Consider the following 72,089-nt stretch of genomic DNA (forward strand, 5'->3'; position numbering starts at 1 on the left):
TCAGAGGAACATCCGGTTAATGTTGCCATCACACACATTCCTCAGAGGAACATCCAGTTCCTCAGAGGAACATCCGGTTAATGTTGCCATGTTGGCTGTAAACACTCCTTATTGTTTGCAATACTCCGTGTTAATTTATCTCAGGAGTGTACAAACAGAGGCAAATGGACCTATAAATTAGAGTGTACTGAAACAAGTAAGACGCGCGAACGCGGGAAGCGAACGCAAAAAAAGTAAAATAAATATGAAAAAAAAATATTAAAAAAAAGTAACCAATAAAAATTTTTAAAACAAATACAATAAAAATCTGCGTTAAAAGAAGCATCTTAGAAAAATACAAATTGACAAAAAAGAAACTTTGAATGTTTTTGAACAATTCAACAAAGTGTTTGAAGTGCCTGTTTCACCCACTTCCGGGGGGCGGAGCCAAAATCCGAGCCTGAAGTATTTGTTCGTAGACCCCCACTTAGGGGGGGTAGAAAAAGTTTCGGAGCGATTCGGGCACTTTTCATTTAACATGGGGTTTCAATGGGGAATTTTTAGGAGCCTTCTCCGGGGCGTGGCTTCCGGGGGAAGGGGCGGGCTTAAACGCAACCTTGACAGGTGTGTTCAGTTTTCAAAGACCTTTCATTTGATGTATGGTACGTCTAAATTGGACATTTACTTATCTCAGAGGAGCTGCACACAGGCAGTGCACACAGAGACACAGAGACACAGAGAGAGACACAGAGAGAGACACAACCCGAGCACGGTTTCATAGTAAGCTCCACTTGCGCGGAGGCGCGTAAAACGAACACTAACAACTTTTACCTAACTACGGTAAAATATGAGATCATTGCTTGTTCTTGGAAGCTTCGGTATAGTCATGGTATTCGCTCGTACACACGAAAAAAGTACCTCAAAATTGTACTTAAAGGGGAATTTTGGACTAAAGTTTTCTTACCTTTTCTATGACGTTATGATATCTTAGGATGAATGGTACAGTAGAAATTTTTCATAACTCCACCCCTGAGCCACCACAGCTTAAAAGGTGCGCGGATAGGCCTTAGGTTAGATCACATATTTTAATAGCTTTTTTTTGCTTTTTTTTTTGTGAGATCTGACGTTCATAGTGACAGAACACTGTCCCAAAAAAAAAAAAAAAAAAAAAAAAATAGAAGTCTCGCTAGACGAGATTGAAATCTCGAGATTTCAATCTCTCTTTTTTTTTTGGTTGCATAGTGTTCTGTCACTATGAACGTCAGATCTCACCAAAAAAATAATTAAAAAAAGCTATTAAAATATGTGATCTAACCTAAGGCCTATCCGCGCACCTTTTAAGCTGTGGCGGCTCAGGGGTGGAGTTATGAAATTTTTCTACTGTACCATTCATCCTAAGATATCATAACGTCATAGAAAAGGTAAGAAAACTTTAGTCCAAAATTCTCCTTTAAGCACAGTACTTGAGTAAATGCACTTAGTTACTTTACACCACTGACAGACACACATACACACGCACTCACTCTTACAGCACACACACACACACACACACACACACACACACACACACACACACACACACACACACACACACACACACACACACACACACACACACACACACACACACACACACACACACACACACACACACACACACACACACAGTGTAAAATGCACCCTTACAGGTCTGTAACTCTGAGAATGTATGGACCCAAATATGTATATAACCAAATGGACCCGTAAGCAGTTGTGGAAAAAGTACTCAATGTTTTTACTTAAGTAAAAGTATCAATACTGCAATGCAGAAATACTCTGTTACAAGTAAAAGTCCGGAATTCAAAACACACTTGAGTAAAAGTACAAAAGTAGAAAGTACTCAGTACGCAGAATGTCCCATTTCACAAGTTTTCTAATGTATAAAAATCTTTTGAAAATAGCCGATCTACAAGCTCACAATGCGTCGCATCTCGGCGCATTGTGAGCTTGTAGATCGGCTATTTTCAAATGGCCGAAATGTATATAGGGCTGAAGTGGTTAATGTATGTTTTGTAATAATAATCAAAATCTACAAAGTAACTAGTAACTAAAGTTTTCAAATAATTGTAGTGGAGTGAAAGTGTTAATATTTTCCTCTGAGATGTAGTGGAGTAGAAGTGAAAGTACTGCAAATTGGAAATACTCCAGTAAAGTAAAAGATACCTCAAAACTGTACTCACTTAGTTACTTTACACCACTGCTCAGAGTTACGGCGGGTGCTTGAAATTAAATAGTTAGAGAGAATCACTGTTGCATGCATGGGACGTGTGCCAAGCTGTCTGAGGGTACAGTACAAACAAAGTATGTCAGTCTGTAATTGCTGCTACAGTCCCTTAAAATACCCTCCCTCATGACTCAAGAGGCGCACACTTGTCCCTGGACCTCTCTGCTGGCTCGCCTGGCACAGGAACATAGTGCTGAGAGAAGGTGTTTCCATGACAGGGAGAGAGAATTCACTGTTCACTTCATACTGCAGTTGTAGGTCTTTTTTGAACAGATTCAGACCATTTATCCCCAGGGAGATAAACACAGTTTACTGGGGTAAGTTCATTTATCAATTCCATTTTTCTTATTATTATTATTTTTTTGCAGCTCTGATGCATGAACTAAGAGATCCATGGGAAACTCTATTTGGATGCGGTTTTTTTTCTTTTTCATAAGTGATAGATCTTTGAGTCAATCGCTTGCATGCTGGCGTAATGGCCTATGCAACTTTCCTCTTCTACCCCGGATTTGGACCCGGTTTCCGCTGCGCAAGTGCTGACATTTATTACCATTGAGCTAACAAATAAAGCCTGTCTGCTTGCTCAGGGGATAAATTGAATCTTAACCATCAGGTCAAAATTCGTGTCAGATCCTGTGTCTAGGTGAGACATGACCTTTGACACGATCTAAATGTCTCAACAGAAGAGCAGGGAGACAAAATAAAACCACCCTAATTGTATAAGTTATATTGTATTAACATACTCTACCATACATGTTATTCATTAAGAAAAAGTTACATAGTGCTGCTTTAATTTCAAACTGGCGTCCCTATTTTTAGCATGTCATTATGCAAAACACCGTAAAAAATAAAATAAGAATTGCGAAAATAACAAATCTACAAGCTCACAATGTACAGCACCATCGTACGACTAAGTATAAAATAGGGCTTAAGTGGTTCATTACTAGAATGTGCTCAGCACTGACCTCTGTCAAGCTGTCAGTTTAGGGTATAAGATGCTGCAGCATTTCTTTTGGCCAACGGAACCGTTTTACAAAGTATTGTGGTGTTGTGTTAGTCTGATATGTTAAGTTATGTGGATTCTTCTGCCGAGTCCAGGGCCACCCTGAATTCACATCATCATGTGTCTTCTCTGGCCCCCAAGAAGCGCTGGGTGGGCCGCTTTGCAGAAACCAAAAGTGGGAGTGTCAGCGTCCGCCAATCACAGGGCCCCGAGCGCAGACGCTGATTGGCTCTTTCACTTTTTGGTGATAATAATAATGTGAATTCACGCAACCGGCAGTGGTCCTCAAATGTTGTACTTAAGTAAAAGTATCAATACTGCAATGTAGAAATACATACTGCAATGTAAAAGTCCGGAATTCAAAATGTACTTACAAAAGTATTGGCATAAACATTTACTTAAAGTACTAAAAGTAAAAGTACTCATTATTTTTTCAAAAAAACAATCTTTTGAAAATAGCAGATCTACAAGCTCACAATACATCGCGTTGGAAATACTCAAAGTCTCAAAACTGTACTTAAGTACAGTACTTGAGTAAATGTACTTAGTAACTTTACAACACTGGCGACCGGGATGGTTTACCATGCAGGCTAACAGCCTTGGCCCTGCTGTCTAATTGGCAGGACCAACCTCTAGCACCAAGTTTTATGTAAATCCATTCAACTTGTGATATTGTGGTAACAGACAGACAGACAGACAGACAGACAGACAGACAGACAGACAGACAGACAGACAGATAGAGGCAAAAACATGAACTCCTTGGCTGAGGTAAATGAGTAGAACTGTGGATATTAGTTAAATGAATGTTGTGCTTGGTACAAGATAAATCAGCATACAGTACAGTTTATGAACTCATTCCAAATCTTAAAGGTGCATCCGTGCACCTCCAGATGTCATATGCAATTTAAGACACAGGGGGGCAGTAGTGGACAACTTATGTAACTATAAGGCATAATCAGCGGTCATCAATATGCCCACTGCACACACATTTGTCCACTGTGTGTGTGTGTGTGTGTGTGTGTGTGTGTGTGTGTGTGTGTGTGTGTGTGTGTGTGTGTGTGTGTGTGTGTGTGTGTGTGTGTGTGTGTGTGAACCAAATAACCTCATGAAACTAAGACCCACCAGGAAGAGGTACTTAACCTTTTTGACCCACTTTCCAGGGTGAAAGTATGTGCACTCGGCCCCTGTGAGTCCCCCCTGGACTGGGGGTCAGGTTAAGAACCCCCAAAGGAATTCAGTTTAGAGTTACCTTTCATAATCAATCACCTTAAATCATCTTCAACAGGGGCGGGGGGGGGGCGCCATATCTCTGTGTGATAGGAATTACTTCCTTTACATTAACCATCTGAACCCTCGCATCCCTATTGTGTATGTATATATGTATGTATATATATATATATATATATATATATATATATATATATATATATATATATATACACACATATATATAGAGCAACATACGTTTTTCAGAAAACGCTTAGGATTTAGAACATATTGGTTTAGAACAGTATAGTTCTCAAAAATAGCAGATATACTGCCACGCTGCGAGCTTGTACATCTGCTATTTTTGCACAAATCTTCTCTTCTGGGGGTCCCTGGCACAAAACATTTTCAGATGGGGGGCACAGGTATCTTATCTTACATAAACTAAAGAAACACATGAACAAACGAAGAACACAAAAGAAAGGACACCCACCCCTACACTACCAAGCCTGTGACCCATGTTAACAGAGACACCTCTAAAACACTGGCAAATGTAAAAACACTCAGAACACAGAACTAGTGTGGTTGGGAGACTGGCATGAAGGAAGACACCTACCTGACTAGGGACAGCCATCTTTAGTCCACTGCAGCCTGGTCACAGAAGCCAATCACCAGCAGGCTCCACCTAGTGATCAGCCAGTCACACTCACTCACTCAGCCACCACTCATTCACACCATCTAATACTCAATCAGTCAACACACACACGCACGCACACACACACATTTCTCATGTTCAGTACTTTTACTTCTACTCCACTACATCTCAGAGGCAAATATTGTACTTTTACTCCACTACAATTATTTGAAAATTTTAGTATACTTTGTAGATTTTGATTATTATATAAAAAAAACATACATTAACCACTTCAGCCCTTCAATTTCGGCCAGTTGAAACTAGCCGATCAACAAGCTCACAATGCATCGCGATGCGACGCATTGTCAGCCTGTAGATGATAGATCTGCTATTTTCAAAAGATTTTTACACATTTTGAAAACTTGGGACATTCTGCATAATGAGTGCTCTCTACTTTTGGTACTTTAAGTACAATTTGATACCAACACTTTTGTACTTGTACTCAAGTAAATTTTTAATTCCGCACGTTTACTTGTAATGGACAATTTATTCATTGCAGTATTGATACTTTTACTTAAGTAAAACATTTGAGTACTTTGTCCACCACTGGCAACACGTATGACCCTCGGGTCATAACTCAGGTCTAAAAATCATTTAATGGTTACTGTACCTCTCTGTCAGTTAGAGATAAGATGCCAGCAGTGGACATCCATCCGTTCCTCGGTGGCTCATGTCTTTATCCGGCTCAGTGACCTCTGTCACAAAGCTGCAGTTATCTGGCAAAGGGTCTGTGGAGAGAGTCGGCCAGGCCAAGCAGATCTAATTTCAGATTGGCTGACCTTATAGTGGGAGAGAAGCGAACATGTCTTTTATAGGACACTGGTGCCAGTGGGAGAGCACTCTGCAGGGGCTACAGAGTGAGAAAAGAGATACAGCTATTTATTCTCTGTGTGAGTGTGCAGGAAGTCTTCAATCACAATCTCTCTCTTATGTGTCTGTGGACACACGCAGTGATGGAAGAAATACTCATGGTTTTTTACTTAAGTAAAGGTATCAATACCGTAATGTAGAAACACTCTGTTTTGAATTGGCATCAAAATATACTAAAAGTACCAAAAGTAAAAGTACTCATTATGCAGAATGATCCATTTCACAAGCGTTCAAAATGTGTAAAAAAATCTTTTGAAAATAGCATATCTACAAGCTCACAACGGGTCGCTTTGCGATGCGTTGTGAGCTTGTAGATCGGCTATTTTCAAATAGCTGAAGTATATAAGGATGAAGTGGTAAATATCTTTAACTAGTAACTAAAGTGTTCAAATAATTGTAGTGGAGTAAAAGTACAATATTTGCCTCTGAGATGTACTGTAGTGGAGTAGAAGTAAAAGTATTCCATATTGGAAATACTCCAGTAAAGTAAAAATACCTCAAAATTAAGTACAGAACTTGAGTAGGCTACATGTACTTTCCACCTCTGTACACACGTCACGCCTGCACACAAACAAGCTGAGCAACTCACAACGCCAAAACGTTTGTGTTGGTTGTGTGAGTTACATCATAACTCTGTACGGTTCAATTACATATACACACTGTAGTACACCGTTTACCAAACCCATGTTTGGGTCGCGGACCCATTTTTATGGCTGACGAGCTAGTAAACATCCCTTTTTTCTGTTTTTCTTTTATTACCGGTATTTCAAAATGTGTTCAAAAAGTGAAAAAACATTTTCTGAAATTAAAAATATATTTTTTAACATTTACACACTCAGTTATTCATATTTCATAATGAATGCCTTTACATATGTCAATACGTTCAATGTCTCTCATTGTCAGCATCATCATGTGTGATGTTTCTCTGCTCGTGTCAAAGAGAAAAGCAAAAGCATTAAACAACATTAAAATAAAAACAAAAAGGCAGTGAATCAGGCAAAAAATTGAGGACATGAATAACAAACAGAGATTTAAAATCAACTAAAAGAAAGAGTGAATAAATAGGTCTTGAGCTGTGCTTTAAAGCTATCCACAGAGGCTGCCTGTCTTAGGTGTAATGGGAGTTTATTCCACGCCGTCGGCCCGTAGAAACAGAATGCTGCTAGCCTGGTTCCAAACCATAGACCCCCTAACCATAGACCCCTAACCATAGACCCATAGTGTTGAAATGTGAGCCTAGGATATCTTTGATACAAAAGTACCGTCCAATGACAGTCGGAGGTGGGGGTGGGTCTAACGACAAGCCAATCAGCGAATATCTGCTAAAACAAGCTGTGCAATGATGTCAGATGTAGGCAGATCCGTGGATCTCTTGTGATTGGTTTAGGGAAATTAGAATCCCCTCCCCCTTGTAATCGACGACACTGCAGCCAATTTCAGACTGAAGCTTCACCGTGTTTTTTATGTCATTGTAGGCACTTTGAGCAAGTCAGACCTGGAAGACCTGAGGGGGCGGTTTGGAACATATCTAGGCAGGCAGTCATAGAGGTAGGAAGGTGCCAAGACCATTTAGAGCTTTATAAACAAGTACAATAATTTTAAAATCAATCCTAAAAACGATGTTTCTCTGCTCGTGTCATTTTTTTCTTTCAGATCAAAAATGGCGGACACACTCAGCGGAGAGCTTTACCACACCAAGTTCGATCCCAAGGTCTACCTGGGATACTGCTACCAGTTCTCAGAGTCTCCGGGACAGAAGGACAACAGTCGCTTCGTGCTGTTTGTACTGAGTCAGATGAGTCACACCTTCTCATCAGGTACGGTATCATATCTTTGATTTTGTTGTTGTCGGGCAGAAACCTCTTATCTCCATACTTTAACTTTTTGTGTTTTTTCGTAAATGAATGCCCAACTTGACAGTGGTGGAAAAAGTACATTTTTTTTTTTAAATAATGTAAAAAATATTTTTTCACGATTTTTCAAAAATAGCAGATCTACAAGCTCATAGCGCGGCACTCGGTGCCACGCTATGAGATTGTATATCTGCTATTTTTGAATAGCCAAAGAAATCTAAAGTGACACAGATGCGTTCCAGGTCTTATTTAAGTACACCATCCACACCCTCATCAGTGTATTGTCTGTGTCTCATATAGGACAGTACCGGGGACAGAGGCTGATCGAGGTGGGGACGGGGCCCACCATCCACACCCTCATCAGTGCGTGTGAGTACTACCAGGAGATGGTGGTCTCCGACTACGTGGAGGGCAACAGGAAGGAGATCCAGAAGTGGCTGAGAGCCGAGGAGGGCTGCTTCAACTGGGACGAACACATCCACTATGTCTGCGAGCTGGAGGAGGGCAAGAGGTATAATACGCTGTTTTATTATCCCACCACAGCTGGAACTGTCAAATCATGAGTGTGAATTTAATCCATTTAGACCGGGAACGCATCTGTGTTATTTTTTTATTCCTTTGGCTATTCAGAAAACAGCAATAATCAATCATGAACAATCGTGAACAATATCATGAATCAGCTGATGTTCTTCCTAAATGCCTAATCCTAACACAAATCTGAATCTTTTAGTAATTGTAATTCTAAATTACAATAACAAAAACCAACCACAAAAATGACCCTTTCCCTCATTTTAATCAGATCTTATTTTTTTCCCCAACATGGTAAATGCTTCATTCATAGTCTGGAGAGGGCACTTTTTACAGACGGGTAAAGGGCAGGGGCTCAAGCCCCCTTTGATGTCTATGTGCACACACACGCACGCGCACACAGACACACACACAGTAGGCCTACTGTATATGAACTCACATCTCTCATCTCTTCTCCACTACAGAACTCCGGCAGTCGTCAAGCAGACCCTCCGTCAGAGGATCAAGCAGGTCCTGAAATGCGACGTCAGCCTGGCGGAGAACGAGAACCCGTTCCACCCGGCGACCGTGGAGCCCGCCGACTGCGTGGTGTCGTCCCTGTGCCTGGAGGCCGCCTGCCGGGACCGGGACTCCTACCGACACTCCCTGGGGGCCATGGTGGGCCTGCTGAGGGGTCCCGGCGGGGTCCTGGTGCTGATCGGGGACTTGGACGAGACCTTCTACACGGTGGGCAGCCAGAAGTTCTCGGCGTTGAATCTGAGCCAGGACTTCATCGAGCTCACCCTGTCGGAGCTGGGCATGGCCGTGCAGCAGTTTGTGCTGCAGCCGGCGCTCAACAGCGAGCTCAACCTCAAGTGTGATTACAAGGCCTCGTTCTACCTGGTCGCTCACAAGAACTGAAAAACGCCTCTAGGTGGGGTTGGTGAAAGGGCATTTCTGTGTGGAGTTTGCATGTTCTCCCTGTGTCCCCTAGGGTAGGGTATAGGTACCCTCACAAAAAAACATGCAGTAATCCTGGTCTCTACACTGCCTCCACCTGGTCAGCCGGGGCACCTGATGGAGGGGAAAGGAACTGGTTGAAATAACGTGTTCCTACCACACGTTAAGTCCTACCGGGAAAACTCCCCCGTCAGGTGATAAGAAGCGGCTTGCTCACTCCTCATGCATTGAAGGAAGCATGAGCTCAGTTTGGGGCTCTCCCCAGGCTGGCAGAGGGAGAGTAGTGCCCAGGATTATATAGGCAATTGGCACTGGGTGAAAAAATGTGTTACACAATCGCAGGATAAAAAAATCAGATATACAAAAACTAAAACTAAAACACTGCTACCTCTGTTTTGTTCTGTTCATAATAATGTGCAATTTTTATTTCACCCATCACAACATGATTCTTAAAATTCTGTGCATTTGTGTTACTTTTGTGTATAGCCTAGAAGCCAGTTTTTGCACTTGCCCTTTTGTGCACACTGTGCACAAATTGGAGCCTTTGTGTGATTGGAGCCTTTGTGGTGGCTCCCACTAGGCTCTGGAACAGCTTGTCCATCCATTTTCATTTTAGCCCTGCAGTCCTTAGAGGTTTTTAAATCTTTATTGTAAAGAGTAAAGACTCACTTTTTCTCCCAGTAATGTCAATATTAATAATGTGTTTTCTTGTTTGTTAATCTAAACTCTCAATTTGGTTTTTGTTTCATTGACCTGTACATAAACTTTGGTCCACCACAGTCGTTTTAAATAAACGTGTTTTATAAAAAAAAATTTGAGTTGAAAAGCTTATTTGATATCATATCGATATATATATACATACATATATCCCAGCCCTACTCATTATGTAACAGACAAACAACAGCAATTATTCTTCAATGTACTTTGTTTCTTGGAAATATGTGCTACTGTAAGCTGCACCCACTTGGTTCAAAACAAATTAGAAGATCCATTTTGTGGAGGATGCTGCATCTGTATCCTAAATGGATGCTGTTCATTATTCACTGTTGCAGTGTTTTTTGTCCTTTTATCCAGCAGCATATTTCATTTCAGAGTGCAGAGTTAAGCAGCAGCTCACAAACTAATGGCCCAGACCTGCTCAGATGTTTATTAATGTCAGGAGGAAGTGGGGATGTTTTTCAGCGAAGCACTTTCAGCACATATTCCATCATAGCTAACTAATAGCCTTCTCTGTCTCAGGAAAAGGATATATTAGTATAGGAGGCACTTTTTTGTAACTGAATCACCGAAATACAGGTGACAGAAATGACGGGGAGTGAAGCGCCCCGATGTCACGGCGATAAAACACTCTTAATGTGCTATTTCTCCAGACAATAGACAATAATAGACAATATCTTACGTCAACACTGATGAGTGGGTCAAAGTCTCAAGTGCTAGATAGTGCAATTTATCTTCAGTTGTTCATTTAATCTCCAGTTGTTCATTTAAAGGTAGGGTAACTAATTTTCGTTTGTTTAAAATAAGTGTTAAATAGCTCTATATTCTCATAGTACTCATTGCTATAGAGTGTTTGTTCAGTAACAGGAGTCTCCATGTCTCTCCAGCTCTTTATTAAACAGAAAATGCATTTTCAGGACGGGATACCAATTTCATCCAATCAGGATAGAGAACTCAAGACAGGACACAGTTTTAACAAGAAATTGGAAGTGATGACACAGAGAAATGAGCAGACAAAATTGGAACTGGAACACTGTAAAAATGAAGCTGATAAATGGGTACTCTCTCCTGATTGCCTGAAATGTTGCCACCCACCTGAAAATGTATTTTCTGTTTAATAAAGAGCTGGAGAGACAGGGAGACTCCTGTTATTGAACAAACACTCTATAGCAAAGCTTACTATCAGAATATAGTGATTTAATCTTTTAACAAAAAACATTTAGTTTCAACCAAAAATATCACTTTAATACCCTACCTTTAAGTCACAGGATTCGAACCCGGATCCCCCAAGCAGGTGCTTGGGGGAATTGTTGGAAGCTATAACAGAAAAGCACATTTAGGAAGGTGTGCTAATTCCATTTGAGTTTCACGCCTGACCACACAGGATCTAAAATGTCTCAATAGAAGAATAGGGATACCACACACACACACACACACACACACACACACACACACACACACACACACACACACACACACACACACACACACACACACACACACACACACACACACACACACACACACACACACACACACACACACACACACACACACACACACACACACACACACACACACACACACACACACACACACACACACACACACACACACACACACACACACACATAGTGTTAAGTTATATTGTATTAACATTATAGATTGGTTAAAACAACATTTTAACAACAGATCCTTACACACCGCAATCAATTTGTGCATTTTGTTCAATCAACTCAACTCATGAATTCACACAGAATGCGATTATTATGCAGCGTTAGTTGTTTTTTTTCCAAAATGAGGTTGATTTCTCACCGCAAATATACTGCTCAAAGAAATGTAGGGAACACTTTGATCCCTTAATTATTTTGAGTTTTCATGAACTGTGTACATACTGCTAACAAAAACTGCTCAAAAGAATTAAGTGTTCCCTTAATTATTTTGAGCAGTAAAGTCATGAACCTGTATGAATGAGGCGTCAATCACTGTATTATAAAGTTTAGCTATGTGTTTCACCTAGTGTTGCCATGCTGATTTGGTATGTGGTTGCACTCTATTTTAATGACGTGACACGCATGTCGCTTGACACCTACACAACAGGTCACACAATGGACAATTGATATGCATCTCTAGGCTCATTCATTTCTATGTTAATCCTAATTCATGCTGGTGTGACAACCGGCGGTCGGCAGCCTTTGTAAACTTTGTTGAGGTGTGAATTTAAAGTTGTTTTTAAATCTATACGTGTGCCTGCGCGTGCTCCTGTTCAAATAGGTTCCTGCACGGCGTGCAATGCTGTCCCATGAGCAATGCAACCCTGGTTTCACCTCTAGTCAGTCAGAACCCCACGAACCCATCAGCCAAGTAATTGAATGGTGAAATATTAATGCTGTGACAAATGTGGGCCCCAAAAAAAAGCAAAAACAATTTCAAGACAACCCAGTCTAGACAACCTGTTATTAGCATTTATATAGTAAATCTATCAGGTTGATGGAAAAGGCGGTAATGCTGATGTAACGTCTGAGATAGAAACGCAAGGCATACACAAATAAAAAATAACATGTTCATGTACAACCCAGTAGAGGGCAGCAGAGATCCATGAACGTGGTTCATTTGGAATCAGTAGTAATCAAATTACATTTTCTTTATTAAATAATGTAACTTGGGGAGAAATGACTGTGCTACCAGCTGTAGCAGTTCAATGGTCCACATTCAGCACAATATGCAGCAGCAGAAGGTCCTGTTTAATCAATGTCTGGCCACAGGAAAAATTGTCTTTGACAGCAGATGGTGAGAAGAATTAACCCCGGGAACGCATCCGTGTCATTTTAGATTTTAGCTATAACCATTATTTCTTATGCTTTTGGCTATTCAAAAATAGCAGATCTACAAGCTTGTATCTACGAGCTTGTAGATCTGCTATTTTTCAAAAAATCTTGAACATTCATGCAAATCTTTGAATACATCATTTTTTTTAAACAACATTTGTAACTCAAATCTTTGCTTCTTGGGGGTCCCTGGAACAACATATTTTGATGGGGATCGGCGGCCAAATACATATTATTTTGGGGGTCCTTGACAAGAAAAAGTTTGAGCACCACTGATATTATAGCAATAGCAATTAATTAAGACATTTGTCGAGACATTTGACAGTTACAAATGTTCGCTTTAAAAAAATATATATTCAAATATTTGCACAAAATGTCAAGGTTTTTTTAAATAGCAGATCTACAAGCTCATAGCGCGACACTCAGTGCTGCGCTATGAGCTTGTAGATCTGCTATTTTTGAATAGCCAAAGAAATCTAAAATGACAGAGATGCGTTCCCGGATGGAAAGGGTTAAAGGCCCATGGTGTACTTGTGTTGCGCGCGGTTGGTGTCGTTGCACTGACAATAGCATCAATTAACGTTATCAGTCGCCACGACTAATTTCAGTCGTTTGGATTCCATAGAAGCATGTTGTGCAGCGAAAATAGCCGATCTACAAGCTCTCAAGAGCTTGTAGATCGTCTATTTTCGTTTATTAAAAAATAATAAAAATAATCACACACATTGCTTCAGTCGTGAGATTTTATTTTGCTTTATTACACGGCTTGGTTGAATGCTTGATTCTGATTGGTCAATCACTGAATTCAGCGGTGTGTTATTTCTGTATTATGGCCGCTGAGCTCAATAACAGACCGCTGTCTAATCAAAGACTCAGAGCACCTGCTCATATCAACCTGCGCTGCTTGGTTTTATGCTGTATCCAACATGACAGCCATGTAAACAAACACACCATGTCATTTACAGCTAAACATTGCTCTCAAGAATGTTTTTGAAAACATTTAAAGCGAGAAATAGACGAGGCAGTGACCAAAAATGTATTCTATTTGTCCACTACACTTCCTTGTTTTCCGAGGCGACCGTGTCCGGCCAGCGCAACACATATGGAATACTTTCATAACCGTAAGCAAGGAAATACTTTGTTTTGTTGTTAATTTTGGGTCAATGTATTTATTTATGTATTAAGTAACCGTGTAATAAGCAGGATAATGTACGGGTAGCTGGTCATTATTGAAAAATAACCCCTTCAGGGTGATTATGCACCTCCGCGTCGGTGCATAATCACCGTCAGGATTTATTTTTCAAGAATGACCAGCTACCCGTACATTGACCCTTGCTTAATCCATGCAATAGCCGAATAGCCGCAGCACGACCTGTTGTGAGCTTGTAGATCGGTGCATGACACCACAGCCGTTAAACTAAGTATAAATCTTGGCTTAAGACAACATCTTAAAGGAGGACAGACGCTTGTCTGCGTTCCTCCTACAACAACAGTTCTCAAAGTGGGGTCCGGGGACCCCCAGGGGTCCTTGGGTGTGGGGGTTCCAGGGGGTCCCCAGCAAAAGCATCACAATCATTTTAATCACTTTATCCACATTGTATACGTTGGCTATTCAAAAATAGCAGATCTACAAGCTTGCATCTGCTATTGTTTTGTAAATTTTTTGAAAATATCGAAAATGTTTGGAAGATTTTGAATAATTTAGATTTTTGTTTCTTTTACATGAATCTTCTGTGGCCCCTGCCACAAAACATTTTCAGATGGGGGATCCTCAGCCACATACATATCAATTTGGGGGTCCTTGACATGAAGACGTGTGAGAACCACAGACACACTCCGACATGATCCCTGTCGCCACAATACCAACAACAACAAGGCAAGATGCGTGTAAACAACATCGAAAGATTGTTTGTTAGACATAAAATTTAATTATTATTTCTTGTCACAACTGAAAATGTACAAAAGTTATAGCTAGTTATAATAGCTGTTCCCCTCTTTTTTTCTTTTTTTTAAATAATTTTATCATTTTTATTAGTCTTGGCAAAAGTCATTCTCACGGAGCAGCCAGTGTGTGTGTGTGTGTGTGTGTGTGTGTGTGTGTGTGTGTGTGTGTGTGTGTGTGTGTGTGTGTGTGTGTGTGTCTGAGTGTTTGAGATGCCATAGATGTCTAATGATGCCAGGATGCAATAAAGCTTACAGAAATAAAGCTTACAGAAAAAGATGTACTGAACTTGACTTGAAGCAGGGTGTGTGTGTGTGTGTGTGTGTGTGTGTGTGTGTGTGTGTGTGTGTGTGTGTGTGTGTGTGTGTGTGTGTGTGTGTGTGTGTGTGTGTGTGTGTGTGTGTGTGTGTGTGTGTGCGCGTGTGTGTGTGTGCACCCTTTCTCAGGTGCATGTGGTAAGTATAACCTATACTATATGCAAAGTAAAATCCTGAGTTTTAATTTTAACCGAGTGTACAAACCAAAATGGTTCCATTTCTTCACTCCAGAGTTAAATTAATAGTCAGCATTGTACAGTGTATACTGCGTATATACATACATTATATACTTAACGTATATACACACATCAGTATTCAGTCACTGTCTATTCGGGGGCCAGTAAAATAAATATAAAGTAAAACAGACTGAGGTGGGCCTGGCTGAGTCACTGTGGTTCTGCAGAGGAAGAGGAGAATGGTCTTCATCGTCCTCCCACTCTGTCTCTAGGGATGATGCGGAGCTCTGAGCCGTGCTTCAGAAACACGTTCCCTGGATGCAGCAAAGAGAAACAAACACATTTTAACACCAATGTTTAGATGTTATGTTTAAATGTTATTGATTAGAAACTTGAGTTTTTTTTTCCAAATTGACTTCAAGATGTTGTACTTTCTGACAATATACTGTATTGGTCAACTCAACACATTGGTAATCGGTGGTCTTTGATTGATTGATTGATTGAAAACTTTTAACAGTTTGCTAAAAGTACAGAGGTACGGTTATACAATAACGCTAAAAGGATGCCACAAAAAAGCCCTGGGGGCTTGTTTCCATTGTGGTCCTGTGTATTCAATTCATCAAGACACAATACTAGGGAATCTAGGACTCTGAATGCCATTCAGCGTGTCAGAAAATGGAAGGTGGTTGTTGCATTGATCTAATGCAATGTTCCCATGGAACTTGGACCACATACTGTAAGGCCGTGATTACGTGATAAATGATCTGGCTCATGCACTGATCCTCCGATTGGATCAGCCTCAGGCAACAGAGAATGCTTGGGGGATAATCTATAGATCTATAGCAGGCATCCCAGGCACTCGGCTTAGTGCCACCACCCGTAGCCGTGGTATAAACACCATCTAGCATGGTCTCTCGTGTGCCGATGCTTAAATGCGGAACACTCCCCTTCAGATGTTGACACAGGGAGACGAGGCAGTGTTGATTTTGTCGGCTAAAACTATTAAGAAAAATGTCTGTCGACTACCTTTTTTCACTGATAAAAACTAAATAAAAACAAAGCTATGATGACTAGTTTTTATTTGTTGACGAAATTGTAAATATATTTAGTCATAGTTTTAGACTAAAATGTTAGGGAGGGAACTAGTGGAGAAGAGATCCAGTAGAACTAAGACAAGTCATCATGGGTGCGTGCGGTTGTCACAGACCGAACATAGTTGATCTACAAGGTCGCTTGTAGATGGCTATTTTCGGCATGCAGCTAAGCAAAAATCATTTTGATGCCATCAGGGCCCACCAAAAAAAAAAAATGTGTCGACTAAAACTAGACTAAAAATGTAACATTTCAGGTGACTAAAATATGACTAAAACTGAACTGAATTTTATTCGAAAGACTCCGACTAAACCATTTGCTGTCAAAATCAACACTGTCATCAGGCGCCATGCACAGCAGCCATATTGGAAATACGCCATTTCACAATTTGGCGGTCCTCTGAAAGGAAAGGTTTGGAAACCCCTGTTCTAACTATGTAGGTACAAATGTTGCTTTATTGATCAGATACTTTATAAAGTAGAGCAGCTATAAAACTCTTCCCCAGGACAGAAATCATCCTGTGTTGACGTTAACGAGACACTTTTATATCATCTCACCCACTACATTTAACCCATTAAGACAGAGAACGCATCTGTGTCATTTTTTGATTTATTTGACTATTCAAAAATAGCAGATCTACAAGCTCATAGTGCGGCACCGAGTGCCACGCTATGAGCTTGTATATCTGCTATTTTTGAGATTTTTTTTTTGAAAATGTGTGCAAATCTTTGAATATATATATAACATTTCTCAAATCTTTGCTTCTAGGGGTCCCGGAACAAAATATTTTGAGTTGGGGGTCCGTGACAAAATACATATAATGTTGGGGGTCCTTGACATGAAAAAAGTTTGAGAACCACTGATATTATAGCAACATAATATTAAAAAACTGTTTTTGAAGACATTTGTAGAATCCCCAGAAGCAAAGATTTGAGTTATAAATGTTCGCTTTAAGAAATATATGTTCAAAGATTTGCACAAATTGTCATACTTTTTTTTTAAAAATAGAAGATATACAAGCTCATAGCGCCGCTATGAGCTTGTATATCTGCTATTTTTTAACAGCCAAATAAATCAAAAAATGACACAGATGCGTTCCCGGTCTTAATGGGATAAGCATAACGATAAGTCTGAATGAAGTAGACATTCCTAATGTGATTTTTAGATGATTTTGCAGTCGTCTAGCACTTTAGTGATTATGTGGGTAGTTTAGTTTATGATGAAGCAAGCACAACGGCGGAGGGAATGCAGATCTCAGCGAAAAGAACAAACAAATGATGTTGGGTTTGGGAGGATTAAATGCCTGAAACCTGGAGTAAATGCTGGTACACTGCCTCGTTTGCAAAACGGACCCAAAGCTACATCACTCGAAAAAAAGTCACTCGATGCACCACATTCTCACACAGCTGTTATCTAGACACACACTCAGTGGTGGAAAAAGTACTCAAATGTTTTACTTAAGTAAAAGTATATATTCTGCAGTTCTCTGTTACAAGTAAAAGTCCAGAATTCAAAATTTACTTCAGTAAAAGTACAAACTGGTATCAAAATGTACATAAAGTACCACAAGTAGAAAGTACTCATTATGCAGAAGGTCCCATTTCACAAGTTTTCAAATGTATGAAATGTATACAAATCTTTTGAAAATAGCAGATCTACAAGCTCACAATGCGTCACATCATGACGCATTGTGAGCTTGTAGATCTCCAAACTCACAAAGCGGCACGTTGTGAGTGTGTAGATTTTGAAAGTTTTTGGCCTAAAATGACATCAGGGTTAATGTGGCTAAACTAGATGTTATGGAAACAGACACACATAGTGTTCCACTGGAGAAAAGAGGCATGGTAAAACGCTGAGATTCATTTCCACCCATGTCCGTCCACAGTTTGTCTTCCATCAGCGTGACGGATAATACTTTCAGCAGGGCGACAGCCGAGAGAAATAGGCAATTTAAAAAAGAAATAGGTGTCTGAACGTGGTTTATTCAAGGGAGTGCATGTCATGAATATTCCACGCTCAGTGAGCCAGAGTGAGTGAGTGAGTGAGTGCCCACCATCGTGGACCAGTTGCACCACCTCACTAAGTTCAAACTTAGCCTAGTTATAGCTTAAACACATTCAATCCGGGAAAGTATCTGTCATTTTAGATTTCTTTGGCTATTCAAAAATAGCAGATCTAGTGCCGCGCTATGAGCTTGTAGATCTGCTATTTTTAGAAAAATCGTGAAAATCTTTAAATATATATATTTAAAAAAAAATATATATATATTTAAAGATTTGCAAAAATGTTCACATTTAAAAAAAAATGCAGATCTACAAGCTCATAGCGCGGCACTCGGTGCCGTGCTATGAGCTTGTATATCTGCTATTTTTTAATAGCCAAAGAAATATAAAATGACAGATACTTTCCCGGCTAAATGCGTTAAAAGGCTTTTTTAAAAGAATTTTAAGCTATAACTAGGCTAAGTTTGAACTTAGTGTGAGGTGGTGCAACTGGCCCCAGAGCCTTATATTAGAGTTCCGCCACTGAGGGGGCAGAAACAGCGTCGGTCACGTGGTTCATGTAAAGCATTGGTTCTCAAAGTGGGGTCCGGGGACCCCCAGGGGTCCTTGAGGGGGTTCCAGGGGGTCCCCAGCAAATTGTGAGAATATAGCATTACCTTAATTTGAACCTTTTATACTTTGGCTATTCAAAAATAGCAGATATACAAGCTCATAGCGTGGCACCGAGCGCTATGAGCTTGTAGATCTGCTATTTTTTTTAAATCATGAAGATTCGTGCAAATCTTTGAATATATTTATTTTAAAGCAAACATTTTAACACAAATCTTAGCTTCTGGGGGTTCCTGACACAACATATTTTCAGATGGGGGTTCGCGGCCAAATATATACGAATTTGGGGGTCCCTGGCATGAAAAAGTTTGAGAAGCACTGATGTAAAGGGTCAAGGCCAACGTCAAGGAGCTTTATTGTCATTCCATTACAGAACTAAATGTGTTACCCAGGTCCTGGTCATGGCAGAGTACATAAATAAGATAAATAAATGTTTTACTGAGGTGAAGTTTAGGAATAAGGTTAGGTTTAGGCATAGTTTTACTGAGGCTACGTTAAAGAGGTGGTGCCATGGTTTTGCACTTTTTCAGTTTTTCATGTGTCTATGAGGTTGATAGAACTTCATTAAAACCCCTGGTGGTGTTTTTATGGTGTTTTATGTCTTCTCTGACTATTATGAGTTTCTACCTGGAGGCTGAAACCTTGAGGGTCAAACGTGCCAATAGAAAAACAGCGCTTTAATGACACAGTAGAAATATACCCTCCTCCTCATTATCATAACACAACAGGTGTGGGCATGAGGAGGAGGAGGGACTAGGACAGGTGGGTGGTCTTGTAGGAGGAGGCGGAGGGACTGGTTCAGGTGGGAGGTGCTAAGGTGAGAACCATGTATACTTAATGAACTGGAGGAGTGTCCACATAAAAACATAATCTTAACACTTTCTGTACACTATTTTCTCTGGGGGGACATCAGGGGGTGTAGAATATCGTCTCTGTCGGTCCAAAACTGTTACTTTTCAGGATTCAAATTCAAAAGCATCAAAAGTAGCAGATCTACAAGCTCAAAACGCGGCGCGAAGCGACATTTTGATGCTTTTGTGTGACGCTGTAGTGTGATCAAGTAGGGCGTTAATTTAAGAAAAACACAAAAAAGTTTAAATATGGAGATAACAGGTTTCTGTCCGACAGCGACGATATCAGCGGTTGGGGAAGTGAACGACAGAACGATGTCCAAACTCACCTGCCGTCTGCGCGGGGTTGATTCCTATTCCGTCTGCATGGCGACCATGAAAGAGAGGAGAGAGACAAGAGTGTGTGAGCGAGAGGGAGGGAGATTGCCTTACAATGGGATGGAAAACAGAAATAATCATCTTCAATGTGTTGACAACACTGACAGTAACAAAGCTGACAGTGTCTGAGTTCTGTCTGGGATTATGATGAGCCGGCTGCTGTTCAGCAGAGCAGAAAAGAAATATTGGCATATTTCACATTCAGGTTTCAAATGTTGTTTTCCGTATTTTTATGGCAAAGTTATACACATATGAAAATGCATTTTAAAGCGGCACTATATAACTTTTTTGTAATTAATAAAATGTAGTTCTGTCCAATCTGTATGGTAGAGTATGTTAATACAATATAACTTATACAATTGGGGTGGTTGTATTTTGTCCCCCTGCTCTTCTTATTGTGACATTTAGATCGTGTCAAAGGTCATGTCTCACCTAGACACAGGATCTGACACAAGTTTTGACCTGATGGTCAGGATTCAATTTATCTCCTGAGCAAGCAGGCAGGCTCTATTAGCTCAATGGTAAAAAATATCAGCACTTGCACAGGATACCGGGTTCAAAGCCGGGGTAGGAGGAAAGTTACATCTCTAAGCCATGGAAATTTCGCTCTCTCACACACACCCACAAACACACAAACTAGTGAAAACAGCAGATTTCCAAGCTCACAACGTGTCGCTTCGTGCAGTGTTATTAAACAATGATAATTAAATGAAATAATGATAATTTAATAAGGCTGGCACACTTGGTTATATATTGCATATCTAAAATCACTCAGCCTCCACAACTGTACTACATGTTCACAACAACGCCCCCGCTTCGTCTTTTTCAGGCTGCAGCAGATCTGTGTTGAAAACAAAACAAAAAAGCCACACGAGTCGTGTTCCCCTTTCAAGTGACGGAGAAGAATGTGTGTGTGCAGAAACACAGAGGTGTTGCTCTGTACCTCTCAGCCATCTCTCACACACACACACACACACACACACACACACACACACACACACACACACACACACACACACACACACACACACACACACACACACACACACACACACACACACACACACACACACACACACACACACACACACACACACACACACACTTCAGCTTCTACACCGTAGCACTTGACCTAGTTCTGACGACCATGCAGACTTACCCTGGTCATTTGTGCTCATGTTTTTGTTACATACTAGGCTTGTTTTCTTTCTTGACCACATTCAAGGTTAGCATGTAAGTTAGACAGATGCTAGATTCTTGGTTTACCTGTTATCCTAGTGTACAGAGGCACTACGCTGACTCTCTGCATTTGATGGATGTGTTTACCTTGCTTATTGTTAAGTCGCTCTGGATAGGAGCACAACACCAGAGGGAGCGACCACGACCTAGTAGCCCCCAAATTTAGAACAAACATGGGAAAATGCTCATTCTACAGTACTTCTCTGCCACCACAATGTGGAATGCCCTGACAGACACCATCCATTATAGGATGCGAAACACTGGTTTCTTTCAAAACTGTCCTGAAAAAGCATCTATCAGGAGACCACAGGGGGAGGTAGATTTAAATTCATTCACTGCTACCGTCGTTTCTTTTTCTCTTTTGTACATATAGTGTTTTTATTTATTCATGACATGTGTTAATTTGTTCTAGCATATTCTAGGACCACAATACTTTTTTCTGTTATCCTTTTAGCCTAATGTCTGACTGTACCTCCGTCATACATTTCTGACTAATAAAGTATCAAATCAATCAATCAAAAGCGTCAGTTAAATGCCTAAATTGTAGTGCATACAGAGATACACATTCACCCAGATGGCATTTCAGTGCCCACCAGGGGGCCATTATATGAAAGCATCCATTGGCAGCCAAAAGGGTATGATTTAGAACTGTGTGTGTGGAGAACAGTACAAAATGACTGTGATTTGACCTGGCAACAGGGAGACCCGTGCCTTTGTGAAGGCCACCTTAAGATTGGAACAACAGGGTTTCCGGCAGACCCATCTTGCCTCGGCGGGGCGCAGAGGCAAAAATGTCCACCACCCAGGCAAGACCAAAGGGCTGATGTGTTTTCATCACACACACACACGTCCAGTGCACCCTCACAGGAGGAGAGCGTGCTGCGTGCACCAGGGCTTTAAAGTCAATATAAAAATGTAGATTGTTTCAACCACGTCGCAAAATGTAACGATATATAATCTACAGTATATACAGTAGTTACATCTATCCGTCTATCTACAGTGTAGATAGATTAATACTCCAACAAAAGGTTTAATGTTAAGTTGCTCTTTAAAAAGGGAAATGTTGCCAAATCTGCCAACAGAGTATTTCTACATTACAGTATTGATACTTTTACTTACAGTAAGTACTTTTTTGTTTTACTTTTTCCACCACTGATATACACAAACACAATATGTACTGTTGAGGTGTAGAGCCGATACAATACAGAGACATTGAAGCCTATTCTACGTGTGAACTGTCCTGCAAACAAGAGCATTCTGACAGGAAACACCTCACTGAAAGCCCTTACAGGAAACCACTAACTCCAACCACTGTACTTCCACGACACGACAGTCAGTCTCACAGTCTCACGGTCGCACACACTGAGATAGACCGACATTGTATAGAGAGAGACCGCTCAAAGAGATAGCGAGGACAAAGAGGCAGTTAACCCAGTAAGGCCGGGAAAGCATCTGTCATTTTAGATGTTAACCACTTTAACAATTATCTTCAAAATAGCAGATGTACAAGCTCATAGCGCGGCACAGAGTGCCGCACTATTAGCTTGAAATCTTGAATATATATATATATATATATATATATTTTAAAGCAAACATTTGTAACTCAAATCTTTACTTCTGGGGGATTCTACAAATGTCTTCTAAATCCTAACAGTTTTTTGAAAAAAAATTATGTTTCATGTCAAGGACCCCCAAATGGTAAAATGTATTTGGCCGCGGACCCCCATCTCAAAATATGTTGTTCCAGGGACCCCCCAGAAGCAAAGAAAATTAGCTTTAATATATATATATATATATATATTCAAAGATTTGCACAGATTTTCAAGATTTTTCTAAAAATTGCAGGTCTACAAGCTCATAGGTGCCGCGCTATGAGCTTGTATATCTGCTATTTTTGAATAGCCAAAGTATAAAATAATGGTTACTGTGGTTACACAGATGCCTTCCCGGTTTTAATGGGTTAAGAGAGACACCGAGTACTGAGAGACGGCTCAAAGAGACAATAGACAGGCGGAGACAAAGAGTACGTCAGGATGAGAATGTATGGGATCAGATGGACTCAACTGTTTGCATTGATGCTACTCGGAGCGGACACCAGCCACCTGCTGAACCTCTACAGAAACTCTGGAGATACGGTCAATCTGCCCTTTAACAACACGCTGCTGCTGCAGGATGATCATTATCCTGGCTGTGATTCCACCACGTGGATCTATAAGGGCAACGACTCGCTCTCTGCCGTTTCCATGGCCGAGTACGGCTCTATTAAAACGGGCGAGCTGAGCCCATCCAAAGCTCGCAGACTGAGTTTGGAGTCCAACTGCTCTCTGACCGTTAAAGACGTCGGAGGCGAAGACGTCGGTCTGTATACCTGTCGACAGTTTAAAAATGGAGGTAGGCCTGTCACAATTATTACATGATCGTCTAATCACAATTATTTGAGATGATCGCAATTATTTTTGCATTAATTAATAATCGTTTCCATGTTGAAAAATGTTCACACATTTTAAAATATAAAAAAAAGCAGAAATAGCAGATCTACAAGCTTACAACGCGTCACTTTGTGACACGTTGTAAGCTTATAGATCAGCTATTTCAGCTTTTTTTACATGCATAAAATTGTTAAATATGTCAATAATTTCTTTGTATATTTCAGTTATTTGTCATATCTGTCCTGTGCAATTTTTGATTACAAAGCCTAAAAGGCTTCATAATGTTCAAATGTTCAATGCCAAAAACACAGTAACAATTAAATAGTTAATCGCAATTATTTGAGTGAAAATTAATCGTCAACTTAAATTTGTAACCGTGACAGACCCACACGGAGGCGATCAACAGATTTATCTGTTTGTGCTGGAAGTGGCCGACATCACCGGAGGAGGAAACAGCAGGGCAGAACAACAGACGTTCAATTGCTCTCTGTTTGTGAAGGACACACAGGTGTACTGTGTGAGTCACACCCTGAGCTGGGTCAACGAGGACGGTACGCTGATAAAGTCCAGGTCTGGATGTTCTACCACTCTGACCGTCAACAAACACCGCCTAACCAACAGGCTCAGATGTCAGGTGACTGTCATCGGAGAGGTGAAGACATTCATCGACGTCCCTGGGAACATGATGGTAATGAAGCAGACAAGCAATCCTACATCTAATGATGATTCCACTGGAACAACACCCGATCATTTTACATCTAATGACGATTCCACTGGAACAACAACTGTTGATTCTACTACTGACTACATCCAACCACCTGTTGACTCTACTACTGACTCCATCCAACCAACTGCTGATTCTACTACTGACTCCATCCAACCATCTGTTGACTCTACTACTGACTCCATCCAACCAACTGTTGATTCTATAACTGACTCCTCCATCCAACCATCTGTTGATTCAACAACTGACTCCTCCATCCAACCATCTGTTGATTCAACAACTGACTCCTCCATCCAACCATCTGTTGATTCAACAACTGACTCCTCCATCCAACCATCTGTTGATTCAACAACTGACTCCTCCATCCAACCATCTGTTGATTCAACAACTGACTCCTCCATCCAACCATCTGTTGATTCAACAACTGACTCCTCCATCCAACCATCTGTTGATTCAACAACTGACTCCTCCATCCAACCATCTGTTGATTCAACAACTGACTCCTCCATCCAACCATCTGTTGATTCTACAACTGACTCCTCCATCCAACCATCTGTTGATTCTACAACTGACTCCTCCATCCAACCAACTGCTGATTCTACAACTGACTCCTCCATACAACCAACTGCTGATTCTACAACTGACTCCTCCATCCAACCATCTGTTGATTATACAACCGACTCCTCCATACAACCAACTGTTGATTCTACAACTGACTCTTCTATACAACCAACTGTTGATTCTACAACTGACTCCTCTATACAACCAACTGTTGATTCTACAACCGACTCCTCTATACAACCAACTGCTGATTCTACAACTGACTCCTCCATACAACCAACTGCTGATTCTACAACCGACTCCTCCATACAACCAACTGCTGATTCTACAACTGACTCCTCCATACAACCAACTGCTGATTCTACAACTGACTCCTCTATACAACCAACTGCTGATTCTACAACTGACTCCTCCATCCAACCAACTGCTGATTCTACAACTGACTCCTCCATCCAACCAACTGCTGATTCTACAACTGACTCCTCCATCCAACCAACTGCTGATTCTACAACTGACTCCTCCATCCAACCAACTGCTGATTCTACAACTGACTCCTCTATACAACCAACTGCTGATTCTACAACTGACTCCTCCATACAACCAACTGCTGATTCTACAACTGACTCCTCCATCCAACCAACTGCTGATTCTACAACCAACTCCTCCATCCAACCAACTGCTGATTCTACAACTGACTCCTCCATACAACCAACTGCTGATTCTACAACTGACTCCTCCATCCAACCAACTGCTGATTCTACAACTGACTCCTCTATACAACCAACTGCTGATTCTACAACTGACTCCTCCATCCAACCAACTGCTGATTCTACAACTGACTCCTCTATACAACCAACTGCTGATTCTACAACTGACTCCTCCATCCAACCAACTGCTGATTCTACAACTGACTCCTCCATCCAACCAACTGCTGATTCTACAACTGACTCCTCCATCCAACCAACTGCTGATTCTACAACTGACTCCTCCATCCAACCAACTGCTGATTCTACAACTGACTCCTCTATACAACCAACTGCTGATTCTACAACTGACTCCTCCATACAACCAACTGCTGATTCTACAACTGACTCCTCCATCCAACCAACTGCTGATTCTACAACCGACTCCTCCATCCAACCAACTGCTGATTCTACAACTGACTCCTCCATACAACCAACTGCTGATTCTACAACTGACTCCTCCATCCAACCAACTGCTGATTCTACAACTGACTCCTCTATACAACCAACTGCTGATTCTACAACTGACTCCTCCATCCAACCAACTGCTGATTCTACAACTGACTCCTCCATCCAACCAACTGCTGATTCTACAACTGACTCCTCCATCCAACCAACTGCTGATTCTACAACTGACTCCTCCATCCAACCAACTGCTGATTCTACAACTGACTCCTCTATACAACCAACTGCTGATTCTACAACTGACTCCTCCATACAACCAACTGCTGATTCTACAACTGACTCCTCCATCCAAACAACTGCTGATTCTACAACTGACTCCTCTAAACAACCAACTGCTGATTCTACAACTGACTCCTCCATACAACAAACTGCTGATTCTACAACTAACTCCTCCATAAAACCAACTGCTGATTCTACAACTAACTCCTCCATACAACCAACTGCTGATTCTACAACTGACTCCTCTACACAACCACCTGCTGATTCTCCCATTGACTCCAACATCCAAACAACACACGGTAGGGGAGTGGAGTTAAACTGACCACATGTTGCATGTTTATTTTATTATGGATCCCCAATAGCACTGGCCTAAGCATGGCTATTCTTCCTGGGGTCCATCACACACAACTGATCCACATTACAACTGGGCTGGGCAATTAACCAAAAATATATCGAAACTGACAATTAGAACCAATAACAGACTTATTGGACTTATCTTGCTCCTCAATGAATAATTGAGAAGCATTTGTTTAGTTTTTTCAATTTCTTTATTTCTCTTCTCATACCAACGCATCAGCATGATTTTTGTTTATAGATTTGTTATAATCGACTGAATTGATTAGTCTCATTAACCACTGAAGCCTGTTTTTTTGTTTGTTGTACAATAGTTGTGGCATACAAAAATAGTGATAAATAGTGATAGCCAATCTACAAGCTTGTAGATCTGCTATTTACATTTTAAGCAGTCGTTCATTAATTGTAATCGAGGCAACCTTTTGAAATAATCTTGATACAGACATTGAGTCATATCACCCAGGCCTACAACTGATGAAACTGGAATTTTAACATTGTTGTGTTTATTTTAATTAACTAGTTATGTTCTTAACAAAGTTGATTTTATTTGTTTTGTTTTGAAAAGCAACTTTAAGTATTTAGAAAAGTGCTATATAAATTGTACAAATTAATTAGTATGATGCTTCTGCTACAAAGAAAAGTCAGTGTAATTTAACGTATACAAAAATCAGCACCTGACCCTAGTTTCCTCCAGTGGTGGAAAAGTACAAGCATTTTTCAAGTCCGGAATTCAAAATTGACTTGAGTAAAAGTTCAAAAGTATTTATTGGTATCAAAATGTACTTAAAGTACCAAATGTAGAAAGTAGTAATTGTGCAGAATGTCCCATTTCACAAGTTTAATTTTTTTTTTGAAAATAGCAGATCTACAAGCTCACAATGTGTTGCATAGCAACGCGTTGTGAGCTTGTAGATCGGCTTTTTCAAATGGCCGAAATATAAGGTTGAAGTGGTTAATGTATGTTTAGTAGCCTTAGCCTAATAATAATCAAAATCTACAGAGTAACTAGTAACTTAAGTTGGCAAATAATTGTAGTGGAGCAAAAGTACAATATTTGCCTCTGAAATGTAGTGGAGTAGAAGTAAAAGTACTGAAAATTGGACACACTCAAGTAAAGTAAAAAGTACCTCAAAATTGTACAGTAAAAGTACAGTACTTGAGTAAATGTACTTAGTTACTTTACACTACTGGTTTCCTCTCCCCAGCGTCACAAGACAAAACGGAAGTGGTGGTGATCATCAGGGTGACATCAGAGCAGGAGAGGAAACGGCATGTCATGGGCCTAGCGGTGGCCGGGGTGACGGGCGCTGCGGTCCTCACAGCGGCGCTGCTGCTCGTCTTCCTCGTCAAGAGGAAGGGCACCACGGCAACCCATCACATCCCCTTGGTCTTGACCAGTCGGAGGAGCTACACAACAACAGCAGCACCACGGTAGGCAGTGGTGTTAAGTAACTAAGTACATTTACTCAAGTAGAGTACTTAAGTAAAATTTTGAGGAACTTTTTTTGTACATACTCCACTACAATTATTTGAAAACTTTAGTTAGGGCACGGTCACACCGCACTTTTAATTTACCTCTGGGGCGGAATATGCCAATGCTTTGGCAGCGTTGGCAGATTCCGCCCCAGAGGTAAAATAAAAGTGCGGTGTGACCTTGTCTTTACTTTAGTTGCTTTGTAGATTTTGATTATAATTAAAAAAAACATACATTAACACATTGACCACCGGGCCCGTAGTTCTACGGGCCGTTAAATCCAACGGTAAAGCGCCGATCCCGTAGCCTACGGGCTGTGGTGCTTTTTCCTTTTTTTCGAAAAAAAAAACTTTTTTCAATTTTCTAGTACGGCACATTTCATTGTAACACCACCGGAAACGGAATTATTTGGGATCCGGTTTTGACGATCACGCCGGCTCCCATTCTAAAGCGCACACTGAGACGCCATTTTCTTCGATTGTAGTTTTTCTCCTCGCTGATCACTGTTTAACATAAACCGTTCTAACACAAACATGGATGCCCCGTTTGACACGTGGTTTGGACTGGTAGACGCAGGGAGATGTCCGCGATGTTTACAAACAGTGCACAGATCAATCTTAAGGATTTTAACGAGGTCTATGGCGACGTGAAACAAACAAAAAACAACAATAAAACGTTGGCACTGGTGAGTACATTATGAGATTAACCTCTGGCTGTCAATGTGTTAACCACTTCTGCCCTTCAATTTCGGCCATTTGAAAAAAGCCGAAAGCTCACAATGCGTCGCATTGTGAGCTTGTAGATCGGTTGTTTTCAAAAGATTTGCATACATTTTGAAAACTTTAAATGGGCATTCTGCATAATGAGTACTTTCACACAATAGTGGAAATAGAAAAGCTCACAAGCTTGAGCTTGTAGATCAGCTATTTCCACTACTACTATTATTATTACTTTTTTTAAAACATTTTTAAAGTATTAAGTTATATGTCAAGTAATTTCTTTGTATATTTAACCCATTAAAGGACGACTTCACCACTTTTCAACATATCTTCATATAATAGGTCCTCACTAATGCTCATGATAAAATGGTACAATTTTTTTCTAATCAGTCTGTGTCTCAGAGGAGGGCTGTAGACAGTTCAGAAACCCGTCTACCAGTGACATCATCGATGGGGAATCCAAGCTAATAGAAACTGCAGGCTTTGTATTCCTGGAAAGTTGCAATGCAATAATAGATCCCATTGTTCTCGCCTTTTTAATTAATCTTTTTGGAGAAAAAAAATCCTGCCTAACGATGATGTTTCTGGACTGTCCACAGCCCTCCTATGAGACAGACCAAGTAGAAAAAATTGTATCATTTTATCATGAGCATTAGTGAGGACCTATTATATGAAGATATGTTAAAAAGTGGTGAAGTCGTCCTTTAAGACCTGGAACGCATCTGTGTCACTTTAGATTTCTTTGGCTATTCAAAAATAGCAGATCTACAAGCTCATAGCGCGGCACCGAGTGCCGCGCTATGAGCTTGTAGATCTGCTATTTTTGAAAAATCTTGAAAAAAAAAAGATTTCGATTATTTTTTTTAAAAAAATCTCCATGTTTAAACTTTTGGTGTTTTTTCGTAAATTATCAGCCGTACTTGATCATACTATAGCGTCACACACAAGCATCAAAAGTAGCAGATCCACAAGCTGGAAACACGGCGCGGTTTCCGACAAGAGACGATAGACGGTACATACAGTGTAGTTTAAATCCTTTTAAAAAAAAACAGTATACTGTAGGTCGGCCTCTCATCTGTGTTGCCTCTTCACAGCCAGTATTATTAACCTCTTAAGCCTTATATAATACTCAGAATACTCAGAATACTCATACGAAGAATAGTGACAATAGCAGGTCTACCATACGAGCTCACAACTAAAAAAAACGGTTATACTCGTGGATGGATTATCTTGGCAGTAAACGGGTGTATTTTTCATCAACGGTTATACTCGTGATTGGCAGGTAAAGTATTAATGGGTTAAGTGGAATTTTTCTTTACAATGCCTAAAAGCCAAACAAAAATTGATTTAATTGAATTTGTTAATCGTCGTGTAAAATGTCATGATTGTCACAGCCCTACAGAAACACACCCTGGCCTAACTGCCGATCAAATCCATCTTGAGAATGATGATGATGATGATGATGATGATGATGGTGTGATCTACTCGTCTATCGTGCACACCAATCAGACGAAGGCTGTGGCGGGAGGAGGAGCCAGGAGGACACAGGATGAGGATGAGGAAGATGATGAAGATAATGTGATCTATGCTACCGTCAAACCTAGCTCTATAAATGACCTCTATGCCAAGGTCAACAAAGCCCCCAGAGAAACCATATGTTAGAAGATTCTAATATAATCTGTATTCTCTCTCTCTCTCTCTCTCTCTCTCTCTCTCTCGCACTCTCTCTCTCAATTATAATGTCACTTTACGACCATATGGTGAGTATCCTATATTTTGCTTTCATTGCTGGCCAGATGAATTAATCAACCTTATGATTTGAGCAGACCCGACATTTAGACTATTGCTCATTATTCTGAAGAACATGTTTTACCATGAAAATAATGATGCGACACCTTGAAAAAACCTAATCATTACGCACGCGCCACGGACACAACCTGCGCGATTGTAGCCTAGATAATGAATCCCCTTGTTATTATTTTCTATATCCTACTCCTTTACATTTAAATCATTTTCAGCCCCAAATATAATGATTTAACTATTATTATTGGTTCCTTTTACGCACCTGCTTGTCATTCATGCATTAAAAACGGATAATTTCCGTTATTTTTTATCAGATGTCCAATAAATTATCATTCCGGACACGGTGACCAGCATGAAATCCTAGCGCGACCTCTGGTCTGTATATTTGTACATAGATATACTGTATTGAATATCAGAATAGATGCACTGTCTTCTCTATACTGTATATCTTTACAGATATTTACTGTATTGTATATCTGTATAGCTGTACTGTCTATCAAGGTTATTAAATGTTATCTCTTATCTGTTAATTAAAACAAAATAACTCAAACTAGAATTGAAAAAAGTTATATATATTCTGAAATAGACTAAAAATGATGCATTACAAACAAATCAATATCAAACTGTAAAAAACTCTCTCTCTCTCTTTCCCTCTGTATACACTTTTATATGTCTTGATTAATTGAATACATAGGACCACAATGGAAACGAGCCCTCAGGGCTTTTTGTGTTATCCTTTTAGCATTATTGTATAACTGTGCATTTGTACTTTCTGCAAACTGTTAATAAAGTATTCAATCAATCAATCAATCCACTTGATGTGCACTTCTATTGTCCGGTGTACAATAGTTTATATTCCTCTGTGTCAGTGGTTTTATGTTATGTCATTTTCAAAATTTAGAGTAGCCAATTATTTCTAACCCCTTTTTCTACCCAATTTAGTCGTTATGCCAATTAATGCCTCCCCACAGACATTTCTATGTGGTCACTGCTGTTGTATCCTACTGACTCACCTGCCAGTGAGGAGCCCCCACCGGGAGGACGTAGAGCCTTCGTCCTACTCCTCCCGCTCAACACTCCCCGCTGACAGGTGTCGCCCCAGCCCGTAGGAGTACATACATGCAATGACTAATATCACCCTCCCCACCCGGCTTCCCTCCCCAGAACACAGACCAATTGTGTTCGCGTAAAAACGCTCGACAAAGCCGGATGCACCCACGGTGGATTCGAACCCACAACCTCCGTGGTGGTGGGCAGGGACTTTACCACTGCAACACCCGGGGTGCATGTCAGTGGTTTTCAACCCTTTTCATATCAAGGATCCATTATTTATTCGGCTTTTGAGCCACAAACCACCATTTGATGAGATTTAGCCTCTCAGACCCAACACTTAGAATATTTTGTTGTCGTTGGATAAGATTGTGTCCACAATGCTGTATTGATGTGGAACCAATAGGAGAGATAACAGGCAAACGTTGATCAAAATAGCAATTATTTCATTAAGTCATGCAGATGCAATAATTTTACTCAGCGTAAAATAATTTTACTTAGCGTAAAATAATTTTACTTAGCGTAAAATGAAACCAAATGGACCCATAAGGGTCCATTTGATTTCATTTTATGCTCTCAAGAGTTAAAGATCTAATATAAGGGTCCATTAGGTTTCATGTTAAGCTCTCAAGAGTTAAAGGTATCATGACATTCATTTTCACTTTTTTTATTTTCAATGTTTTATTTGGGGTTTTATGACCTCAATTACACCCAAAAAACCTGAACTTAGAACATTCAGTGGATTTTCCGTGGTCTGGGGTTTTCTGAATAATTAGGCTGAAAAGTAATCTGAGCTTGGCCCTTCGACAGTGAGGTCACAGTCGATTAATCCCGCCCACTCTCCTCCTCGCCCCTCCCCTCCCCTATCCTTTCCTTTGGGGGGGGCGGAGCAGAGGCGATGATTGACAGGCAAAATCCCTCACCAGCGACACCCGCAGGCAAATATTTCTTTTTTCATTGCAGTTGAAAAGGCTTTAGAAATGTGAGAGAAAAACACCTGCCATGGATCACTGGAATGGAATTTTCACTTAAAACTTTTTGTACACTTTTGAAGGACCATGACAAAGACTTTGAATGTGGTGTAAAAGTGAATGTCATTAAACCTTTAAAGATCTAATATAAGGGTCCATTTGGTTGCCAACCCTCCATCATTTAGCTGGGGACCGACCTGGAACCCCCTCAAAGACCACTGGTGGACCCCGGACCATTGATTGAGAACCACTGCTCTATATGTAAATGATTGATTTGGTTGATGTGGTCAGCTACAGGAGTAGCCACTACAACTATCCATTATTTTCTTAGCGATTATTCTATTGATTATTTTTTCGATTAAACTCTGAATGTTTTTGTCTTCTTTTTTCCCCCCCATAGATCTTGTTTCTTTTTTTATAATATATCAACAAATCAACACAAGCTTTAACATTGATCACAGCATAAATGTCGTGTGTGTTTTCTTTTGGTCAACTCACCGTTTGTTATAATGGCACTGGTCGCTGCTGACACTCTGAACTGCGAAAGGTAAAAAGAAGGTAAAAAGTAAGAAGAAAATAAGTAGTCACAAACAATCGTCATAAATACGGTTCTTCATAAGAGTAATTGCTTGAAATGTTGGGAATATTGGCCACATAAAAAGAACACCATCAACCACACACTGAGCAGCAGCATAGGTTGTTGTTACCGAGTCAGAGCTGATAATTAACCCATTCTATCCAGGAACCCATCTGTGTCATTTTAGATTTCTTTGGCTATTAAAAAATAGCAGATCAAAAAGCTCATAGCGCTGCACAGAGTGCCACGCTATGATCTTGTAGATTTGCTAATTATTTTTTAAATCTTGAATATTTGTGCAAATCTTTGAATATATATATATTTTTAAAGCGAACATGTGTAACTCAAATCTTTGGTGGGGTCCCTGGAACAACACATTTTGAGATGGGGGTCCCTGGAACAACACATTTTGAGATGGGGGTCCCTGGAACAACACATTTTGAGATGGGGGTCCCTGGAACAACACATTTTGAGATGGGGTCAGAGGCCAAATACATATCTAAAAATGTTTTCTAAATCCTAACAGTATGTTGCTGTATCAGAGGTGCTACAACTTTTCCATGTCAAGGACCCCCAAAATGATGTGTGTTTGGCCGCAGACCCCCATCTCAAAATATGTTGTTCCAGGGACCCCCAGCAGCAAAGAGTGGAGTTATTAATGTTCGCTTCAAAGATTTGCAAAAACATAGTACTGGGGTTTAAGTGGTTAAAGGGGAAACAGTAAGCTCTCGAGCTTCACTGCTGTAGCAGTAGCTCAAGTTTATAATTGCTAAAAAAAACACAGGGTTTAACTACTGTAGAAGCAAATCGAAACCGCATAATATAATGTACACTAATAGCCATAAACAGTCCTCGTTTGCATGATCTTCCTCTTTATATCGCTAGCAGTGTGTCGCTAAATAGACACAAACTGGCACTCACTCACAAACCTAGTTCTACACAGTATATACAAAAGTTGGACAAAGTTTCTTATAATGTCGCCGCCCGGGCAGAAACCTTTTATCTCCATGTTTAAACTTGTGGTGTTTTTTCATAAATTATCAGCCGTACTTGATCATACTATAGCGTCACACACAAGCATCAAAAGTAGCAGATCCACAAGCTGGAAACACGGCGCGGTTTCCGACAAGAGACGATAGACGGTAGCCTGGTAAACCCTCCCTCCGGAAATCTCATTTCTATTTGATTCCAGGAGTGAGTCTGGCCTGATCGCCCATTCTGCAATATTGGCTGCGGGCTAACGTTGGGCGGGAGTAATACCGTTGACTGACAACCCCTTCAGCCAATGATAATTTTCCCCCTTCAGCCAATCAGCAGTTCACCAGTCTAATGTGACGCAACGGGACTTTTGAGACGGTGCCATGCCCAAAATGGGTTGCCTTATTCGGATACATGGGTGTCACTGCCCACCCCTACCGGTTCTCTAAATTTTTATTTTTAAATAGGCTTTGTCATGATTAATTGACCACATATATGAAGTTAAACAACTAAATTCTATCCAAACGATATCTTATAAGTAAATTCCGTGCCTCAAAATAGAAGTTAGAGAGCTTTTTGAAGTAAAAAAATAGCGGAGATTATAGCGCACAAGAAAAAGATGGCTGCCGTTCGTGTTTTGGGCTCACTCGAACTCGCCACCTGATTGGCCAACGTAAGCTGTCAATCACAGAACAATGAGCGACGACGCTGATAGGCTCGGCCGTTTGGCACAGGTTTGGCATACACAGCCAATATTGCAGAAAGGCGTATCAGGCCAGACTCACTCCTGGAATCAAATAGAAATGAGATTTCCGGAGGGAGGGTTTACCAGGCTAGATAGACGGTACATACAGTGTAGTTTAAATCCTTTAAAAAAAAACAGTATACTGTAGATCGGCCTCTCATCTGTGTTCTCTCTTCACAGCCAGTATTATTAACCTCTTAAGCCTTATATAATACTCAGAATACTCAGAATACTCATACGACGAATAGTGACAATAGCAGGTCTACCATACGAGCTCACAACAGGTTGCATAGCAACGCATTGTGAGCATCGCAGGTGTTTTGAAGGACAACAGAATGCCTACAGTATAATGACATGCCCAGAATAGAGATGCCACGGTCAAAGTGGTTAAATAATAACCAGAATGAAAGGGGGTTCATCATCATGACATGGATGATGTTAACTGGCGGGTAGCTAATTGCTGTTATTTGGGGAGAGTTAAATTCTATTTTCTAGCGTCGAAAGTGACTTCAAATAACTGATTTTGTTAAGGCTCCAAAAGAGGAGTTTTTGGACAGCTGCACAAAATTGCAGCCATTAAAAAAAATTGCAGATCATTATAAAGTTGAGATTTCTTTTCTTATGAGCATTTGAAGGACACTGTTAAGGGCATCTTGAAAGCACATTTGAGTGATTTTTTTCTGAAACTCTTAAGGATCTGGGTTGTCCGTCTCTGCCATTTTCTTTTGGCAAGAACTCATTTTTACATTTCAGCAACAGGTGGAGCAATTAAATGGAAAGAACAAGTGGAGATTGCAAAGCAGTTGGCAGCAGTAGAAAAGACAGAGTAAGAAAAGGTGGCAGCAGGATAAGCTTGATTTAATCAAGATTGGTAAGGTAGGAACAGATGGCCCTGCAGAGTTGAATGGTCCATCGTTTTGCCCCTAGCCTTTGGAAAAGGGTTTGATATTCTGGGTAATTTGCGATTACGAGAAGGATCCAGCGGATACATGAAAGTGATGCAATGAATATTCATGCTGCCATATGTGTCAACAAGTAAAGAACAACAGGCTTATTCAGCTTGGACTTATGGAGTGAGTCAGAAGTAATAATAATAATAATAATAATAATAAGGGTAATAATAATAATAATAATAATAATAATAATAATAATACATACATACAATTTATATAGCGCGTTTCTAAGTACTCAAAGTCGCTTTACAGAAACAAAATAAAAACACCTTGGGAAAACTAGTTGAAAGGTTAAAAACTAAGCATGCAACGATTAGAATTAAGTAGGGAATGAGAGAATGAGAGTCTGAAAAGGTGGGTTTTGAGTGTGGTTTTGAGTGTGGTTTTAAACGTGGCGAGGGTGAGTGGGGGGGCAGCTTTGATGTGAGCTGGGAGTGAAGTATTCTGCTGTCAAATTATTGGTGCTGAAGGTATACGAGTTGGTTCTTGAGGTTTAAAGTGGTCTCACCTGGAATTTGTCTGTGATCTGACAGCTCATTTCACACACCAGTGTGCTGTGTTAGAGGTTGAACGTGAAGAGGAACTGTGTGAACTGATAGTGGTTTCTTAAAAAAAACATAATTCCATATTTGAGAATATCGTTGCATGTCAGTGAACAGACAAAACTGCAACTGAAGTGGCAATTTAGGAGAATGATTATAATTTCTCAAATAAATGTACATTGTCGCTTCTCAACGCGATATGCGCTTATAAATAGGCTACATTCGCTATTTGTCATATGATTAAGTATATAGGACTTAAGCAGTTACAGATTCTGAGAGGCCAACACATAATATATTGAGAATGTATTTCTCATATATACAGTTTATTATACTGTATTAACCCATTAAGACCGGGAACACAGCACGTGTGTCATTTTTAGATTTCTATGGCTATTTTCTTTTTTATCGTGAAAATGTTTGCAAATCTTTGAATATATGAATATTTCAGTGAACATTTGTAACTCAAATCTTTGCTTCTGGGGGTCCCTGGAACAAAATATTTTACAAATGTATGTATTATTTCAAAAATATATATATTCAAAGAAGTGCACAAATATTCACGATTTTTCAAAAATAGCTCATAGCGCGGCACTCAGATCGGCTATTTTTGAATAGCCAAAGAAATCTAAAATGACAAGAGATGCGTTCCCGGATTGAATGGGTTAAGGAATGTTGTCTAAGTTTTCTATATATTGTGCAGAAGTAGTTTTGTGACTGTGAGTTTGGATAAGCTCAAGCTGACACACTGCTCGCATTACCAAGGGAGAATAGCCTGGTTCCAGACCATAGACCCCGCCCACTCTCTGAGTGGACAGCCTCTTGGTCTGGTGTTGTGAATGTGAACCTAGGATTTATTCGGTACAAAATGCATTGTCCAGTGAGAGTCGGCGGTGGGGGTGGGGTCAATGGTGGGGATCCCTTAGGATTGGTTTAGGGAAATGCTAATCCCCTCCCCCTTGTAATCGCCTCCAATGGAGCCGATGTCAGACTCCAAGCTCCACGCAGCTTCAGTCTGATAATCAGGCTAAAAGGGAGAAACTTATTTTGACAGCACTGGGTTTGTTAGAAAAATCCAGGCGTGGCTATCCTAACCTGTCTCCTCTCTTCTACAGGCCCTTAAAACCTTCTTCAGCTTTATGTAAAGCACTCTGTTTTGATACGTGCTTCATAAATAAAGTGTATTATTATGTATTATATTCTTAATAATACCACAGCCACAGATTACTGTGTGCTAGTATCCTATGCACGCATCAAAACATTTCTTCAAGGATGTCTTCCTGTTGGCTCTGCTACTTTAGCAAAGTCCTCTGTAAATTACTCTAATGATTGTGTCAAACGAGGTAGTCCATATCATAATGAGCACCTTAGGTGCAGCAATTGAACTCAAACAACCTGCCAAATGGGTGTACAAACTTGGCAGCGGTAACTAACTCTTAAACCACTCTGGCAGATTTAGACAACTTTGTTTTTGTCCAGTAAACCTTAAGGAGTAGTGATCCATTAAGTCTACATTCGATAGCTCTTCATGTGGTGATTGTATTTTTATTTTTATGTATTGTGCCAACCAGCGTGACAGCGAGCTGCAACTATTGATCGAGCTATACACACACAGCGAAGCATTGTATTGATCAGGGTGACGGAGTTGAACCCAGGGGGGATGATTTAATCGGGTTCACCTGAAATTAAGGTTTTTCTCTTAGGCCTGAAATGCTGCACAGCACCAGCCAGGACGGAATGTTGACAATCTTCCCAGCTATACATGTGGCGGCCTTGTCATGGCGTTTATATATTTGTGTATACATTTATATGAATCAATACTGTGAGTCCATACAGTAATATTCAATAGTTTATAGTGTGCAACCCTACCTCAATCACACACCTCCTACACACAGCTCAAATTGAGTGTTAATTTGACTCGTACAAACGGAACCAAATGCATTTGGTTCCGTTTGTACACTCTCAGAGTTACACTAAATCTGAGGACTTTACAGTGTACATCTACCAACGTTCATAAATGGAAGAAAAACTATAAAATATTCGTACCTCCTCAGCTGCAAACTTCAGCACTGCAGTGAATGGTGTGCTGTCTGGAACACTGAGTCTGCAACACAAACAATGCAAACATGATGATTTCAGCATTTTATATGTCATTTATTTTGTATAACCAAAACTCTACTTCCTTCTGCTTGAATGAATGAATGATTTAATCTATTTGGTGATAAAAGGAAAGGGCATATCAGCACTTCCACAACATACAGCAGACACAATATCCCAGAGGATAAAAACACAATAAAGCCCTAGTGTGTGTGTGTGTGTGTGTGTGTGTGTGTGTGTGTGTGTGTGTGTCAATTTACAATTCAGGCATTTATCAGACGCTCTTAATCCAGAGCGATTTACAGTAATCAAGGTAAAAACAAGGTAATACATTGATTGATTGAATACTTTATTAGACAGAAATGCAAACAGCACGGGGTACAGTCATACATTTGGGCTAAAAGCATAACACACTCTGTGCAGTACCGAGTGGCAATTTGATCGGACCAACAGTTTCCCAGAGAACCGAAAAGAAAATTCCTCAGGGATTTCTCCCTGTGGCTCTGCTACTTTACAGTCTAACAGTCTTCTGTAAATTACTCTTAATGATGTCAAACAGGTCAGTCAATTATCATAATGAGACCTTAGGTACAGCGATTTAACTCACAACAACCTGCCAAATCTGTGTGTGTACACAAACTTGGCAGTGGCGTCTTACTCTTAATGCTTCAAACCACTCTGCAGAACTTTTATGTCCAGTAAACTTTAAGGAGTATAGTGCTCCAATGCAATACGTCTTCCTATAATAGCTCTTCACATCTTGGATGGTATTTTATATTCTTTGTGCGTGCCAACCAGCGTGACAGCGAGCTGCACTATTGATTCAACTACAGTACATCTAATCATTGTATTGATTTTGGGTGAGGGAGTTGTCACTTCACCTGTCTGTTTGATCTTTACTGGATGGCAAAGTGATGACCTCTGCAGTGTGGTGCTTCTTATTATGGTATATTGATTTTATTTTTTATTTTTTAAGGTAGAGCCTGCACACCAAAGCAGGTTAAATAATTACTTATTTATTACAAAAATGACAACGTTTCGATCCGCTGTGGAATGGATCTTCTTCAGGTCTTCTTAAGGTCACTTAATTTTATTTTAGATGTTTTCTTTTTTTTAGCGATTAAAAAAATAGCCGATCTACAAGCTTGTAGATCGGCTATTTTTCATCTGTGGAACCGAGTCAAACTAAATGTAAGGCCTACAATTCCAAGTGCTTGTCAGGGTGGTGGGTCCCCAGTTCAAATAGGATTATTTTATTCTATTCTGGTAATTTAACAGTAATCATCAGCTAACCTGTCAAGTAACACTGAGCCCGAACATATGGTGCATTCATTGCTTCACAATAACAGATGTGTGTGTGTGTGTGTGTGTGTGTGTGTGTGTGTGTGTGTGTGTGTGTGTGTGTGTGAGAGAATACTAGTAGTATCTAACTATGGCTGAATGTTAAGTCAGCCATGCCTAAACATCAGTGTGAACCCAATGATTTTATAGCTCAAGTCAGTTTCAATTCAATAAAAATCTAAATCAGTTGCTGGGAAAACAGTCATCAACATTTAGGGGCAGCCATAGCTGAGTGGTTAGTGAGCCTGCCTAGGGAGCCAGAGGCCCTGGTTGCCCCAGGTTCGATTCCAGGCCAGGCCAGCAAATGTGTCGATGAAATGAAATTTGTCCCTGAGCAAGACTCTTAACCCCTAATTGCTCACAGGCCCTCATTGGAAACAAGACCGTAAGGACTTTCATGAACGGACCTGTTAAAGGAATTATCCTTATAACAGAGACATGGTGATTACAGCTGCAGCATAAGGTGCAATATAGTACAACGAATGTGAAAACAACAAAACTAAGTACCATATGTTCTGTTCTGTTATTGGATTAATAATGACTCCTCCTGCTTGACTACTTGGACCATGACAGATGTCTGTTTAGGATAACTTCTGCTAACGTTTCATTGTTGATAGATTGTATAGTTCATGAATATTTCACTAATTATAATAACTGCTGATAGACTGTATGTAACATTACCCATATTGCTGCTGTAGGCCAGCTGACACTGCATATCAGTCATTATTCACTATGTTGAAAGTCTTTACAATTCATAAGCAATAAACGTGGGTTTGTGGTACATTATGCAAGGGATAATGCATGGGGAGGTAGTCATTATTGAAATTTAAAGCCCGACAGGGTCAGGGGCGCTGACTTTTGTGCGCGACCATGGGGGCTGAACTTGACCACCACTCGCCCCCCCCCCCCCCCCCCCTTCCCCCCCCCTCCACCCACTGCGTCGCGGGCATGTAGGCGCGCGAAGCGCGCGCGATTTTTTTTGCTTAATTAATTCATTAAATGACCATAAAACAACATTAACAACACTCTACCCATCCTTCAGTGTGTCCCATCCTCAAATGTTTTACTTAAATAAAAGTACTTATTTTAGTAGTAGCCTATAGTTACTACTCCACTACATATAGACAAATATTGTACTTTTACTCCACTACAATTATTTGATAACTTTATTTACTATAGTTACTTTGTAGATTTTGATTATTATTATTACAAAACCACTTATACAGTATATACTTTGGCAATTTGAAAATAGCAGATTTGCGATGCGTTGTGAGCTTGTAGATCTGCTATTTTCAAAGAATTTGTATACATTTTACACGTTTGAAAACTTGTGAAATGGGACCTTCTGCATAATGAGTACTTTTACTTTTGGTACTTTAAATACATTTTGATACCAATACTTTTCTACTTTTACTCAAGTACATTTTGAATACCTTACTTTTACTTGTAATAGAGTATTTTTACACCGCAGAATTTATACTTTTGTTTAAGTAAAACATTTTAGTACTTTTTCCACCACTGGTATTCAGTGCATGCAGTGAGTGACTGTTCACACAGGACGAGGGAGTCAAGGGACACAGCATAGCGACCCTTCATTTCAATAAGGGCACACGGCAGAGCCAAAACCTGCAGAACATGTTTAGCACACAGCCATAGCCATGGTTCACATGACGCTTGGTGCCGAGTCCCCCTGGTCTAAACAAGTTGTGTTCGATTTTTCGAGCCGCAATAGCCCCGCCCCCCCCCCGCCGCGAGCCGTTTCTCTGTCTGGGCTATTGTTCTAGGTGTCAACGGCGCGTTAACACCTATCTGCGCCCCGCTATAGTAATGGTAATAGTAATGGTACTGTATGTTTGAGCCTGACATCTGAGATTCATGAGGGGGCTGACCAATTGACTGTGGGGGCGCTAGCCCCGACGCCCCCACGTCATCGGCGCCCCTGGACAGGGTGATAATGCACCGAGGCGGAGCCGAGGTGCATTATCACCCTGAAGGGCTTTAAATTTCAATAATGACTACCTCCCCATGCATTATCCCGCTTATTACACGGCTACTTAAATACATAAATAAATAAATGGACTCAAAAGTAACAACAAAACGAAGTATTTCCTTGCTTACGGCAATGAAAGTATTCCATAAGTATTGGGCTGGGCGGACAAGTTCGCCTCGGAAAAAAAAAAAAAAAAAAAAAAACTCGCCCAAAACACACTCGCCCCCCATTCTATATACCGCCGATTTGCCTGTAATACCGCCGGATTTGCCCCGGGGCGACTGTGTTTTGGGGCGAGCGTTTTGGTATTCCCCCGTCGATGCGCCACGATAAACAAGGAAGTGCAGTGGATCAAATAGAATCACTTTTCGGTTATTGCATCGTCTATTTCTCACTTCAAATGTTTTCAAAAACATTCTTGAGAGCAACGTTTAGTTGTAAATGACATTGGTTGTTTGTTTACATGGCTGTCATGTTGGATAAAGTATAAAACCAAGCAGCGCAGGTTGGCACAAGCAGGTGTTCTGAGTCTCTGATTACACAGCGGTCCGTTATAGAGCTCATCGGTCATTATCAAGAAATAATGACCGATGACTGACCAATCAGAATCGAGCATTCAACCAAGCCGTGTAATAAACTTACTTATATGTTATGTTATGTTATGTTAACTCAGTTAGACCCAGTGCAGGTGGTTATTGTAATCTGCACCGTTACCCTGTGTTTCATACTGCTGTTGCTGCTACGACAGCTTCATTTCTTAACCACTTAAAACCCCAGCATCCATAGTTTGGAAAGCTTTTGCTGAAAACAGCAGATCGACAAGCCCACATTTCCCCCACAATAACAGAAAACAGAAAAGACACTAGTATAGAGCCCTGCCCCTGAGGGACTCCGGGTCAACCATATGGGGTTTAAGTGGTTAGTCAATAAAGGTTTCTCTATCTATATCTATATATCTAAGTACAATGAGTTAGACACCATTTCAATTTCAGCTCTACTGTACATTAGGCTCATCCAGTATAACATTAGATGTATGTGTTTATGCACACACACACAAGTTAACAAACACACACACACACACACACACACACACACACACACACACACACACACACACACACACACACACACACACACACACACACACACACACACACACACACACACACACACACACACAATGATTACTCACACTTTGTATGGAAGCCGGGGGTCCGACGTCAGAGTGATTTTAAACGTTACTTTAGACCTGAAGAAGAGAAACAGAAACACAGTTAATATCAGCTCTCTGTTGACTCAACACCGGTGCGTTTTATTTACACTGACATTTAGATAAAACATGAACAAAACTCACATCTTTGCTGTGAGGTGTTGTCGTCTGCAGTGTGTTGTGTGTATAAAAGCGACCCGGAAGACCGAAGGACCCCAATGAGGACCCCAATGTACACGTCATATTAGCCATGGATCCAAGACGGACCGTCATGGATGAACTTCACCATAATGTTTGCACTTTCTTCCTTTTTGCCCCGTACATCTACATAAACGTTCAAATTTCAAATATAAAGTGCTTACCCTATGGCCACGGATGTTACAATTATGTACGGGCCCTCAAAAATACCTGTATCTTCCGTATTGTTCAATAAGAAGCATTTTAATCCGATAGGTGGCTATTTTCCTCGAGAGCTAATCTATCAGAGTGCATTACACCTCCCAACCAATAGGGTCGTGTAGTTGAAAGCATATGGAGAAAATGGCCACCGATCGGATTGAAATGCTTTTTATTGAAGAACACGGACGATACGGGTTCTTTTGAGGGCCCGTATATTATTGTAACATTTGTGGCCATGGGGTATGCACTTTATTATATTAAAATCTGAACGTTTATGTGATGTATGGGCAGTAAATACAGAAAAAGCAAACACCAGGTTAAAGTTCATCCATGACAGTCATATAATATATGACAGTCATGTATCAGGGCTAACGTCATCTGTCACTTTCTATTTCACGTTAATTTCTTCTTATATTTCAATTATAGCTTCCAAATGTATGGTGATCCCTCTATTTGTACTGAATATACGAAGGAATTTAACTATAAATATTATTATGCTCTTGTCTCATACTCACCACCAGACAGGCATTATTTCTAGGCGCCTATCAGTTACCGTAAAGGACGGAGAGCAAGCGCACTGGGTATTGATATTATGGCTGAACATCAGAAGTAGATTTCATGTTTTATCAACGGTGGGAAAAGTATACAAATTTAAGTAAAAGTATCAATACTGCAATGTAGAAATACTCTGTTACAAGTAAAAGTCTGGACTTATATTGACTTAAAGGGCAAGACCACTTTGGTAGAGGTTTGGGTTGTGTAGTTACCTCGCCATGATGTAACTCCAAAGGTGGTCAAGAAATAAAAAATAATTGCTGCATTGATTAGAAATTGATAATTCTAAAATATGCTCCGCATTGACTTACATTGTATGATTGATTGATTGATTGATGTACTTTATTTAGTAAGACATGAGAACATCAGTAGGGAAGTACAAATTCACAATACAAGGTCTACTAAACTGGGAGTCTCATTAAGCACTGAGCTTGTTTAAGATGAGATCCCCATGCACACAAATCATGATGACATATAAGAGACAGACAGATATACACATTACTATACAGAAAGTCATACGATCAGCTTACAGGTTACTGGTATGAAAAGTGAAAAAAGAAAGTACAAAAGAAGAAAAAAGAAAAGGGGGGGGGTATGGGGGGTCGGTTAAGACTTAGACAGGGACCATTTTCGAATTGCAGCCTCCTGAAGGTGTATCTTTAGGGCAGTTTTGAAGGTGAGTAGGGTTTTACACTCCTTTACTGAGAGCTGTTTCAGTGTACAATGTAAGTCAATGGGGAGCATATTTTTAATTATCAATTTCTAATTAATGGAGCACTTATTTTTCATTTCTTGTCCACCTTTGGAGTTACATCATGGCAAGGTAAACACAAACCAAACCTCTACCAAAGTGGTCTTACCCTTTAAGTGAAAGCACAAAAGTATTGGTATACAAATGTACTTAAAGTACCAAAAGTACAATGTACTCATTATGCAGAATGTCCCATTTTACAAGTTTTGTCAAATCTAAAATCTTTTGAAAATAGCAGATCTACAAGCTCTTACCAGGCTCTGATATGTAGTGGAGTAGAACAAAAGTACTGAAAATTGGAAATACTCCAGTAAAGTAAAAGAACTACCTCAAAATTGTACTTAAGTAGGCTACAGTACTTGTGTAAATGTAATTAGTTACTTAACACAACTTTTTTAAATGATTTAATTAAAGCGGCACTATGTCACTTTCTTTTTTTTTTATGAATAAAATGAAATTTTGTCCAATCTGTATGGTAGAGTATGTTAATACAATATAACTTATACAATTGGGGTGGTTGTATTTTGTCTCCCTGCTCTTCTATTGAGACATTTAGATCGTGTCAAAGGTCATGTCTCACCTATAGACACAGGATCTGACACTAATTTTGACCTGATGGTCAAGATTCAATTTATCCCAGGTAGGCGCTATTAGCTCAATGGTAAAAATGTCAGCACTTGCACAGGAAACAGGGTTCAAATCCAGGGTAGGAGAGGAAACTTTTTTCTGCAATACACAAAAATCACAGAAGTAGAGCGAGAGAGAAAGAGAGAGAGAGAGAGAGAGAGAGAGAGAGAGAGAGATTGTTATTTTACTGTAGGTGGTATGGTTGAGGGGGCGACTGCCCCCGGGCCAAGGACTCCCGGAGGGCCCATCACATCTACCTTCATTTTCTGTTAGGACTGCACAGGCCCCTGGCATGTCAGGCAGGCACGTCACATAATATGTGATGGTTGGTTGAAGCAGGTTCCATCCACAATGACTTGATCGCTGTCCGTGGTGCTGAACTCTTAGGTGTTGTGTAATGTTATTTTGTTTCCTTTTTTTGGGCGGTGAAACCGCCCCTATAAGTGAGATTTGGAAAAATGTACAAATATCTTGGGCAGTGAAACCGCCCCTAAAAGTGAGGTTTGGAAATTTGTACAATTATCCTGCGCTGTGATTGGCCAATCACAATCTATTCAGGACTGTGATTGGCCAGTGTCACATGACACATGTGCATAGCCCTATATAAGCAACCATAACTTAAAAAAAACCATAAATTGGTTTTTTTTAAGTTATGGTTTTGTCCATCATAAAGAGTTTCAATAAATGTATTTATCTTTTGTACATGATTGATCGACTCCATTCAGTATTGTGATTAGCTAGCAAGACACATGCTGTGATTGGCTAGTGATACATATGACGAAACTAATCTAAAACCACTGTGATGTAACACTAGTATATTACTTAGTATACTGTCCATGTCGTGAGAACAGTAAAGTAGAAGTCAAAGATCACTATGGCTGAAATGAGAAAAGGGAAAACCGATATTGAGAAGAAAATAGAAAGTCTTCCTAGAAGTGGCTCTTTAAGATCAAAGCATATATCAGAAAAGGTTAAAGATGGAATTGTGACAAAGCATAGATCTGTCCAAGGTTACAGAAGAATTTCAGGCAAACCTAAGATTTCTAAGAACACAGTTACCAACATAATCCATAAATGTAAGAGACGAGACTTGGTGAGAAACGTAAAGAAGAACCCAAAAAAGGAAAAGCAAAAGGATAAAATGATAATGGTAAGATCAAAGGGTATTCCAGAAGAGCTCAAAGACAGAATTGTGGCAAAGCACAGATCTGGCCAAACTTACAAAATAATTGCCGCTGCAGTTAAGATTTCCTGTAACACAGTAGCCAAGATAATCGGTAAATGGAAGATGTTTGAGAAAAGCAAGAATGCTATCAAGAATGCAAACAATGTTATTGCCAAAAAGATTTTGTTTCAAAAGATATTTAGACTTCCCACTTCATTAATGCCAGCTACACGAGACAGACTTATTAATATTCCCATAGAAGACAATGATGTAATGAACACTCTGCACACTCTTCCGAGAACTCCATCTCAGGCAGGAATAACTACCATTGATGTCAAGATGTTAAGTGGCTCTTTCAGATCAAAGCATATATATTGGTTGACTCCATTCAGTATTGTGGTTAGCTAGGAAGACCCCGCCCACTTCACACAGGGTGTGATTTTTATATATGTTTTAACTAATCAAACTAAAAATGCATTAAATAGCATTTAATTAAATCACATGCCTTGAATTTGTGTGAGGAAAAATGTAGGCTTGTAAGCCCCACAGTTGTGGGCATGACTGTTGGTGATGTAACGTCATGCTTTAATGGGTTATTTGGCATCATAAAGCAATATTATAGGGGTCTGCAACCTTTTTGCAACCTTTTTGACAATAACAATGTTGTATACAGGACAGGACAGGTTAGGAAAAGCTTTTCCTAACCTGTCCTGTCCTGTATACCAGGGGTCTTCAACAGGGAGTCCAGGATCCCTAGGGGGTCCTCAGAGTTACTAAACGGGGGCCACCAAATCTTTGAGTGATAGGATTTCTTTTTTTACATTAACACCTTCAACCTTAAAATCCCTATTCTGAGGGGAAATAGCCGAAAATAGCAGATCTACAAGCTCACAACACCTCGCGCTGCGAGGCGTTGTGAGCTGGTAGGTCGGCTATTTTCGGCAAAGAGGTTTTGTGTAGAAGGAAAAAAGAGCAGATCAAGTACAGAGCCAACGATTAGAAGTATTGACTTGAGGGTTTAAGTGAAATAAACAAAAAACATTAGTTCACACAACACTGTTGAAATCTATGAAAAGGTTTAATCTGCAACACAAATACAATATGTAGAGGGGTCCCTGCTTCATCTCTCTCTCAGCTAGGGGGTCCTTGGCCTGAAAAGGATGAAGACTCCTGCTGTATACAAGATTGTTTTTGTCTTGAGTGACAATTAAATGTATAATAATGTCGATATGGCATGACTATCAAGAAAATAAAAAACATGGCACTTCATGTCAAACAGGTTGCTGACCGCGGCTCCTTAATGCCACAAAGTGCATTGCAGTAAACGGCATCAACAAACAACAACAACAACAGGGTAAGTGGTCTGGAGAAAGAATGCCAAGAAAACAAGTAAGTGCTACAAAGTACTTATTCTATGCTTAAATCAGGTTTATTTTAGTTTTTATTGAGCTTTTCATTTCTTCTGCCCCATATGTTTTATTTCTTACTCCTTAAATGTTGTTCTGTTGTTGTCATTCGCTATTCTCTGTTGCTCAACCCTTTCTAACTTTTGTCTCATAAGTAGGCCTACGAATGGCTAAATAAACTAGAAAAAGTGCTCCTCGGAGCACAGGTCTCCGCCAGGTCAGGTAGGTTATTGTGGGCCAGCAATGTTCAGAATTTGCCATCAGGATGGAATATGAAAAATCGGACGGAATCATCTTGATCACTTGACTATAGAGATAATGTGTACTGATTTGCATGATGTTTGGACAAAATTTGTAGGAGTAATATAAAAAAAAATTGGCCTCCTGGTGGCGCTATAATAGGGCAATGTTAAAAGGGTGGTGTTTGTTCTTCAACGTAGTGCGAATGTACGTGCAAAGTTCCACCGCAATCGATTTGCGGCATTTTGTTCAAAACGGGCCACTCCTGCAAACCTTAGATGTCAATGTTAGCCAATCAGGATGGAATATGAAAAATCAAACAGATCCATCTTGATCACATGACTATAGAGATCATGTGTACCGATTTGCGTGAAATTTGGATAAAATCTGAAGGCTTAATCTCAAAATATGTGTTTTACATAAGTCGGCCTCCTGGTGGCGCTATAAAAGGCTAATGTGAAAAATGCAGGGCAGATGTTTTTCCTTGGCCTCAAGGGAGTATGCGTGCAAAGTTTCACGCAGATCGGTTTAGTTACAGTTAAAAGTGCAATTTGGCCTTTTATAGCGCCACCATGAGGCTGATTGGAAAAGTGCCATTTCTTCCTCGGCCTAGTGGGAATGTGCGTGTGAACTTTCACGGAAATTGCAAGCTGCAAGCTGTGATTTGAGGCATTTAGTTCAAAATGGACCAGTTCTGCAAACTTTGGAAGCCAACCTTAGCCAATCAGGATGGAATATGGAAAATCAGATAGATCTGTGTTGATCACATGACTACAGAGATACTGTGTACTGATTTGCGTGATGTTTGGATAAAATCTGTAGGAGTAATATAAAAAAAGATATTTTGCACAAATCGGCCTCCTGGTGGCGCTATAACAGGGCAATGTAAAATATTTGGGGCAGAGGTTCTGAATTGGCATCCAGGGAGTGTGTGTGCACAGTTTCGCAGCGACCGGGCCAACGGTTTCGGAGATTAGCCGCTCGCAGACAGATGGACACACGGACACACGGACACACGGACGGACGGACGGAGGGTAAAACATACTCTCTCGCCATGCCTTTTGGCCTGGCGGAGACAATAAATACAGTGTATTTGCATTAAGACATTCCATCTCTGATAATACTGAAAGAAAGACGATGTTATCCTGACTGGTAAAAGTTTTCTTTCTTTCTTTCTTTCTTTCTTTCTTTCTTTCTTTCTTTCTTTATTGTCTCCGCCAGGCCGAAAGGCATGGCGAGAGAGTATGTTTTACCCCCTGTCCGTCCGTCCGTCCGTCCGTCCGTCCGTCCGTCCGTCCGTCCGTCCGTCCGTCCGTCCGTCCGTCCGTCCGTCCGTCCGTCCGTCCGTGTGTCCGTCCTGTCCGTCCGTTAGCAGCTAATCTCTGGCACCGTTGGCCCGGCCGCTGCGAAACTGTGCACGCACACTCCCTGGATGCCAACTCAGAACCTCTGGCCCAAATTTTTCAGATTGGCCTGTTATAGCGCCACCAGGAGGCCGATATGTGCAAAACACATTTATTGATACTACTCCTACAGATTTTGTCCAAACATCACACAAATCGGTACACAGTATCTCTATAGCCATGTGATCAACACGGATTTATCCAATTTCCCATATTCCATCTTGATTGCCTAAGATTGGCTTCCAAAGTTTGCAGGATTGTTCCATTTTGAACAAAATGCCTCAAATCATGAACGCAGCTTGCGATTTCCGTGAAATTTCACACGCACATTTCTATTAGGCCCACGAAGAAATGCCACCCTTTTCACATTGGCCTGTTATAGCGCCACCAGCAGGTCTAATTTTGCAAACATATTTTGGAACAAAATGCCTCAAATCATGAATGCAGTGTCCGATTGCAGTGAAAAGCCCTTGAACAAATGGCACCCTTTTCACATTGGCCTATTATAGCGCCACCAGGAGGCCACAATAACGTACCTGACCTGGCGGAGACCTGTGCTCCGAGGAGCACTTTTTCTAGTTTTGTTTTTGTATAGCACATATTTCAACAAGCCTTTTACACAAAACATTAAGCGTTGGGACACATACAGAACATTAAGACACTGCAAAAGAAACACATTATAAAAGGATATTTGAATACAATCACAAATAAGAAGAATATTAAGTTAAAAGAAAACAGAAAGATAAGAGAATGAAATTACAGTGCAGCAAACAAATTACAAATCTCCAAAGGCGCAGCAAAGCGAACAGTCTTTCTCCTTTCATTTAAAATAATTGAGAGTTGTTGCAGACCTGCAGTTTTCTGGGAGTTTGTTCCAGATTGTGTGGTGCATAAAAAGTAAAAACGTAACACTCCTGCTTCTCCACGTTTATTTCTGACTCCTCGGGTTAGAACTAAAAGAAATGAAGTATCCATTGTAGTTAGAGAGAGAGATCAACCAGGTGCTCAATGGCGATAAAAGTTTAGTTAAAACATAAAACTTGAAAAAGAGGAAGGATAGACCCGAACTAGTCTTCATCAGGGCAAGTAATTGACACCGATGAATACCAGCTCTGGTCGAAACATGTTGGCGTTTGTAGACATGATTAAGGTACTTTGATTTGCCCTCTCCTCTGTTATGTTTGCTCGGAGCTTTCCTCTTTATCCATTGTAGTTGTTAGTCATTTCCTGTGTGTGATTAGAGAGTTATGCCTAATTCACACTCTGCTACTGTACAACTATCAATTATTTTCTTAGCTTTATTCTATCGATTACTTTGTTGATTTATTGAATAATTGAGATGCATGCATGTTTTTTTTGTACATATTTCTTAGTTTTTTAACAACAAATGACATGAACAATTCTAATTTGAAGTGACAAATTAGCTTGTAGTGAGCTTGTAGATCTGCTATTTGTTTGGAAATTGGGTAACATTTTCACCAATAATGACTTGCCCCAAATGCCCCAAAGGTTTTTTAAATTAATACAATGTAATTTTGTCCAATCTCTATGGTAGAGTATGTTAATACAATACAACTTATACAATTGGGGTGGTTGTATTTTGTCTCCCTGCTCTTCTATTGAGACCTTTAGATCGTGTCAAAGGTCATGTCTCACCTAGACACAGGATCTGAAACAAATTTTTACCTGATGGTCAAGATTGAATTTATCCCCTGAGCAAGCAGGCCGGCTCTATTAGCTCAATGGTAAAAATGTCAGCACTTGCACAGGAAACCGGGTTCAAATCCGGTGTAGAAGAGGAAAGTTACATAATCACTTCCAGCCCTTCTGTGTGTTGCATGTGCAATGATGGGGTCGACTGCGAACAACAATAACTGATTTCCAAGCTAACAAAGGCATCACATGTAAATCCGGGGTGCGATGTGTTATAAATGAAGGGTCAGTGTTCACTCAGTATGCAAAATGTGAGCAACACAGGCTCTGTGTCTAGAAGCATCACATTAACATAGGCCTAGTGAGAGGAGGTCTCATGGGCATAGAGAGAAGTGCCAATTAGACACTGACACAAATAGACTTCTATTCAAAGCTAAATAGATGCACACACACACACACACACACACACACACACACACACACACACACACACACACACACACACACACACACACATAATGCAACAAATTTTGTGTATTATATGCGCCCAAAACTCAGTAATGAGCCCATACTGTTACTGTTTTTCCAATATAAAAATAGAAATGTGGATCTCAACATTTTGCTCCTGTGTTTGACTAGTTGATAATCTGAGTCCCAGCACTCAGTGATTCATTAGGTATACGTCTAAAAGCTTTACTGTATGTCAGTGGGAAGTGATGTAACTTTGGTATACATTAGAAGGTTTCTGCCAACATTAAAGATAACATGAGTCATGATCAGTGGTGGAAAAAGTACTCAAATGTTTTACTTAAGTAAAAGTATCAATACTGCAATGTAGAAGTAAAAGTCCGGAATTCAAAATTTACTTGAGTAAAAGTACAAAAGTATTGGTATCAAAATGTACTTAAAGTACCAAAATTAAAAGTACTAAAATGTTTGAAAATAGCAGATCTACATGCTCACAACGCGTCGCGATGCGACGCGTTGTGAGCATGTAGATAGGCTATTTTCAAATAGCCTAGGTATAAAATAGGGCTAAAGTGGTTAATGTATGTTTTATAATGTACTAATTTATATCTGCGAATAAGTTACATTCTGTGAATACGTTTTCAAATAATTGTAGTGGAGTAAAAGTACAATATTTGCCTCTGAGATGTAGTGGAGTAGAAGTAAAAGTATAGACAATTGGAAATAGTCCAGTAAAGTAAAAGTACCTCAAAATTGTACTTAAGTACAGTACTTGAGTAAATGTACTTAGTTACTTTACACCACTGTAGTCCAGGCATTTTAGGTCAAAATGGGGGTCAACCTCCCCACTAATTGCAACAAAACCAAACTCAGCTGATTTTGTATCCTCAATATGTCCTGAATCACAGAAAAAAAGTCGCAAGGAATCGTATGAAGGGAAAGTTTTTAAAATGACCTCTAACGCTTTTTGGCCCTTTCTGCTAGATTTGACTATGCTGTATTTGTTCCTTGCAGCAAAACAAGGATACAGAATATCAGTGACAAGAATTTATTATGATCACATAATCACACAACTGATCAAGTACTGATCAAACAACTCAATTAAATTATGCGCACACAATATCACACTACAGAATGTCAAAATGCTTAAATAGGTGATGTCACAATTTCCCATTGACGCCCATGTTAAAAAAGGATTTGAGCATGTTTTCTTGTCTAATTTCCACAAAAAAGGTTCAATACTGCCCACTATCAACCAGAAACCGTTGGATGTAGTACAGCGCTTGTAAAAATAAAAAATAAAAAAGCCTTAACCCTTCGAGTGCTATTGCTGCATTTTATGCATTGTTATGAACTAATGTTCATTTCATATACATTTTTATGTGAAGCACTTTAAGCTGCATTTTCTGTATGAAAGTGAAATAAAGTTATTATTATTATTAATATTATTAATATTATTATTATGAAGTGAATTAAAAATGTTTTAGAAATCAGAACTTTGATTTTTTTTTTTGTATTACTAAATCCGAAAATAGTCTGGCACTGTCTGGCACTGTGAAATCCACCTGAGGTTTCGGAGGACAATCCCTGATTGAACTATGGTGAACTTCATCATGGAGATGCTGTCAAACCGCAGCTTCGCTCTACAGACCAGTAATGGCCAGCACAGCTGGCTCAGATGACTGAGGAATGGTATTCCGTAAGGGTGTGTTCTCTCCTCAATGCTGTAACATCTACATCTATGACCTACCAGATACAACATGGGGCGGCAGTGGCTCAGGGGTAGAGTGGCCAGGGTAGAGTGAACTGGAAACCGCAAGGTTCCCAGTTCGATCTCGGGCTGGGGGGCTCCCCCAGAGTTAGTGTCGAAGTGTCCTTGAGCAAGACGCTGAACCCCTAATTGCTCCCGATGAGCAGGTTGGTGCCTTGCATGGTTTCCTCCGCCATGTGTGTGTGAATGGGTGAATGTAATGCACAATCTATGTAAAGTGCTTTGGATGAAAGCGCTATACAAATGCACCATTTACCGTTTACCATTTACAACATGAAAAAAATATGGTTATGTGGACGACCTAGCCATCATGCTGAGATGACTAACATGGAAGCAAAGACCAACAGGATGGCCATAGCTGAATGGGTAGAGAGCCAGCCTCAGAAGCAGATGGTCTCAAGTTCGATTCCCGGCCCTGCCAAGTTGTTGATGTGTCCCGATGACAATACACTGAACACTTCTGAAACTTAATTTCTCCCACGGGATCAAATAGGTCTAATTATAATTGAAGGTGATGGAAGACGGTCTCAACCAAGACATGGGCACCATGGTAGCCTACCTCCGCAGGTGGCGTTTGTAGCTCAGCATTGGCAAGACAGTGTCGGCGGCATACCATCTTCGCAACAGAGAAGATGGTATCTTCACAACAAAATCACATGCGCAGTGCTTCACATAAGAATGTATATGAAATGAACATGAAAACCGAGTGCATACAAATGCATAATGCATAACATACAGAAATGGCACTTGAAGGGTTAAGATTAGTTTTTTTAAACAAGCACTGTAATGCATCCAACACCGTTTCTGGTTGATAGTGGACAGTATTGAACCTTTTGTGTGGAAATTAGACAAGGAAACATGCTTAAATATTTTTTAACATGGGCGTCAATGGGAAATTGTGACATCAGCACATCACCTATTTAAGCATTTTTCAATATGTTCCACCACTGGGATTTCTTAGGACTTTTGATATGTTATAACTAACATATTTATGAAACAAAAAAAGTTGAAAGAGTTTCTGTTGCAATTTGTCCTAGGTTAACCCCTTATTATCCATAGAATGCCTATACTTAATATGCCTGTTTAGAATGGGCCACTTAATTGCAGCACTTAATAAAAACCGCTCATCCAAACAAGTTCAAACTTGATACTGCATTTCTCTGGGTCCTCAGCAACACACCTGCCAAATGTCGACTTCATACAGTGTTCGGTTTTCAAGATATATAATTGTATGTGTAATAACAGTGTGGATGGCGGCCATTTTGAAATTTCCCCACATGCAATTCCTTGCGACTTTTTTCCTCTCATTCAGGACATATTTAGGACACAAAATCAGTTGTGTTTGTTTTTGTTGCAATTAGTGGGAGGTCAAGTGCCAATATTACTGGACTACTGGTCATGATCACCCGTTAGATATAAGAGCCAATAGGAGAGAGAGAAGCCCACATATTGGTACCTTTGGGAAGTCTTCTAAAGCGCTATGCCACTTTCAACCTGGCGTTTTAATTTTGGGCATTACATTTTTTTTTAAACAGTTTCAAATCACAATGTTGCTAAAATAGCAGATTTACAAGCTCAAAATGTGACACAGCTTGTAGATTGACTATTTTCTATGATTAAGTATAAAATAGGGCTTAAAGCAGCACTATGTAACTTTTTTTAATGAATAAAATGTATTTTTTTCCAATCTGTATATAGCTAGAGTATGTTCTTAATACAATATAACTTATACATTTGGGGTGGTTGCATTTTGCCTCTCTGCTCTTCTATTGAGACATTTAGACCGTGTCAAAGGTCATGTCTCACCTAGACATAGGATCTGAATTTTGACCTGATGGTCAAGATTCAATTTATCCCCTGAGCAAGCAGTCTCAATGAATGGTTAAGATTTCAAAACCTGCACAGGAAACCGAGTTCAAATCCGGGGTAGAAGAGGAAGGGCTTAAAGTGGTTAATTGACTGCATACTCGGTACAATGGTGTCGCTTCCCAGAAAGAACAGATCTTCAAGCTAAGAAGACGTTGCATCACATGACGCATTACTACCTTTAAGATGTGTTCTTTTCGAAAGGCGACAGCATCATGCGATGGATAAATGTGTCTTTTATCTGGGAAAAATGGAAAAAGTACTCAAATGTTTTACTTAACACTGGGTGAAAAGCAATGATTTTGGGAGGGTATTCCTCAGGCATACCCCTGATACTTATGGGAGTATGTGTGTGTATGTTGCCCTCATTCATTAATGTACCACCTCCCACATACCTCCCACATATCCAGGTAAATGTACCATTTCTGAGACATTCATTTGCATTCACCCCCTGTGGTGTCTGCCAGCAAGGACCTCACACACCCCACCCCTCCCACCCCTCCCACCCCAACCACTTCTGAGCATGTGCAGAAAACTACATTTGATTGGAAGCTGTGGCTTATAACCCCACACACCCACCCAACAATTCTGCATGCTAATTCGTGTATAAACCCCCTAGTTTATACCCCCCCCACTGAGGGGGTTTATAGCACCCCCTCCCCCCCCCCAGGGGCTGTGCCTTGTCCCCCCCCCACCCCCAGCAGTGGGAGGGGGGAGACATATATATATATATATATATATATATATATATATATATATATATATATATATATATATATATATATATATATATATATATATATATGCATACACACACACACACAAACAATATAGAAAAACAAATAGGCAGAACTCATGTAATTATGTTTATTGATCAAGAAAAAGAAATGTATTTATACAAAACAATGGAACAGGAGCACACAGATAAGATAAACTGTTTCAAAGAAAGGTATTTTGTTCCAGGGACCCCAAAAGCAAAGATTTGAGCTAAAAAAATTCACTCTAAAAATATATATTCAAAGATTCTGAATCAGAATCAGGTTTATTGTCACATCACAGGTTTAATTAAAAAAAGTGGGTGAAATTCGTGTCTATATATTCACACTAGTACCTGAGATAAGATATGTGCATGAACATAGCAGCAATGTATACTGTGCATGATATACTTATGGACGTTAGTTAAGGTGCTTGGAAAAAAAAAACACAATAAAAGACAAAAGTCAGTGCGTTGTACACAGGATTACGGTGCAAAATGTCAGTGTGTGTCGACCGCACAATCCACATAAGTAGACTGACACTGGTATAGTCAGCAAGTAGTTCCATCACGAAGAGCAAAGAAAAATAGGGGGAAAAGGAAAACAAAGTCACTTGTAGGCTACTTGGTGTAATCCACGGTGGGTGGGTCCAAGGAAGAGCTAAATCCAAGTCCCTGGTATAATCCACAGGAAGAAATATAGAAAATAAAGAAACATATTTTGTTCCAGGGACCCCAGAAGCAAAGATTTGAGTTAAAATGTTCGGACTAAAAACATATATTCAAAGATTTGCACACATTTTCAAAAACAGCAGATCTACAGCAGATCTCGCTATGTACAAGCTCATAGTGCGGCACGAAAAAGACCTGTTGTGGTCCTCAAGCTCTTTGTCGTCAAGCATTGGGTCCTGGAGAACACAACGTTTGGTACGAGCTCCTGAACTTCTTCCTGCTGGAGGGCTGAAGATCCAAAATGGCAGTCCATCTTTGAAGCTGTCATGAGCTCTGGAGTTGCTCTGTGTCCTCAAGCACTGGGTCCTGGAGAACGCAGCGATTGGTATGAGGTCCTTGAGATGATTTCCTGAACTTTTTCCTGCTGGAGGGCTGAAGATCCAAAATGGCAGTCCATCTTTGAAGCTGTCATGAGCTCTGGAGTTGCTCTGTGTCCTCAAGCACTGGGTCCTGGAGAACACAGCGTTTGGTATGAGGTCCTGGAGATGATTTCCTGAACTTTTTCCTGCTGGAGGGCTGAAGAGCCAAAATGGCAGTCCATGAAGCCTTGAAGAAAAAGAGAAGAAAAAAGAAAGAATTACAATTAAACCACAAAACCACTGAAACAGGAACACAACAATGTTAATACAATTAAAAAAGGTCTACCACACTACAGTGTGTGTGTGTGTGTGTGTGTGTGTGTGTGTGTGTGTGTGCGTGTGTGTGTGTGTGTGTGTGTGTGTGTGTGTGTGTGTGTGTGTGTGTGTGTGTGTGTGTGTGTGTGTGTGTGTGTCTTGTCTTGTCTTGTCTGCTGAATCTTCTACCAATCCATTTTCCTTTGACTGTTGACATGCAAATTGCAATTTATTTTAGAGACAGTTTCACTGCACTGGCAGGAAATAGCAGCAGTATACTTAAATTATCAAAGTAAAAGTACATAATTTCTTGCTGAATTTGCGAGCCTTAAACCAAAAGAAGAAAGAAAGAAAAAAGAAGAAGAGAGTGTGTGCTGGAGATTACCTGTTAAAACTCCGAAAGGTCCTCACACATGTACCCCTGGATGCCAACAACTGTAAAATACATAACAGCAATTAAAACTCAGAAAACTTCAACTGAAACAGGAGTGCACAAAAATAGTTAAATGAAGAAGAAGAGTGTGGGTGTGTAGTACCTTTTAAAACTTCCTCGTCAACAGTGGGGAAAACAATGGAAATCTCCCTGCAAATATAATTTTAGGGGTTAGTGGGATGAAGCAATGCTTTACCATTGTATTCAATGTACAGCCACAGTAAAGACAAACTACAAAGCAATCCAACTTTAGTTACTAACATTTATAAAGTCTGTGTATTTTATTATTACTGCATTATGCTGACACATTAAATCATGGCATATGAATTGACTAGCCACTTAGCTAGGCCACATGTTTTAAAGCAATCTGAACTCATACAGGTAAAGAAACACTAGCTTACAACTGATCAAACAAACTGTAGAGAACTGATCAAAGTAAATACAATAAACAGTAAAACCTACTAATGATTTACAATTAGATAAAATAGCAGCTTACCATTTACAAAGCTAGTCCGAAAACATCAACAGGCCAGCAGTACATTTGTGAGTAGAATGAATTCACCCAACCGCCCAAACTGTTCGAATGTTTGAAATCTCTGTTTGGACGAATCTGATTGGATAGACACACAGGTTCCCCTCCCCACCATTTGAAATGTGCATGTTAAATGTTGGCAGTCAGAGAGAGAGAGAGAGAGAGAGAGAGACTGGAAATAAACTATTTACTTAGTGTAGTTAGTTTTAACAAGATAAAAGTTACTATGTAGAGGTACTAATACTTTGCACTAAACAACAAGCACAAAAAAAAGTACTGACATTTTATACTTAAGTAAAAGTAGTGTAATGTAGAAATACTCTTACTGTTACAAGTAAAAGTCCATAACATTTTGTTCTTTTGAGCACTACTGGGCCTAGACTAGAAAACAAACTAAATAGTTTAACCACATGACTGGTGGTAACCTGTATTTTTTAGCAGTGATGGCAGAAGTACTCAGATATTTTACTTAAGTAAAAGTAGCAATACCACAATATAAAAATACTAGTACTAAAAATAATAAAACAAGTAAAAGGCCTGTGTTCAAAATGTTACTTGAGTAAAAGTAAAAAAGTATTCAAAATATACTTAAAGTACCAAAAGTGAAAGTATTAAAATGTTTGAAAATAGCAGATCTACAAGCTTGTAGATTGGCTATTTTCAAATAGCCTATGCATAAAATAGGGCTAAAGTGGTTAATGTGGTGATAGAGGCTATATTGTCGCAGAGACCTGAGACAATAGGGCCACTGAACCCATCAACACCTTTCATGCAAATGTTGTGCCTGCATGTAAATCTCTACCCCCTAAAATACACATGAAAACACACATAAAGTAAGCCTTGTTTGTGATATAATTTTAACCATTTAATGACCCTTAAACGTACTTGGTTAAAGTACAAAAGTATTGGTATCAAAATGTGCTTAAAGTACCAGTACTAAAATGTTTGAAAATAGACGATCTACAAGCTCACAACGCGACGCGTTGTGAGCTTGTAGATCGGCTATTTTCAAATAGCCTAGGTATAAAATAAGGCTAAAGTGGTTAATGTATGTTTTATAATGTAACCATTTATATCTGCAAAGTAACTAGTAACTAAAGTTTTCAAATAATTGTAGTGGAGCATAATAAGTATAATATTTGCCCCAAGACTGCACTCTAATTAATCAGTAATTGTGCAATAGAGTCTCTCTCTCTCTCTCTCTCTCTCTCTCTCTCTCTCTCTCTCTCTCACACACACACACACTCTGAGCCCCCCCCCCACTCTGAACCCCACACCTCCCATTGTTTGAACAAACCTCTAATTTACATATGTAAGGCAGATTCCCTAGCAGAGAAAAGAGAGATGCATATCCAGGTATCTTAAAGGCATTTGAAGGTAAACAGTCCTCTCCCGCATTCATTGAAAAACTCCCACCAATCATTTATGTTGGGTGGGTGTATGCCTTGCCCACGTATCCAGGTATATCACCTTTTTCACCCAGTGTAAGTAAAAGTATCAATACTGCAATGTAGAAGTACTCCGTTACAAGTAAAAGTCCGTAATTCAAAATTTACTTGAGTAAAAGTACAAAAGTTGGTATCAAAATGTACTTAAAGTAGCAAAAGTAAAAGTACTAAAACGTTTGAAAATAGCAAATCTACGAGCAATGTTGTGCTTCCTGCAGGTATAGTCTGATTTCCTCTCACACCAAAAGACATGCATGTTACATCAGTGGTGGAAAAAGTAAAAAATAAATAAAATTTAAGTAAAAGTATCATCAATACTGCAATGTAGAAATACTCTGTTACAAGTAAAAGTCCGGAATAAAAAAAAAAAGTATTGGTATTAGTTAAAATGTACTTTTGTAATGTACTAAAAGTAAACATACTCATTATGCAAAAGGTCCCATTTCACAAGTTTTCAAATGTATGAAATGTATACAAATCTTTTGAAAATAGCAGATCTACAAGCTCACAATGCGTCCAGCAAATACTCCAGTAAAGTAAAAGTACCTCAAAATTGTATAATATGCTTCTTGAGGGAAGGCACTAAACATCATTAAGGGCTAACATAATATAACAAAAAATACTTACACTAACAATAGACACCTAATACTAAAGTTTAACAAATGGCTGAAAGAAAATCTAATCAAAACTCAAACAAAATGCATACACCAGGGTATTCCAAAGTGCTTCGCAGATTAATACAAATACAGTAGTAAAAATGTACAATTAAAAAGTGCAACTGTACAAAAACAAAATACCAACGATAAAAGAGCACATCAAATACTCCCACATTTACATGCAGTAACAAATGCATATACATTAAAATGAAAAAACTGCATGCACATTAAAATGAAAACTATTAAGGAGTTAAAAACATGTCGGATACCTTGAATCTTGTCATTAAAATGAATGGAAACTCATTACAATTTGCTGGTAGAAGAAACTAGTTCTGGTGATATTGGAAACAGAGGATTAGTTACTCTATACGTTTGTTTCTATGGTGGTGATTAGATATGTTCCTCCAGCTGTCATGTTCACTTGTCCTACACGTCTCTACCTAAGGACCTGAAACAATAAGTTACAGAATACATTTACAGGATAGACTGGTATTGAACATGCAGTACAATGTGGTCTGACATTTCATCCAGTGTCATAACACATCAATAACTGTGGAATATTCAGCATAATAAAGAGGGAAAACATGATTGACGATGCACAAAGCATTACCTCCACATCCATTTTGTAGACTTATTCAGGGTTTGCATAGATTGGATCAACTGCACATGTAGGTCTTGATGATTCTGTGAAACATGAGTTGAAAGTCAATAAGAAGCTTTGCAGGATGTGGGTCATATTTGAACAGTTTGATGAACAATAAAACTCTGGTAACCAACTGAGAGCTGAATACACAGATTTAATAAATCATGCAGATATCTCTGCTTACTGGACATTTACTCAACAACCACTTGACCTCAGAAGATAAATACCTCTGGACAACATTATGACTGGTTATTGTGATATCATGGTCAGTATAATGGTCAGTATCATGTCACAATAACCATGTCTGTCTGTCTGTCTGTCTGTCTGTCTGTCTGTCTGTCTGTCTGTCTGTCTGTCTGTCTGTCTGTCTGTCTGTCTGTAAAGACTGACCATGCTGACCATGCTGCAGTGGGATGGACACATCATCAGGAGCCCCACTTTGATTGGTCCTCTGCTCTGCAGCTGACACCTGATTGGTTCCATGAGCCTGAACGGGTCTGAAATTAAAATATATATTTAGCACAGCTGAAGTAGAAATAAGCTGTAATTTACTGCAGTCATGTTGATGAATAGGCAGAGATCAATACTTGCACAAAAACGAATTTCACCCAGTGTTTTACACCTGTAAACCTTTGATGTGACAATAAAGCTGATTCTGACTCTATACTCACCTGGCACAACGAGGATCTGTAAATAAAAAAATAAAAAAGTTGTACCATAAGTCATTGAACCAAATAAAAACATACAGGCCTAATCTTTCAAGCAGTTTCTTCTTCGTAAGAAAGCTTTTGAACCAGGTGGTGGCGCTACACACAGTAAACAATAACCTTCATGTCTGTGAACAGAGCAGTTGACAGAGGGCCACGTCCACTCAACCTATACTGAGAAGTTACTGTGATCAGCAGGGGGTGCAAAAACTGTTCTAACAAATCAAGTAATAGAGTCATCTGAATTAATATTCCACAATAAAAAACGAATTAACTGATATTAAAATAATTGGATTGGATGTTTAAAATGTGTATACTGTACCATTCTCATAGTCATCAGAGTGCCTGATCACACCATAGACACTTGTGGTGGCTAAAAGAAAACAAAAACATTAATATGGTACTTAACTTTGTTATTTCAAACATGGTTTAATTTAGTTAATTATTCTGCTCATTTAATATTCAAAACTAACTGACAGACTTTAAAATTCTTTCAAAAAGGACATTTTTAAATGAATGCAGATTAATATACAAATTATGAATTAATTTAGATTCAGATTAGAGCCAGCTTGTTTCTCAGAAGAACTTGTCAGAAGTGTCCTAAACCAACATGATTGGTTCAAATACTGACGGTGCTGCAGTGGGAGGTACACATCATCAGGAGAGCCACTTTGATTGGTCCTCTGGTCCGTAGACTGAAAGGGTCTGTAATTGAAATGAAATATATATTTAGCAGAAATGAAGTAGAAAACAAGATGTAATCTACTGCTGTCATGTGGATGAATAGACAGAGATCAATATTGTACTTACCTGATGCAACATGGATCTGTAAATTAAAAACAATAAGTTGTACCATAAATCTTTGAACCTTTAAATTGCTATGTGAACAGTATAATCAGTGTAATCAGAACAATATGATCAGTATTGGATCATCAACATTATACACAGGTACTGTATATATAATAGTGTTTTAACATGTGTAAACAAAAAATAATAATAATAACAAGCTCAAAAGAACACTGCTGCTAGATTTTTAACAAACACAACGGGAGAATAGAACAATACTCTTATTTTAACTTACATACAATGGTTTCAAACATGATGCATGTCTACAGCCAAAAGTCATACCTCATTTAAAACAAGGCAAAGTATTGCAGGGCAATCAATATGAAGCAGTGCTTGTGAGTTGGTTTTTAGGGTCATAGTGACATAGCTTACTTGTTCTAAACTAGAGGTTCAGGCCGCTATATAAGGCCCTCACACCTATGTCCGTCGCACCACCAATCCGACTGATATTCCCATATATGGAGATCTCTGTATCTGTCTGTATATTAGGAGACTCAATTGAGTCTCCTTACTGAGCAGCCACCTCATTCAATTATTGGCTTGGGAATGTGACAAAAACAAAAACAACTCCATGAATTTGAGGCTCAATGGTGAACTGATAGAAAATAAGTAATTTTTTGGTTGAACTACTCCTTTAAGCCAACTTTAATATAGGATGACAGCACCTTCTCTAGATGTGGTTGTATGTCATGTTGGACGTACTGTAATGCTTCTGACAACTCACAGACGGAAGGACAGACAGACAGACCGACAGACTACAAGAACTACATCCCCAAGGACGAAGCAAGATTGTTTCTGACTTTCTACAAATGTTCTTGTCCCAAAACATCACAAGGAACAGTTCCCTCATATCCTGTAGAATCTGACAGCTTCTCTGAATGTCTGTGTCTGAACATTATTGACGTACCTCTGCATTTCCTCCAGAGACAAAGACCCAGAATCAGCAGAAAGATGCAGACTCCAGTACACAGAGGGAAGACATATGGAGGCAGAGAGGATGATTGGATTGGATCAGATTGGTCGTTGTCTTTGGAAGTTGAAGATTCTGAAGCAGAAACAGACACAGATTCCTCTTAAATACACATTTTAAGCGCTGTCAATCTCTTTTAACCACATGAACCCTTGCGTCCCTTTTCACGGTCAAACATTCAGCGAAAAGAGCAGATCTACATGAGCTGAGTCTGCTATTTTGAGTGAAAAATAGTTTCTTCTTCTTCTATTGGCTAATTCTCATCGGGGTCGCCACAGCGGATCATCTGTTTCCCAGGGGTTTAAGTGAATACAAAATAAAATAAAAAAACAGATTCTGTCTCAGCAGATATCTACAGATTTATATTTTGACTAAGAGTAGAGCAGAAGGAACAATGCAAATAGGGTTTATTTATGTCTTGTCCAGCTAGCGAGACTCTGGCTAAATAAATCCCACACTCTCGCTGCGATCCTTAGAGTGTGGGACTCTAAGGATGGACAATGGCCGCGTTTCCCAAAGAGATTCGTAGAGATGCTGCGTAGAGATCCTGCGCAGGTCCTACGACGGGTCTTACGTGCGTCCACACAGGCTGCGCGGTACCTTAGCAGGCACGTAGATTTCAGGTCATGCGTAGCCTACGCAGCTTGCGTAAGAGCCTGGGACCCGGCAAAACCTACGCTCTACCCTCATTAGTAGCAGCTGGTTGTCGTAGGTTCCCACGTCCACAGCGTTACGTGTCTGCTAAAACTACATTCGGGCAACAGCATGCACGTATCCTACTCTCCTCCTACTCCTGGGAGAGGCGTAGCCCTGAGTGCTGTCCTACGCAGCAGTTTGTTACGAGCGCCCTGGGGCGCTCGTAACACCCATCGTAGCGAAATAGATCTATGAAAAGACCGACCGACCGACCGAACACACACACACACACACACACACACACACACACACACACACAAACACACACACACATAATTTATATGTATATATATATATATATATATATATATATATATATATATATATATATATATATATATATATATATATATATACATACACACACACACACACACACACACACAAACACACACACACAGGGCGGGCGGCTGCGCTGCTTCTAGCCCTGGTTCAGAGCGTTAGTGAGTTCCCTCTAACGCCCTGGAAGACCCCTCGCTCTGCGCTTGTACAAGGAATTCCACTGCCCTGCGAGTGCTCAAGAGTAGTGAAAATAAACAAAACCATTTTGCTACTCACAGAAGAAAAGGCTGTTTTGTGTTGTTGAAAGTCTATTCTCGGAGGTGGGAAGCCTCTCAGCACCCCACCTACTCTGTAAATACACTTTTTGGGCAGAAAATAAAATATGTCAGCGAGACGGAAATAATTTTTATTTACTCCACAGTGCCCTCTACAGATTTTGGTTAATGGTAAGTTCAATCCTCCAGATCTGTAGAGGGCACTGTGGAGTAAATACAAATAATTTCCGTCTCGCTGATATTTTTTTTGGTATTTTAAGTATATTTAATTTACTTGCATATGGGGGACACTTTAGTGTTTGATTTACCTTGCAGATGTCACCTCACCGCTGTAATTTAATTCATAAATATATTATTCAAAAGTTGTATTTGGAGTGGACTGCTTCAGGACATCTGACAGTTGGCTCTGGTATTTTTATGATCCATTTCACTATATATTCGCAAAGGGAGTTTAAACTGCTGTGTAGCGTAGGACAGCACTACGTAGTTTACGTAGGCTTTACGTAGGCTTCGTCCAGGAGGTCTTTATACGTGCATGCTGTCTCGCGAATGTAGTTTTAGCACACACGTAACGCACTGCGCTTGAGAACCTACGACGATGGTGTCTCCTGAAGCCAGTTTAGATGGCACGTAGGGCACACACAGCTGCTACTAACGAAGATAGTGCGTCGCGGGGTTGCTACTGCGCAGCTGCGTGGAGGCTCTTACGCAGCTTCTAGGCTACGCACGAGCTCAAATTCGTTTGGGAAACCCGGCCAATGTCAATTGGATGGTCGGTTGGTCAACACAAACCACTATGATCCTGTGGGGTGTAGCACAGCATCACAGCCTCTAGCGGGGATTTCACAATCTTGGGCCCTCTCTATAAGAGAAAGGGCGTAGGGAGGAGTCGAGGAGGAGTCTAGCTACCAGTGACGTAGTTCGGCGGCCATCTTAATTAGAGTTGTATCAACAACAACATTGACAGTTACTCACAACGTGTCCTGAACGCACAGTCTGTGTAAAGTCTACAACACATACACACACAATGCGTGACAGAGACATACCATCATAGAGGTATAATATAACTAGAGGGCGGATTGCCCCGCCCCCAGCTATCATTTCAATGAATGTGCATGCGCACTAGTGTCCTTTTTGCGTTCTACGGCAGCCCGTGTGTCAAGGATTGAACGCGAGATATTTATTAAATACACTCGAGATGCATATTTATATGTAAATGCATATGTATGTATGTATAATATGTTTACATATTTATATGTATAAATATAAATATCTCTCAGCATGTTTTGCGCGTGCATGTATTTCTCTCCGCCTGCAGTTCCAGCTTTGGCCACTGGGGTGGCAGCTTCAATGTTTCTCAGCAACTCTGGGGGCTTGCATCCCAAGTGAAAAAAATATATACTAAATATATTTTTCAGAAGTATACTTAATATACTATTTTTGTACTTTTTATAAATTACATTTAAATTGTCTTATTTTGGAAAGACTTAAGTAGTACTTAGTATATTAAAAGTTGAACTAAATATATGCTAAAACATATCTTTAATATACTTTTATGTACTTTCCCCCCCCAAAAAAATACAATTTAATTACAATGTACTTATCTGAAGTACAATTGCTGAAGTATACTTTCATTACATTTATAGTGCATTACAAATACATATCAAGTACTAAATAAATATATATAGAGTATATAGCAATTATACTTAAAATATACAATCAATGTATTACAAATGTACTTGGAGTATAAAATAAATGAATGTGAAGTATACTTTTAATAGTTTCAAGTATACTATCAATTTAATAATAAAGTATTTAAACTACAATCCAAATGTGCTAAAATATACTTTCAATGTAATAATAATGTATTTAAACTACAACTCAATTTAACTAAATGTACAGTTAGTTAATTTAGAATATACTATTATTACATTGAAAGTACATTTTAAGCATAATTGCTATGTACTCTATATTTATTTATTTAGTACTTGATATGTATTGGTAATACACTATAAATTGAATGATAGTACACTTTAATGACATCAGCAAAACTGTACTTCAGATACTATAAGTATATTTGTAATTAAATTGTATTTTTTTGGGAGGGGAAAGTACATAAAAGTATATTACAGATATGTTTCAGAATATCTTTAGTTCAACTTTTAATATACTAAGTACAACTTAAGTCTTTCCAAAATAACACAATTTAAATTTGGGATAATAATGCATTTAAACTACAACTCAAATTAACTAAAAGTACACAGTTAGTGAATGTAAAATATACTATTATTACGTTGAAAGTATATTTTAGCACATTATTGTCATAGTTTAACTACATTATTATTACATTAATAATGTACTTGAAACTTTTAAAATTATACTTAAAATTCATTGTTTTAACACTCCAAGTACATTTGTAATAAATTGATAGTATACTTGCAACTATTAAAAGCATACTTCAAATGAATTTATTGTATACTCCAATTATATTTGTAATACATTGATAGTATACTTGAAACTTTTAAAAATATACTTCAAATTCATTGTTTTAACACTCCAAGTATATTTGTAATAAATTGATAGTATACTTGCCACTATTAAAAGCATACTTCAAATGCATGTATTTAATACTCCAATTATATGTGAAATACATTGATAGTATACTTGAAACTATTAAAATTATACTTCAAATTCATTGTTTTAACACTCCAAATATATTTGTAATAAATTGATAGTATACTTGCAACTATTAAAAGCATACTTCAAATGCATGTATTTAATACTCCAATTATATGTGTAATACATTGATAGTGTACTTGAAACTATTAAAAGCATACTTCAAATTAATTGTTTTAACACTCCAAGTATATTTGAAATAAATTGATAGTATACTTGAAACTATTAAAAACATACTTCAAATTCATTTATTTTATACTCCAAATATTTTTGTAATACATTGATAGTATATTTTAAACATAATTTCTATATACTCAGTATATAGTTATTTAGTAATCGATATGTATTGGTATTGCACTATAAATGTAATGATAGTATACTTTAATGATCATCAGCAAAAGTGTACTTGAGATACTGTAAGTATATTTGTAATTAAATTGTATTTTTTGGGGGGCAAAAGTACATAAAAGTATATTAATGATATGTTTTAGCATATCTTTAGTGCAACTTTTAGTATATTAAGTACAACTTAAATGTTTCCAAACAACATCATTTAAATTGAATTTTATAAAAAAGTACAAATGAGTATATTCAATATACTTCTGAGAAATTAAATTTAATATGTTTTCAAAATTAACCTACACGAATGGAAGAGCAATGTAACGTGGAGGCTTGTGGTTTAGTTGTCTGTAAGAGCCATGACAATTCTCGGTTGGTGCAACCATCAACAACACACTCACGTTATATGCAAGGATGGGAAAAGGGGAGAGAGACTGACTAAACAAACAGACATTTACACTCATGGTTTTACTAACAAATTACATAAAATACCATAAATCACCAAATAGCACCACAACAAAACACTAAAATCAATGACCCATAGCATAACCCCACTACGCATTCCCATATTCAAATAATAACACAAATAGGAACAATAACACACATTTCCCAGCTTGCACTGGGGCGCATGCTGGGAAATGGACTTCCTCTAGCCACCATAAATGTAATGATAGTATACTTTAATGACATCAGCAAAAGTGTACTTCAGATACTGTAAGTATTGTAATTAAAGTATATATATATGTATATTTGATTAAATTAAAATGTGCTTTTCAAAAGTGTATTCATATAATGTTTAATTTTTGTTTAACTTAAGTACATTTAATGTTAAATATATTTTAAATAATTATAGTAGATGTGCTTTTACAGTATATTTATAGTAGATTATCCTCAATATGCATTTATTTTAAGATATACTATAATATGCTTATTAAAAGTATACTTTTCACAAAAACTATTTAAAATATGTTCAAGTATATATTTTTGTAAGTATGTTAAAGTCTATTTTATTGAAGTTTCACTTAAGTACTACTTCCTAAAAGTACACTTTTCTTTAGTGCATTTATAGTATAAGGCTGAAAGAATATACCGAAAAAGCATTATACTTAAAGTTTGCTTTAGTATACTTTTTAAGTATACTATTTTGAATATGTTCCTGGATGCTATTAGTAATATACTTCTTAATATTATACTTGTAATATACTTGTTTTAAAGTGCATTCAATATATATTTCTACAAAGCACATTAAATACTAACATAAATTAATTTGTAATTTAGCACATTTCTTTTTAAGTTTACTAATGTGCTTTGTAGAAATATATATTAAATGCACTTTAAAACAAGTATATTACAAGTATAATGTTAAGAAGTATATTACTAATAGCATCCAGGAGTAATGTACTTCTTAATATTATACTTGTAATATACTTGTTTTAAAGTGCATTCAATATATATTTCTACAAAGCACATTAAATACTAACATATTTTTTTTTGTAATTTAGCACATTTCTTTTTAAGTTTACTAATGTGCTTTGTAGAAATATATATTAAATCACTTTAAAACAAGTATATTACAAGTATAATGTTAAGAAGTATATTACTAATAGCATCCAGGAGTAATGTACTTCTTAAAATTATACTTGTAATATACTTGTTTTAAAGTGCATTCAAAATGTATTAGCACATTAGTGAACTTTTTTTTTTAAATGCTAAATTACAAATTAATTTATGTTAGTATTTAATGTGCTTTGTATAAATATATATTGAATGCACTTTAAAACAAGTATATTACAAGTATAATGTTAAGAAGTATATTACTAATAGCATCCGAGAACATATTCATAAATAGTATACTTATAAAGTATACTAAAGCAAATTTTAAGTATAATGCCTTTTTCAGTATATATTTTCAGCCTTATACTATAAATACACTGATGAAAATTGTACTTTTACGAAGTAGTACTTAAGTGAAACTTCAATAAAATAGGCATTAACATACTTACAAAAATATATACTTGAACATATTTTAAATAGTTTTTGTGAAAAGTATACTTTTAATAAGCATGTTATAGTATATCTTAAATTAAGTGCATATTGAGGATAATTTGCTATGAATATACTATAAAAGCACTTAAAATATAATAATTTAAAACATATTTAACATTAAATGTACTTAAGTTAAACAACAATTAAACAGTATATGAATAGACTTTTGAAAAGTACATTTTTATTGAATTAAATATATATTTTTGTTTAGTTCACTTTTAACAAATGTGCTAAATGACAAATTAATTCATGTTGACATTTAATGTGCATTGTAGAAATTTATTTTTGAATGCACTCTGATTATATTTGCTAAATATATTTTTGCAAAAATGCATTGTTAGTATGCTTTGACAAAAGTTCAAATTGACAATTAACATACTTATTGTGCTAAAAGTATACTTTAGCACAAAAAAAATACATTTTTTTTTCACTTGGGATACCATACAGAGAGAAGCTGAACGCGGACGCAAAAGCATGCTACCTGGAAAAAAATTCATTACATGTGCCCCAGATCATGTAATGATAGTGTGCTCAGTCAGAGTCACAATCATTTGGTTGACATCGACTGGTTCACCTGAACCGAAAATAAAATATAGTCATCTTGAGTACTGATTATTTATATATTATTATTGATATTATTAGCGAAGTATTATTATTATTATTATTATTATATTGTTCATTCATTAATCATTGAGCTAGTAAGTGAACGGAACGGAACCTGTGTTGCCAGATTTTGCGAGAGAAATAAGCAACCAGGTCTATGAAAACAAGCCCAAAAGAAGTGGCTTAGTGACATCGGCTACTTGAAAATAGCCGATCTACAAGCTCACGTGAGCTTGTACATAGGCTATTTAAAAAAAACTCTTGCAATAAAATAAAGAATATATATATATATTTTTAAACATTCTAACAACACAAATGCTCCCTGGCACAGAACATTTTCATGAAAATATTTGAAAACCACTGGTTTAAAAAAAAATAATAATAATTGGAAGCAAGCCTAAATAAGCAAGAACACTTTATAAATAAGCCAAACAAAAAACGCAACCCGCAACTACCAATTTTACAAGCAACTTTACAGAAAATGCCAGATTTAGCTAATACGGCCGTAAACGTCCCATTCAAACTGCTAGCTTAGCCACTAGCCACTTAGCCGGTGCTCTGCTCTCTGCAACTCAGCACAACAGATGTTTATATTTTTATTGTGTGCTGTCATGCTTGTTTGAGCACAGAAGCATATGTGTTAGAGATTATGCAAGTTAGATATAGATAGAAGAGAGATGGAAGATAATGTACACCGTCTACACTTGCTGCTTGCTGAACAACAAGCACAGGACTACAGCGCGACCAGATAGATAGAAGAGAGATGGAAGATAATGTACACCGTCTACACTTGCAGCTTGCTGAACAATGAGCACAGGACTACAGAGTGATGTACCAGCGTGACCAGATAGATAGTAGAGAGATGGAAGATCATGTACATTGTACACCGTCTACACTTGCTGCTTGCTGACTACAGAGTGGTGTACCAGCGCGACGAAACAAGCCTAACGATAATGGCGGCCAAAGTGGGCGGAGTTATCGGAGCCTCGAACCTGTGACATAGCTACGCCCATAGTCTATAAGGGCCGGATGGAAGATAGGTGTGTGTGTGTGTGTGTGTGTGTGTGTGTGTGTGTGTGTGTGTGTGTGTGTGTGTGTGTGTGT

General features: G+C 39.0%; 3 protein-coding genes across 4 annotated transcripts; 2 read left to right on the forward strand and 1 right to left on the reverse strand.

The window, feature by feature from the left end:
- Positions 1–2,420: 2,420 nt before the first annotated feature.
- On the forward strand, positions 2,421–9,360 carry LOC308089981 (nicotinamide N-methyltransferase). Of its 2 annotated transcripts, XM_080434979.1 has the most exons (5): positions 2,421–2,559; positions 7,491–7,563; positions 7,669–7,832; positions 8,169–8,379; positions 8,861–9,360. In XM_080434979.1, exons 3-5 carry the CDS (start codon positions 7,676–7,678, stop codon positions 9,294–9,296), a joined length of 804 nt encoding a protein of 267 aa, XP_080291105.1. In that variant the 5' UTR covers positions 2,421–2,559; positions 7,491–7,563; positions 7,669–7,675; the 3' UTR covers positions 9,297–9,360. The 2 variants fall into 2 exon arrangements, with proteins under 2 accessions (XP_080291105.1, XP_080291106.1); XM_080434980.1 differs by lacking the exon at positions 7,491–7,563.
- A 5,771-nt stretch (positions 9,361–15,131) lies between these two features.
- Positions 15,132–43,624, reverse strand: ufm1 (ubiquitin-fold modifier 1). The gene is made up of 6 exons (XM_080435217.1): positions 43,574–43,624; positions 43,412–43,468; positions 38,838–38,895; positions 33,498–33,537; positions 20,200–20,232; positions 15,132–15,629 (listed from the first exon to the last, which is right to left on the reverse strand). Coding segments are annotated over exons 1-6 (258 nt in total). The 5' UTR covers positions 43,576–43,624; the 3' UTR covers positions 15,132–15,561.
- Positions 22,830–31,681, forward strand: LOC308090042 (uncharacterized protein). The gene is made up of 5 exons (XM_080435075.1): positions 22,830–22,921; positions 23,455–23,878; positions 24,300–26,927; positions 28,188–28,413; positions 30,570–31,681. The coding sequence occupies exons 2-5, from the start codon at positions 23,521–23,523 to the stop codon at positions 30,835–30,837; spliced, it is 3,480 nt and encodes a 1,159-aa protein (XP_080291201.1). The 5' UTR covers positions 22,830–22,921; positions 23,455–23,520; the 3' UTR covers positions 30,838–31,681.
- Positions 43,625–72,089: the final 28,465 nt, after the last annotated feature.

The sequence above is a fragment of the Gymnoscopelus braueri genome, assembly GCF_963280865.1.
Source record: "Gymnoscopelus braueri genome assembly, chromosome: 8".
NCBI lineage: Eukaryota > Metazoa > Chordata > Actinopteri > Myctophiformes > Myctophidae > Gymnoscopelus > Gymnoscopelus braueri.

Excerpts from the sequence above, each read along its gene's own strand:
- LOC308089981 (XM_080434979.1), top strand. The coding sequence starts at position 7,676 with ATGGCGGACACACTCAGCGGAGAGCTTTACCACACCAAGTTCGATCCC. Across the intron at positions 7,833-8,168 it reads GAGTCACACCTTCTCATCAG|GACAGTACCGGGGACAGAGG; the intron begins GTACGGTATCAT and ends TGTCTCATATAG. Across the intron at positions 8,380-8,860 it reads GAGCTGGAGGAGGGCAAGAG|AACTCCGGCAGTCGTCAAGC; the intron begins GTATAATACGCT and ends TCTCCACTACAG.
- LOC308090042 (XM_080435075.1), top strand. The coding sequence starts at position 23,521 with ATGAGAATGTATGGGATCAGATGGACTCAACTGTTTGCATTGATGCTA. Across the intron at positions 26,928-28,187 it reads CAACATCCAAACAACACACG|CGTCACAAGACAAAACGGAA; the intron begins GTAGGGGAGTGG and ends TCCTCTCCCCAG. Across the intron at positions 28,414-30,569 it reads ACAACAACAGCAGCACCACG|CCCTACAGAAACACACCCTG; the intron begins GTAGGCAGTGGT and ends TGATTGTCACAG.
- ufm1 (XM_080435217.1), bottom strand. Across the intron at positions 38,896-43,411 it reads CCCCGGCTTCCATACAAAGT|ACTCAGTGTTCCAGACAGCA; the intron begins GTGAGTAATCAT and ends TTTGTGTTGCAG. Across the intron at positions 15,630-20,199 it reads CAACCCCGCGCAGACGGCAG|GGAACGTGTTTCTGAAGCAC; the intron begins GTGAGTTTGGAC and ends TGCTGCATCCAG.